General features: G+C 32.0%; 1 non-coding gene across 1 annotated transcript; it reads left to right on the top strand.

Annotated features, from left to right (window-relative positions):
- Positions 1 to 21776: 21776 nt before the first annotated feature.
- LOC128034155 (small nucleolar RNA R71) lies at positions 21777 to 21882 on the top strand. Its single transcript, XR_008190287.1, has one exon. It is a non-coding gene; the product is annotated as a small nucleolar RNA R71 (small nucleolar RNA).
- The last annotated feature ends 50207 nt before the right edge of the window (positions 21883 to 72089 follow it).

Raw genomic sequence — 72089 nt, 5'->3', positions numbered from 1 at the left:
CTTTAACCTGATTATCCATTAATGTAACCTAAGTCTTTATTGGGACTTGACACATGTCACATCCTTACTGAATTGTCTTATCCAAAGGTCTACAACTTTCAAGAAACCTAATTGAATATCCCATTATCTTTTAATTATCCTGGTTCACATTCAGTTGGTTCCTAACCAGCTTACATTGCAACTTAACTTGTATAGTATTACAGTAAAAGAGTAAACTATACTTCAGATGTGAACTCATACCCTCCATACCGTTTTACTTGTCCACTATCTTATTCCAACTAACATAGAAATCTAACATAGAACCTTATTTAACTTAAACACATAACTATATACGCCCACTTTATACGCCAAAAGATGTACTTAGGCGAATACTACTTTGCCAATCATACTACGTTAGGACTATACGCCAAACCTTGTACCCGCGAGAACCGGGGTGTTACAATTGATGCCATGGAGTCTTTCATCCATGGTCTTACTCATTATACCTGGCTGGCATAACGTCTTTTATCTATGGTCTTACATCGTTTACCTTATACCTTGTACCATGACATCTTTCATCCATGGTCTTATGCCATATGCCTTATACCAGACTACCATAGCCTCTTTCATCTATGGTTTTATGCCATATACCTTATACTAGACTACCGTAGCTTCTTTCATCTATGGTCTTATGCCATAAATCGTCGTCACGGTGTCGCCCTGAAGGTCTAGTCGATACCACTGTCACGATACATAGTATTCTATAATTTCATTTCACGAATCCTCCTTCCATGACCTCCTTTACACCACCTAACCTTGATGCTCAAACACCTTAGTGTTCCCTTTGTAAGGTTCGAAGCTTTGCTTGAGATGGTATCTAATAAGTTTTCTCCCCATTCCCATTCTAACTTCATTTATTCCCTTAAGCTTTACCCACAGACATGCAATGCATGTTCATATCACCTTAAACTTTATCATCTCCATAACTTATTCCTTTCTTTGAACACCAGAGCTTCCATTCTCCAAGCAACAACTTACAACCCAAAATCATGGGATTATACTCAATGCTTTTACCTTAAACCCATTTTTCAGAAACATGCAGAACCCTTAAAATTAGTTATGATGTCTATAACTTTATCCTACGTACATAGAATGGTTAAGAACCTTACTTGTTTGTTACTTTCCCTACTTTTCCAACTTCATCCTCATGAAGTCTGCTCCATACAAAATCTTCCATGGCTACTCCTTCTTCGAGCTACTGAAAAAGATGAAAAATGAGATAAATTGGAACAAGGTATGAAAAAAATCATCCCTGGGAGCCATCTCCCAGCTATTTATAGCCCTTCTCGTGCTACTTCCAATCCTATGAGAGCCATCCATGGCTAATTATTATGTCTCTCAACTAAAGAACCAACCGGTTCCATCTTAACCTTAGGGGTTACCAACACTCCTATAAATAAAACCTTAGGGGTTTGATGTAACTAAGTTGTCTTAAACACATCCAAAAATCGTAGTAGTTTAGGAGTAAGATTTAGATTACACTTTCATTTCTTTTCATAAACTCTTTGTTCTTCTTTCTTAGAATCAGTTTCAATCCAAGAGTTATTTAATAATATCGAAGTATTTAGTTTTTCTCTTTCGCAACTGATGAGATTTGATTAGTCCAATGGAGATATTCACTACTCCATTCTTCAATCGACATCAACTCAGGATTTAGGGTTAAATCCCTTTTGATTTATTTGTGTTATTTACATGTTTACTTCAATTGAGATTGAGATTATGAATACCATGAGTGGTTAAATCCCTTAGGGGAGATTAACGAATGGATGGGGACATGATTAATTGAAGATTTAGGGTTTCTCGGTAGGATTAGTTGGTTTAAATTATGATTTCTTAAACCCTAGGCTTGACAACCCTAAGAAGTAATCATAAGCTAAACGAGGTCGAGAGATAAGGGAGTATCAACCAATTAATTAATTAATTAGAGGCTGAGATGTAATAATTTGTTAGTTAATAGCTAATCCAAACTACAAACCTAATCCGAAGTTAATTGCAATCCCTAAAACGAGTTAATCTTCCTAATTGATTTTATCGATTTATTTGTTTTTTCATTTTATTGCTTATTTATTTTAATTATTTAATTTCTATTGTTAATCTTTTTTATGATTTGTCTTAATGTAGAATTTAATTATTACTATTTAAACTTGTTATTGTAAAGAGATTTTCTATAGATTTAATCCATTCTCCCTTGGGTACGATCTTCGGAATACTTCCATGTGTTCTGTTGTAACACATACTATATTACAATTTGATCTGTATACTTGCGGACATCATCGATTTAATTATATATATTTTTGGTGTGCTATTTATACCCTAAATAATAACACGTTTAGAGGCGGTCAACAACAACCAATTAGAACAAACCATGTGTCCCTGTTGATTGCTAATGAGGACGATGACGTGACCATTGGTTGTGTTGGCTGTGCATTGATCGCGTTGACTAGACCAAAAATTTGTAAAAAAAAATTAAAAATAGTAAAAAAAATATTTAAAAATATATAAGAATTGTAAAAACATTTAAATTATTAAAAATATTAAAAATTGTAAAAAAATTAAATATTGTAAAAAATTAAATATTGTAAATAACTATTAAATATTGTTAAAATATTTTAAAATTGTAACAAGTTATTATAAAATTATAAAACATTATTTAAAATTTATTAAAATATTAATTTGTGAACCGGTGGCCTTTAATCGAAAATTTAACCATTTTTAAATAATACTTACAATTGTTTAATTGAATCATATTTTGTTATTGTTTCGAGACTGCAAATCTGAAAACAATAATTCTAGAATAAATCAAGAAAAGAAAGTAGATGACAATTGAAGAAGGAGGAGGAGGAGGAGGAGGAGAAGGAGGAGGAGGAGGAGGAGGAGGAGCGGAGGAGAATTTGATTTATTAATTATTTACAATTTTAAATAAATATTTATGATTTTTAATAATTTTTAAAGAATTTAAATTTTTTTATAATTTTTAATAACTTCTTTACAATTTTAAAATATTTTAAACAATATTTAATAATTATTTATAATAATTATTTTTTTACAATTTTTTGATTTGATCAACGCGGTCAATTCATAATAAATGCGGTCAACAGTCATGTCAACACCCACATCAACGATCAATGGGACATTTGGCGTGTTCTTATTGGTTGCTATTTTTTTAACACTGTTAACTGTAGAGGCCAAACAGTATAACATAATTATAGTTCATGTACCAAAATAAGACAAAAAAATTTAGACATCAATATAAAAAATGGACATAGTTCAAAGGTTAAACAGTAAATAAAACTTTTCTTTAGTGATATGTTTTATATTGGTAAAAAGAAAATTTTGTTATATCCCAAATTGCTAAATTTAATTATAACTATTATAATTTCTCAAATTTTGTGGGATGAATTATTCTATAGAAAATTTGACACATTTATAATTTTTTTACGTAGATTTTGAAAATTTTATTTATATAATTTTATATTATTTCATGTTTTATTATTTTTCGTTGGTGTTACACTTACATGGTCATGATGGATTTCAAATTACCAAATCTAATTAACTATTATATTCAAACAGCTCTAAATTTTGCAACCAAAGTTATTCAATATTCAAATTATGATTTCTTCTACTTTTTAACCTTTTAGGTTAATTACAAATAATCTATCATTCGTGAAGTTTTTAGATTTTATAAGTTGGGTCAATGAATTATTAATTGTTCTATAAAATATAATAAAATATTAAAAATAAATATTTTAAAAGAAAAATACATGTCAATTTCTTAAAACTGGTTTGAAGTAAATAAGTACATTTTAGTATATCAAACACTCTCCCATAATCAATTAGCAACTATGCAGGAGAATTTATTTAGTTAAATATAAAATTATTAACCTATCAATTCAAATATGATAGTACATCAACGGCAAAACGTAAAAATTCATTTAATTAAATGTAAAAACCATAAATCTATCCATATCAATATTGGTGATAAAACTTAAGAATTTGTTTAGTTAAATATAAAATTTATCAACTCATCAATTTAAATACGATAACGTACTTGCAAAGAAGCGGAATTTATTTAACTAAACATAAACTTTAAATTTATCAATTCAAATATGATAGCATATTAATAAGAAGGCGTAGAAATAATGACGTGTTCGTGATAAAGCGTGAGAATTTGTTTAGTTAAATAGAAAATTTGTAAATTTATCAATTTAAGTACGAAAGTGTGCAAATTTATTTAGATAAATATAAACTTTAAAATTAACCATTCAAATATGATAGCATACTCGGAGCAAAACTTGCACACACAAATTTATTCAAATAAACATAGACTTTAAACTTAACAATTCAAATTTGATAGTATATTCGCGGCAACACTTGCAGTAAACACGCACAAATTTATTCAAATAAACACAAACTTAAAACTTAAAACCATTCAAATAGGATAGCATATCCCAACAAAACATCTGTAGAAAATAAAAAAAAACTGAAAATTAAACCATCCAAACAAACAACGACAATAAAAAGGATACATATTTGATATATATCCCTGGTCCTTTTGTCTTCAAAGCTTCAATGTGACATCTACTTCTTGATCCCTGACGCAATCACCTTCAAGTTCCCTTTCAGCCATCGCTGCCATTCCTTCGATTAGTAAGTTTGCTTCCAACTGGTTCAGAAAGGGCCTAGTGAAGAGATTAGTGCGAGACCGTGACATCCTCATAATTTGCCGCGCTGCTGTCGCCGCCACCTCAGCAGCAGTAGGAGATGGTGTTGGTGCCGTTGGAAGCGGCTGGTTCACCACCGGCTGGTACGAAACAAGTGGCGGTCGAATTGTCCACTGTTGAGGAGCACCGGCTCCAATGAGGAAAGGGTGTATTGCGCTCGGCAGCGGTGGGTATGGAAGTATCCGAACAAAACGCTGACGCGGCACAACCAACCTTGGTTGCTGCTGGGAATCTTGCTGTAAGGCTGGTGGCGGAGGAGGATGATTTTGAATCAAATGGTTGGCTGAAACGCCACTTTGGGGGGCTACCACCATGTGGCTAAGTAAAAGCTGCCGTTTGGCATTAGCTTCATCAAGTAAAAGATGAAGCTCCATGTGATCGAATAGAGCTCTGCTGCTCGTGAAAATATGGTCACAAATTCGACAAGCAATTAGCTCTTCGGCTGAACCAGGCTGCTCTCGTCTTGCATGGTTAAGCAGAGGAACAGCTTCACGCATGTTTGCATTCCTAGAGGCATCCATGGTATGTTTTTTCTTGAGAATAAGGATTAAACACCTTTGTAAAGAAAAGAAAACAGGAGAAATGAGCAATGATGGCGTATTGGGTGCTGGTTCAAACAAGTTATTTATAGGTCAGAAAGAAATTGGTTACCATTTTTAAGATTTCCTTAAAAGTCATGTAATTTACTGTTAATGATTTGGGATTAAGTGAGAAAAACCTAAAAAGGGTAAGAAATTAATGAAGATGAATGCAGTGCTAGTATGTGCCAATGATTTAGCTGTTTTCTAAACCGTATATAAATTTTATGAAGTGTAGGGTATGAATGATTAAATATTTCCTAATCATATTTTGTCCGTATTTAATATTTTATAATGTTTTTAATAATATTTGTACGTGTTCCAAAAAATCATTCTATCATATTTAACATTTCTTTTAACAATATTCACTACTCTGTTGTAGTTATAATCGGTATTGAAATTACTTTTTACATGACATGTCTGTCTCATAGGTTATTTTTATTGAAAATAATTAATTTTCTTATTTAAAATTTTAAAATAATAAAATTGTATAAAAATAAAATCAATATTTTAAAATCAAATTTTAAAAGTTTATTGAAATTCTCTCTATTCTTTTAATTATGAATGTAAAGTATTTGAAGTTTTTAATATGGAAATTTTGATTTTTATTTCAAATTTCAAGGAAAAATGTAATAGAAAAAAGTGTTGCTTTCAACAATGTTGAAGTGTTCCTAAATATATAGTTCACTTTTAATTATAATTTTCACAATGTCCGATAAAGATTTATCCTATTCTATTTAATTTTTAAAATAATGTCTGCACGTGTCCGGCAACAAATCATTCTACTATGTTTAATTTTTCTTTTAACAATATCTGCATGTGTTTAACAAAAATTCATTCAACCGTATTGCAGTTATGATCGATATTGAACTACTTCTTTATATGACGTGTCTGTGTTTCATAGGTTAGTTTTTTATAAATTTCTAAAACAATTTCTCAAGTTTTCTAATATTTTATTTCATTAATCAATATAAGATAGGCACAAAAAGCGTGGTGTATTAGGTTGAAATTATGATAACCTATTAATAGTTAATTAATTAAGAAAATCTAGAGAATTACTTGCCTAATTAATGATTAAACTTTTAAGGCAACTAGAGTGTCATTACCATTATTAACCAAAATATCCAGCAAAGAAAAGTATTAATTATTTGTTCATATATACTCCTAATCTTAGTAGGCAAACATTAAATTTATATCCTTTTTTCTAAATACATAGATTTTATATCTATTAATAGATATGACTGCTGATATACATATATTTTTCATACTGGTTATTTGAAAAGAAAAAGAGTTAACATTGTTAATAACATAACTCAGTTGATAAATTTACCAAAAACAAATCAAATTGAAGTTAAAATTGTCAATGAAACATAATTCAGTTGATAAATTTACCAAAACAAAATCAAATTGAATTTATAGTGTAAAAGACTATTAAAGCTGTTTATTTATCATAGTTCGAAAGGGAATACCTCGTCAATTCTTTATTCAGAAAATATCACCATATTCGACCCTTTATAACTAATTATATCAATAAATTTAATCAAAATAAATTATTATAATAAATAATTTAATCATTTAACTCAAGTCAAAGTAATAAAATCGCAGATGATTTTCATTAAATGAAATTCAAACTTGAATATATAAACTCCCAAAATCTCGTTCTTTGGTAATACAATCTTGGTCTTTGGTAATATAACCAAGTTCTTGATTATTTGAAGTGTAAGCATTCTCAATTAGCTTTCTTTCACTTTGATTTTTTAAGTTAACCTATTCCTTCTCATGGCTAGATTCATCAGCCCTACTATTATTATTTTTCTATGAGAATTATTCTATAACTACATTGAGTATTGATTAAATTCATAATTAAATTGAGTCAAATTTATAATGTGGTCAAAGCTCTCTCAATATAGATTTTTCATATACAAGATTCAAATTCGAAATCTTACTTAAGAGATATCCAATTCTTTACCACTCAACCCATTATACACTGGTATCTTTCCATTTTTCATTTTCGATCTTAGAAGGCTTAATGATACGAAAAAAGCCCTTATAGTATTTTCATAAAACCAAATATCCGAGCCTATTGCACCAAATCAAGCACTCTAGTTGAGAAAATATATTAAAAAACCTTTTGAAGGTTAAATCTAATAATTAATTGTTAAACCTTAGCACCCTTCTTGATGTGACTGTTAACGATTATTAAGTCAACTTGTTTTGTTGTCGTAGCATTCATAAGAGCTTACAAAAGCTCTATAGCTAACCCGAGGTCGAACTAGAACCAATTTGTAATGCTTTCAAAGTTTGGAGCTGACTTCGTAACATCAGGGCTCCTCATCGCGACGTTTCATACTAACTTGGCAACTATTGCTCGACATAGTGATGTGGCATAAGGACTTGATCTCATCACGATGACCAAAGCTTGATGTCACAACCTGACATACTATTTCTAAATAATACCAATTTGACACCAACTTGCAAGCACCAAATCATCCCAAATACACAACTACATCACATTTTTGGCCAAATTATACAATCCTCATGATTCGAACATGAACAAAAACACCTTGTTCAATGGTGTACTAATGCCACGTTACCTAGTACAATTCATTCAAACCTTTAACATATATGCTTAATAATTTAAGCCAAAAACACATTAACATTTTAAACATTTCAACAATGTAAACTCAATTACATATTACATTCATATGACCAATTATATATTTCAACTTCTAGTTCAAATGTTAACCAAAACATACTATTATAACTCTAAAATATGGAGTTATTTTTAGCACTTTTAATATATAAATTATGCAAATTCTAGGTAGTTGATAACACTTTTTGTAGTTTTTATTTATAATTTTGTTATATAAATTTAATACTATGAAAATGTGTTATTGTAATTTATTTTATGCCAAATACTTTGTTTTCCATATTTTTGAGGAAGTAAATGGACTCATTAAGGAAAAAAAGCAAGAAATCAAGTGCTGGGTTGATTTGCTAACATCTCTGGATGTCCCAAAATTGCTGATTGGGATTTAGAATCTGTAACCTCCAAAACCTAGCCTAGACATTATGGTCAATTAGTGGATATCACACTAGTCACCTATGCGACACTGCTGCCTTATCGTTCGTTGAAAACCTTAAGTACCTTCTCTTTTAGAAAAAAAACTGCGATTTATCTTTGTTATTTTTGTAAAATGTTCATTAATTAAATTTACCATTCTTAGGTCATGTTATTAGCATTAGTGTGGTTTAGAAAATAGTTAACTCAATGTTCCTATCGAAAATTTTATGATCTTTTATTGGAGCAAAAAAGTTCGGTATTAATAGGTTAATTGCTCAAGCCAGATATCATGCTTTGTCCGTTTTCAAATAATCCTATAATAACCAAAAATATATGTCAAGTATGCATGAAAATCCCAAAGCAGTAAGAAAAACCCAACCACAGTTCAAATATCTTTACATTCCAAAAACCAAATAAATTTAATTAAAACCCAAGCAAAATAATAAGAATGTTTAAAGTTTGTCGTATGTCCGCATGCCATGTTCAATCCTAGTCACTTTTGTTTCTTGAGAAGGTTGAAACTATGAGTTGAACTAACTAACTCAATGTGAGTTAAACCAATAAGAATATTCAATCATATAGGCAAATATCATTCACCACTATTACATTTGCAACACAAATATAACATGGTATTATCATTCATATGTGACATGGACATATCATAATGCATAATGAAATCCTACTCAAACCAACTGCTATACACCACGAGTTCCCCAGAACTCGTCTACCAAGATCTAATCATTGTGAGCAACGCCCGATGTGGTTAAACCACCATAATACACAATGCAGTTATACTGCCATTTAACATAAAATGCAATATAATCGCCATTCTCCACATTAATCCCGATGTAGTACACTGACAACATATATGTGGGCTTAATATGCCACCATTGCTCCATGAAACTCCTCCATCAACCACAATATCCCACCCCATGCACATGCGATATGTCATACAAATTTCAATCAAATGCACGTTTCATATGTTTTCTTTCAGTAGCATAGTTTACATGCCCTCATTATAATGTTCACTTATCAAGCGTTCAGTTCACCATCAACATGGTGACATTTTATCATACCATCATTTATTAACACTTTAGGAAATATTCCAGTGCATGTATAATAGTTTTTCATTCAGTACTTTTCATGACATTTTACCCAATAAAGATATCATGCATTCAATATATGTTTCCAAATTAATACATTATATACATACAACTAACCATGCATTACATTACAAAACTATTCATAACAGTGCCAATCAATCAACCATTCAGTCAATTATGCAACTTGCAAACATGCCATTTAGTTAAGGCTCATAACATACCTGATTTGGCCACTTTAAGAATCATTTACTTAGCCATTTAACTAAGCCCGACGAGCAAGCTTAATCAATGCTTATAAAATTCAAAATATTATTAAAAGACTCAAGTTAACAAGTTAGGACCCACACCTTATTTTCACACTATTGCAACACTACTTGCGAAGCACACGATTTCTCCTTAAAACCTTAAACCGAACCTAAATTAAAATAAATAAGAATTTATTGAGTTAGGTCACTATAAAAACCAAAATTAATACATACCCATAAGAATTTAATCGAATCAACTTTTCCATAAAAATTCTAGATCCAAAGTGACTAAGTTACTTACATTGGTTTGACGTGAAACGTACGCGCGAACATCTAAAGGCTTCACTATTGGTTCGGGGCGTTTAAGTCGGAACCTATCACAATTAAATACTGAAAAATAAGCAGCGATTCAATCATTAAAAACCTAATCAATTAACAATTTCCCCAATAATTAAGTCGAAACTACGCATTAACCCTCAACCAACCGCACTTACTCTTCCCAATTTGTCAAATCCGAGTTGTCGAATGATCAAGATTGAATTTACCTAAGTCACACATGATTAGAGGCTGATTAGGAAGTTTTTGCAAGACCAATATTTTTCTAAAAATAGATGGTAAAAATTAAAGAAAACAGCAACCCCCTTTTTGTGCCTCTAGGCGCGGTGCACCACCACCAATGGTGGCAAATGGAGGCTAGTTTGAAAGCCAATTAAAATCACTTTTGAAGGCTGGAAAATTGCCCATAAAATAATTAAAAATCACCCCAATTCAAAATCTAGAAAATTGGGTATTTTCTTGAAAGATTCGTGAAGAAAACAAAAGAAAAATGATACTTACCCTTGCTAAAAGGAAGGGGCGACAATGGAGTTCCTTGGGTAGCAATGGAGATCGTTCTTGAGGGTTAAAGATCGTAGGTTTAAGGTTGGAAAAATATGGAAAAATGATAGAAAGAAGAAGAGGGGAATGATGTAAGAACCTGTTGCAAAAAGAAAGAAAAAAGGAATGGTGGGTCTTGGTGGTCTGGGCGGCGGCACACAAGGGAAAATTTAAAAAAAATTGAAGGGAAAAGATGAGAGAAAGATGGAGGGGCAGCTAGGGTGAAAACAAAATGGATAAAGGCTAAAATAAATAAATAAAATTGATATTTATACCTAGGTTTACTAGGTATGGTGACACAGAAATAGTGAAAAAGAAAATTTTAGCTATTTTGCAAGGGAAGAGATTCAAACTTGGGACCTTAATCTAATTACCTTACTTCCTTTTAATCACTAGCTATTTACTCATCTTTGAAATAATTTCACAAATATTTTAAGCTAACTTTTGGGATGTTAACATCCTTGGACAGCCCACTAAGGGAGATAGAGTCCCAAACCCTTCATCCAAAGGCAAAATAGTTTATAAGACCTTTTTTCAACCTTGTTCCTTGAACTAAAGAACTACCAAGAGAGAATCATGGGATAATAACCACTAGTGGAGGGAATCAAGGGGACGACATCTTCCTCCTCCAAAAATAGAAAATTTATCCACTCCTCTTCCATTACTCAAGGGTCAGCCACACAAGGGAGATTTTCAAGGGATTCCCATGCTCTTTTTAGCATGGAACATTGGGGCTTACTTCACTATAAATTGGGCATCCATCCATCTTTCATCCATCCTATTTTTTTGATCCCACTTCTTGAGCACTACACTTGAAAGAAGAAACATAAATTTGAGAGAACAAAGCAGTAAGATTTTGAGAGTTGCCAAAATTGGCATTGAGAGAATATTTTTGCATCAGAGTGGAGAAGAGCAAATGAGGAGCAACACTAGTAGTGTCAAAGAAGTCAACAAAATCAACTTCTACTTTCTTTCTTGTACTCTTTTATTTTTGTTCAAGTTGATAAACATGATTGAAATTTATTCTTTTGCTTTCAATTCAATGTTTATGGCTTAATTTTGTTGATGCTATATTAATTGCAATTTTTGATTTATTTTATTCATACTTTGTTAATGTGTTCTATGTATTGGCTTGTTTATTGATTCAAATAAAATCATGCTCATGTTTACTCATGCATAATTAATGTTGAGAAACATTTCAACTAATTATTTAATCTGAACAAGATGATAATTAGTGAACACAATATTTGAATGATGTATGTTTGATTTCTTGGAAATTAAATTACTAATGGTATTTAACAATATTGTTACTTTGCATAATTATGATATATGCTTGTGAGATTTTGAGGTTAATTCATCATAGAAATATGCTAAAGAGACTTCAGGGTTGAAAGTTTGATTTCATAATTTCTAATTCTGGGTTAGTAAATAGCCAATTTGCCAACGGATTGACCGTAACATCATAGCGTTGTTTATAATAATTTTAAATTAAGGGAAACTAATTACTCTAGCTCTTTCATGTCATTTTAATTTAATATTGTGCTTTGCTGATTTTAATTCAGTGTTTTTTATTTTCATTTGTCTTTGCACATTTAGGGATTTTAAATTAGGTAAATTAGTTACTAAATTCTCTTTTATTTATTTCCTTCACCAACTTGTTATTTAAGAATTTCACATTTTTTTGTCTTACATATACAATTCTTGTGGAAACGATACTTTTTACTCACTACTTTATTACTTATTGACGACTGTGTACACTTGCACATCATTCAATTAATCTTACGACATATATCAAAACCGACTCTAGTTAGGTACATGCCATACTTGGAACAAAAAACAAGACTATACAAAAATTTGTTGAGTCAGGGATTGCTTGCTGGACGCCGGATCTCTTGCTCATACTTTTAACAATCAACTACACTTACGCATGGAGAAAACAAATCACTTAGTGGTATTTCCATGATTCAAATAAATTCAAAACAAATTAAACAAATGCATACATTCATTTTGTGCTCAATTCATAAAGTAATAAAATGCCATTTCATGCAAAAACACTTTCATTCTCATATAAAGATATAATAACCAAACTAGCACCCAAATCCATATACATACTAATGCCAAACTTACATTACTACTTAACTTGCACAAATCCATTTTCACATTTTCATTCATTACATACTTAGCTATCACACCTTTCATACTACTCAATCATTCAAGTATCATTTCTTTCTTTTGCAACAATTCAACTAATAGCATCAACATAGTATTCAATTCATGCCATTTATATATACACTTACCACATCATCTTTCATTCATTTCCTATTAGCATTCATATTCATTTTCAATCATTAAATTATTTACATGTACTTATAACTCAATTTTTGTTTCATCAATTCAATCATTTCTGAGCCTATTGGGTCATTCATATTAAATCGACCCCTAAGACTCATTTTTAATTTGTTTTGTACTATCTTCCACATGCTTTCGTATTTCAAAATTCAATATCATTTCATTTCATATATCATTTAGCCAATTAAAGTCTTTATAACCATATTAACCAAACAGGGACTCAGAATGGATACGTAGATTCGTCACCTCGGGTTGCTTGGCAATGACAACGCTATACATGTACATACTACCACTCTGGGTTACCCAGTAACAATAGTTTTCTCAATCTCATTAATCTATCAACCTATGCTGCCAGACAATGATGACTCTATGTGTACAATCTACCACCCCGAGTTGCTCAACAACGATGGTTTTCAATCAATAATCTGACCCTGTGGCATGCCAACTATATCCAACTTGGTCCGAACAGCTAATAGGGTAACCAATTTCCTATTCATTATATATAGTTCAATTCACATTCTTCCATTCTTAATTTATCATCAAATCATCATTTTATCATATAACACAACATGCTTCAACTCAATTTCATACCAGTTAACACATATAAATTAAATCATACTATTTTCCATTCTATTTAATTTAATCCCTATCTTGATATTCAATCTTAACCATATCATTTCAGCTTAAATAACCATCAATAACTCACCTCAACACCATATAATGCAAAATGACATGAACATGCAGAAAATAAATAGGTCTCAAATCATAAAAATACAAATCGAATTTCTAAGCTACTCGTCAACGACTTTTGATGTGCCTTTCCCTCTCAATGATTCCGTGTCAATGTTAGATAAAAAAATAAAAAAATAAAGTATTTTCAAATTCAAATTGAAATCAATTACAACATTCAACATATTTTATAATTTATTCAATTTAGTCCCTAAACTTAGGACAAACATAACTTTCGATCTAAAATTCGGATTGAAATTTGATTTCACAATTACTCATTAAGGACCTCTTATTTTCTATTCCTACTAAAATTTCATGATATTTTTTGTTTTATTCAATTTGGCCCCTAATTCTCACCAATTTCATCTAATTTAAGCTTTTCTTAATTTAAGCTTAATTTCTAACAAATTCACACCAATTTCATCTAATTCTCAAAAATGGTAAGTTTCTAAAATTTTAACAGTGTTACAAATTAGTACATTGGCTAGCTAAATCAAGATCCCATAATTCAATTTCCATAAAAATCAAGGAAAAATGGTAAGGACTTACTAGAATTAAAGGCTGAATAGCTTAAAAACCTAAAATGGCATGCTTCCTTGCTATTTTCTTTGTTTTGGTCAGTTCGAGAAGATGATACACTATCTCTTCATCTACCAATTTATGTATATGTACTTAGGTTAATAGTTGATTAGCTTAATTAATCACATTTTGCTTAATTAATCAACACACATCATTATCGTCCACTATCTCTTATTTGTGCATGGTTTAATTTCTATTTTGGACCTTTGGTTAATTCCAATTTAGGTCCCTAATCCATTTCCTAATTAAAAATCTATAGCGATTGGACTTTTAACAATTTAGTCACTATACCCTAATTAACCACAATTTTGGCTAAATTGACTATCCAAATGTTTAATTCATCTTTATAATAAATCTGTAAATATCATTATTTAATATTTACAGACCCAGTTTACGAAAATGGGGTCCCAAAACCATAATTTTTGACACAATTGGAAATTAGGTCGTTACAGTAGTAAAACACATGACATTGTTCCCGTTCACCCCCGAATTTATCTTTTAGGCTTACCTCCTTAGTTCTTCTTCTCTCACATTCCTTATCTCTTCAGAAGATGTGGAATATTTAGTTCAATATTAGTGAGTACAAAAAGCTTCGCAAGTTTTAGTGTATTGTAGAAATGAAAAAAAAATTAAGCTCGAAAATGGTTTTTCCCTTAAGCACATTCTAAGTATTTCACTCTTTTTTTTGTCCAAATGCTTTTAACCTAATCCATTTTTTATCCACCCACTTTGGTTTTAACCCTCACAATGCTTTTGTTCGCTCAAATATTTTTCATTAAGCACATTTTGCATAAGTTCTATGCTCACCATATTGCACCATCTCTTCACTTTTCACTCAAACTCATTTTGAAACCACCAATATGTCTCTACCTAACTATCAATATCCATGGCATGATGTCTATTTCATAATGCAATTAAGGAACAATGATAGGGAAAGGTTTAGCTTTTAATTCAATCTTGTCTTAAGGTTTCAATATGAAAAAAAAAAGGTTCATTAAGGAAGAGCAATTAAGCTCAAACATTGGAACTAGGGGTGCATAGCTTAAAGGTAGGTTCATTTATGCACTTGCTATTCAAAAAAATGCCTTAGGTCATCCCTAAACATTCCCCAAAAAAATTTCTTTCATGCTTTTAGTTATACCAATGAATGATAATTAATTCAAACACCATTTATCTACAAATATCTATAATACTTATCTATCATATGGCACAAAATAAAACATTTTTACAAAGGTAGTTACCTATAGTCTATTATGCAATTTAACTAAGTAAACTAATCAATGTAGTTTAAAAATAACCAAATTATCTCATATCAATCAAATTTTGCATTATTGAAAAAATCAACACCTAATTTACTATTCACAACCAATATTATTAGTATCAACATCATTCAAGCACCATGCAATTCAAAGAAAAACAAATTTTTTTCTTTTGGTATATAAAATAGAAAAAAATAAAATAAAATAAACCAACTAAAAATCTATGTACTCCCCCACACTTCAAACATACATTTTCCTCAATGTAAAACAAATAGATCACAAATAAGGAGACTTTCCTAAATAAGGTCGAATTTGTTATCACACTAGCATCGAGATCACGTGTGCTCCAAGAAAATGTAAAAGTACCTAATAAAGTATAACAACAAAATAACATAAAATATAAATAATGTAAAAATAAGGATAAAGTAACAAAATAGAAATAAGTTTTATATATATAAAGAAAATAAAAAAGAATAAGTAAAACTCCCTCAAATGTCAATGAGATAATCATCATTGAACTCATTCGTATTGTCGTAGTTGTCCCCATCCAAGATGATCATTTTCTCCTTCCCTTTGTTTGCGTAATGTATTTTTATTCAGATTTGTAGAGTGTCTGATGAGTCGCAGATGTTGATCCCTTTTTCTTTCGATCTTGAGCGCACACCACCACTCGGTGCCGAAGTGGGCTACTGTGTTGGAATCGTAAGGTCAACATCAGCGAGAGCATTCCATGATGGAGGTGGTTGCAGCTATGGAGACATCTCCAAACATTTCTCTTGGCGTAGTAGGTCACTATAGGTTTGAGAGTCACCATGCATTGCGTAAGGTACTCGAGTATGCTTTCATGTTCAGGTCTGTACTCTGCGAAGTTTCTAGAGTTGCTTTTTCACACTACACCCTCGGTGGCACAAGTCTCAACTCCTACATGGGTTCTGGGAGTCTGTGGTCTCAAGTGTACTCACTATGCCCTGCTACACTTTTTTGTGCTCCTCAACACAACTTGCATGCTGTTTTGCAAAATTGCTCATAAATGACATCATTAAGGATGCCGTTTGGTTAGCAAGTTAGCTCATTTGGTCATATCTTCACACCCGCTCTTCTACACATTTCCGTAATCAAATGAGGATACAAAATTCCCCTTGTATGCCTCTTAGCGCATCGCCTCATATTGTAATAAATCTGGTTGCCCACATTTAACTTTCTTCCTTGCACAATGGCATACAAAAGTAAAACATGATCATGGGTAACTTCTATGACATTTGCTCAAAATAATTCAATTGATGTACAAGTGTACACAATCATTGAAAAGTAATAAAATAGTAAGAGTTATCGTCTCCACAGGGATTGTTTACGCAAATCAAATATTGCAAAATTAATTACTAACCAAATTGGTCGATGATGAAAATAAATTAAAGTGATGGGTTTTAATTAAAGTAAACTAACCTAAGTATTCTTAAAATTAAATAAAATAAAGAAAGAAATAAGTAGGCAAGTCTTTAAGAGAAATCACAATGGCATGCAAGTGTTAGAATAATTCTCCTTTCTAACTTAGAAATATTTAAATAATGCTAATGATGTTACGAGAAATTCCATGGCAACTTCGCTATTTATTAACCCTGTTTTAATTACAAGTACTTTGGCTCCTCTTGAAGTCTGAAGTTTAACCTCATTTCTGCATATTTCTATGTCTATTACGACTTCAAGGTTACCTTTTTAGGCATCGTCTAAAAATTCATACATACTAAATTATTAAGTTTAGCATATGTTTATGTCAACAACTTGGTATTTTTAATTAGTAGAAAAATAGATTATGTGAGGTAACAGTAATATTCTATACTGAAACAGTTTAATCACATAAATCCTAGGGTTATGAAAGGTAATAAGGTTCACTCGAATTATTAAAACTTTAACCTAATTTTTTCAAAAATAGATTAAACATGCACCATCCAGATATTGTGTCAATTAATTGTAGTTCGATTAGGATTTAAGAATTAATTCAATTTCATCCGTACAATTATAATGCACAAATAAAATAATCATAATTTTAATCTAAATGAATAAACAACCAAGCCACATAACATCATTAACAACATTGATAATCTAATGCTATGGAAATTAAATTAACAAGATTAATAATCTAATTCTATAGAAATTAAATTATTCTAACACTGAAGGAATTAAGCAACTATGATTATATTAAAACCATAAAATTCAGTTGTAAACAAATTTTCTTAAATTGAACAACAAGAAATTAAAAGAGTAAAGGGAAAGAAATGCAAAGTTGTTTCCGTTGGTTCTTCGAGGCACAACTCACTTTGCTCCTCCTTTGTGCTTCACTTATTGCCATAGAAACCAATATAAAATGCATCTATTGTGGCTGAATGGGGCTGCTCAAACCCTTGCAAAACTCTCTTGAAGAATGGAAAAAAGGGAAAAGAGGGAAAAGAGAGACGAATGGATAAATAAGAGGATGATGAAATGAGAGAATGAATGGGGTATTTATACTAGGAGGGGCTAGCTTGATTTTTCTAAAAATAAAATTTCAATCTCCCTTCTATGGTCAGCCACCTTGGGAAGAGGAAGGGAGGTGGATAGCTTTGCTAAAAATATCTACTCCAAGGCTTGATTTAAGGAAGGGAGTTGAACGGTCACTTGAAGAAATTGTTGGGGCTATTTTGTGATTTTTTAATAAGTCTAGGGAGAATTAATTAATTAATCCATGGATGGTTGGGCTTCCCATAGCCAAATTTGGACTCTTTCCTCCTTAACGGATGGTTTGGCTTCAAAGTTAAGTAGCAGGCTTGCCCACTTCCTTGATCAAATTATGAGCTGGGTCAAGTCTGTCCCATAATCCAAAAATTAAATAGTTGATTAATTATCAACCCTCCATTGCATGGTGAGTGTTACAAGAATTTTGCAACATTTGACTGTAAAAAAGGTGACTTTGAATCTGGCTTTTCTCCTTTTGCACCAAACTGTTTTAAATTTAGCAAAAATATGTACGTTTAGCATATAAATAATTAAAAATGGATTTTTTATTATTTTTGTCCATATTAATAATTTTTAATAAAATTAAAAATTACTATAGAAACACTCAATTTACATGAATTACTAGTCAAAAATTCTAAAAAAGTCTATAAATTGAAGTTATCACACCCCGAAAATTAATTCATTGCTCATCCTGAGTAATGGTAACTTACATTAAAACTCAAAGAACCATTTGTTTCAAAAATTCCTTTAAACAAAATCAAATTCCTCCCATAGTTATGGGTTCAACAAAATTATGCTAAAAATAGAATATTTGAAAACATGAAACTTTCAATACATATATCACTCAATTATTTCAAGTATTAATATGCTAACAAAAATATGTACTAAATACCCTCCCTTAACAAATTTGTGCTAAGCACTTCCTAATAAAATTTTATTTCCTTTGATTAAACTAAGCAGAATCCCTAAGTTTAACCGTGCCTTCATATGTTGAGCTTAGTAATTCTTCTCCAGTAATGTGGTTGACATAGTAATCCAAATCAATTAGTATTTCATAAGGTTGTAATGGGGATAGGGTTAAGGTATGGAAACAAGATAGATAGTTTTTAGGCCAAAACCTTAAACGCAACTTACCTCAGAGCTTCCAACTATAATTATCTTCAAGAACACCAATGCTGTTGTGTTTGAGTACTTATGCTCACTTTACATCTCTTTCAATAACCCCTCTCTCTCTTTCTTTCTCTCTCTCTCTCTTTAAGCAACCACTATTGCTTTATTTGAGCATACAATTTAACATTTTGAGCATTCTAGTATTTTTCTCTGACTCTTCAAACTTAATCACAAAAAATATTCTAGGTGCACTGAGCCTAAGATTTAGGAGAAGTAGAGATAAATATTAAAGAAATGATGACTTATTAATGTAAGGTTTAGAAAACAATCAGGCCATATAGCTCAAAGTAATGTTTCAATAGATAATTATTACTAGGGTTAGCTTGAAAGGCTCAAATGGTCCAAACAAAATTTTTCCTAAATTTTTTTTTAAATTACCATGCCTCCTAGGATTTCACCTCAAGGAAGTTACTAAGTCAATTTTAATGACTTAAACTTTCATGCATACTTAAGTTTTCTAAGGAATTAAAATTTTATGGGTTGACTTATACACAATTACTAAGTTTAGAATTTTTGTCATAATTAAGCTAACATATCAATAATTGGATTAAAAGAGTTTTATACATACTAAACTAACATATTTAAGCAAAAGTTAAATTTTTTAGCAATATTTTACTTAATCATAACTTGATGGAAAAAATTAATTTTCGTAAAAAATCCCCGAAAAAAATTATTTATGATCCTCCCACTTAAAGAGAAACAATTTCCTTATTATTTAAAACATAAAATAGAATGGACAAAAATAAAGAAGTTAATGGAAACTGTGCACCAAGTAGGATCCCAGGAAAGGGAAGTGAGTCAAATTTGATTGCTTAAGTACCAAGCCTTTCATTGATAGATCCAATCTTAGACATGCACATAACCATCTGTCGTACCAACCATACTCTTCTAGGAAGTAATCATACTCTTGCCCAGCAAATCAGTCTAACATCTGATTAGGGAAAGAAAACCGTAAATGATCTTTCCTATTGGCCTCATTTAACTTCCTGTAATTCTTACAAATCCTCCAACCTATGACTCAAACATCTAAAATAATCCATCTAATACTTTCTTGTGTCTTTCCAAACCCACAAGTGGCTCTTTTTTTTATTCTTTGTGGACTCAACTAAAATAATGTTAGGTAAAGTCAAAGATAGATCCAAATAATCATATTTCAAATAAAGAGGCAAAATCTTCAGTTCCAATCCAACTGCCTCTTCAATCAACGCCTTTCATTGTGTGTACTCTCGAGATGATAACTTTAATGATTGGAGTGGAACTTCTTGAGTGAATCCCTTCAAATTAACTTCTAACAAAGCTAAACATTCCTTGTCTTCATCATCACTTGGAAAATCCACTAGTAGAATACGTTCTAATGGATCGTCTAGAGAATTGAGTTCCAATTCTGCAGAAGCCAACAGTTCTATCTTGGAAATGGCAGAGCCTTTTTTTACTACATATGAGAATTTAATAGCATTGTAGAAACTACAAGTCTTCTTGTTATCCAAAATTTCCTTAAATTGAGTATCCTACTGCTTCTTTTGTTGCTAGAGTCTTTGAGGATAAGGAGGTAGCGGAATCTTGGCTTGAACTGGACAACTCTTTCGAGGTACTGTTTCTGCATCTAACACAAGTGCTAGATTCTCAAAATTGACTAGTTTAGGGTTTACCTCATTGATTTTTTTAGAATTCAGCTTCCATGGAGCAAGAATTTCAACTATCGGTTGAATTTCCTTTTTATCTTGAGCATCAACAAGCTCGTCTTCAACCTCAACAACCTTAGGGTCCATTCTCTTTCCACTTCGCAAAGTGAGCACTTTGCAAAGTGAGCACTTTGCAATGCTCCTTACCCAAAAATTCTTTGATTTTCGGCATCATTCGACAAAGCTCCTTGGGGTCAACTTCTAAGCTTATTGGCTAGTTGTCCCACTTGGTTTTCTAGATTCCTCAACATTGCTACTTGAACTTGTATCATTGCATCATTTTTCACCATGTATGCTTTCAACAAGTTCTCCAAACTATTGGAAGATTCGGCTTGCTGTGGTTTCTAATCTTGCTAAGTGAACTCTAGCGGTTGATTTGATCTAGTTTGCACATAAGTGTTGTTAGGATCGACTCATTGGTTACTCCATGAGGAATTTGAGTGGTTTTTCCATGAGCGGTTATAGAAGTTGGGCTATGGTCCTGGCCAACTCCTATTTTGATTCTAATTTCCCATTAATAAAAGGACTTTGGGTTTGATTGGAAATTTTCAAACGAGTTTCCATCTCCACAATATACATACGAAATGTTTTCAAATTGACTTGATGGTTATTAAGGCCGTTAGAAGTAAAATTCTTAAGCATTGAGGATATAGAAGATACTTGAGTTACAAGTGAAGTGAAGGTATCAAGTTCATGTACTCCTACTATTTGTCTTCCTAAGGTTGCTCGGTTGGTTGGCCACTGATAGCTATTATTCGCAATTCTTTCAATAATCTCGTAAGCCTCATTGTAAGACTTAGAAAGAATGGTTCCATTTGCTGAAGCATCCACCATCATTCTAGTATGAGCATTAAGACCAATATAGAAAGTATCCATTTGAACGTAATAAGGAATGTCACGATGAGGGCACTTTCGTAATAACTCATTGAACCACTCCCATGCCTCATATAAAGATTTTCATTAAATTGTTGAAATGATGTGATTTCATTTTGGAGTTTGGCATTCGGAGATGGAGAAAATTATTTCATTAAGAAACATTCAACCAACTATTTCCATGTAGTTATAGAATCGGACGGTAAGGGGTTCAACCATGCTCGTGCTCTATCTCTTGAAGAGTATGGAAATAATTTCAGTCTCAAGGTATCTTCTGTAACTCCGATGAATTTGAATGAGTCACTTACTTCCATGAACAAATGAAGATGTGGATTTTCAATAGGCATCCCACTAAATTAACCCACAGTTTGCAACATTTGGAATATGAACGGCTTTGGTTAGAATTATGGTGCCTCAATTTCAGGTCTCACAATACCCGAATTGACCTCGTTGAAGAGAAGAACAACATACTGTTGAATGATGCAATTTCTATCATCAACAACAATGATCAAATTGTGAGCATTATTAGCAAATGCTCCTCCTTGAACATGTTGTAGAGGATCTATTATCACTTGAATAATAGCGAAAACTACTAAAGTAAAAACAAAAGAAAATTGAACCAAATTGTAAGATAATTAATTTCACAAATAATTAAGTAAAATAATAATCCCGAAAAATGGCGCCAAAAACTTGTCTCGAAATAATTCGATTGATGTGCAAGTTTACACAATCGTTGACCAGTAATAAAGTAGTGAGTAAGAGTTTTCGTCTCCGTAGGGACTATTTATGCAAATCAAATATTGCAAAATTAATTACTAAGCAAATTGGTCGATGTTGAAAATAAATTAAAGTGATGAGTTTTAATTAAATTAAACTAACATAAGTATGCTTAAAATTAAATAAAATAAAGAAAGAAATAAGTATGCAAGTCTTTAAGAGAAATTACAATAGCATGCAAGTGTTAGAATAATTCTCCTTCCTAACTTAGAAATATTTAAATAATGTTAATGATGTTACGGGAAAACCCTTGGCAACTCGACTATTTATTAACCCTGTTTTAATTACGAGTATATGCGGACAAGATGTTAAACTTTGGCTTCTCTCGAAGTCTGAAGTTTAACATCTTGTCTGCATATTTCTTTCTCTGCTATGACTTCAAGGTTACCTTTTCAGGCATCGTTTAAAAAATTCATACTTATTAAATTATTAAGTGTAGCATATGTCTATGTCAACAACCTAGTATTTATAATCAAAGTAGAAAAACAATTTATGTAAGGTAACTGTAATATTCTATACTGAAACAATTTAATCACATAAATCCTAGGGTTATGCAAGGTAATAAGGTTCTCTCGAATTATTACAAGATTTAATCTAATTTTTCAAAATATAGATTAAACAAGCACCATTTAGATATTATGTTAATTAATGGCAGTCCGATTAGGTTTTAACAATTATTTGATACATCCCTACAATTGTAATGCATGAATAACATAATCATAATTTTATCTGAATGAATAAACAACCTAGATAAAATGCATCTATTATGCCCGAATTGGGCTGCTCTCAAAGCCTTGCAAAACTCTCTTGAAGAATGGAAAAAATGGAAAAGAGGAAAAAATGGATTAATGATGGGATGATGAAATTAGGGAATGAAGGGGGCATTTATACTAGGAGGGGAGAGCTTGAGTTTGCTAAAAATAGCATGTCAATCCCCCTTCTATGTCCAACCACCTTGAGAAGAGGAAGGGAGGTGGATGACTTTGCTAAATATAGCTACTCCAAGGCTTGATTTAAGGGAGGGAGTTGAACGGTCACTTGGAGAAATTTTTGGGAGTTTTTTGTGATTTTTTAACAAGTCTATGGAGTATTAATTAATTAACCCATGGATGGTTGGGCTACCCATAGCCAAATTTGGGCTCTTTTCTCATTAATGGATGGGTTGACTTCAAAATTAAGCAACAGGTTTACCCACTTCCTTGATCCAATTATGAGTCGAGTCAAGTTTGTCCCATAATCCAAAAATTAAATTATTTTGGATGCCATAGCTTATTAATTATCAACCCTCCTCTACATGGCGAGTGTTACAAGAATGTTGTTGCATTTGACTGTAAAAAAGGTGAGCTTTGAGACTGTCTTTTCTCCTTTTGCACCAAATTTCTTTAAATTTAGCAAAAATATGTAAATTTAGCATATAAATAATTAAAAATTGAGATTTGTTATTAATTTTGTCCATTTTAATAATTTTTTAATAAAATTACAAAATTTTCTGTAGAAACACTTAATTTACATGAACTACTAGTCAGAAGATGCTAAAAAAGTCTATATAAATTTAGAGTTATCAGATGTGTTGAGTGGGTAACAATTTAGAAAAAATAAAGTAAATCCACATTTTAGCTACCAGAACATTATTGATTGTTTGAAACGAATTAGTTCTTTAGTCACTGACTTTCGACCCCAACTACCTCTTATGAAGAGCCTCAATTGCAACAAGAGAGACGCCCACGAAAACGTCTCTCACAAGGACCTTTAGGTCTTGTGCTTTAGGAAAATTCACATAAAATTCCTAAGCAATTGAGATTACAGTAGGTCAGGTAGGTTGTTCACAAAATGTTGTCCACTTTAATCATTCGACCTTTGTAATTATTCGGTCGAAAAATAGTTGAGTGGAAAAATCGAATCCACACTCTTGAATGAGTAGCTTGTCCATTTTGTTGAAATGTTGAACGACTTTCTTATAGAGAAATCGTCTCTTCGAAGGATTCATAGCATCACACTCTGTAAGGCCCTAAAATTTTGAATGTTTGTCTGATAAATTCTGCCAATAATTAAGTGTCTGTATATGTGGTTAAATGTTCTATTTATGTAATTGAGGTTAGGGGTTCAAGCCTTGTTTTTGAAAAGTTTTGCTATTCTAATTTGATTTAATCCTTATTCTTGAACTATCGATTTAATTTTAATTCAGTGTGTTTCTATGTTAAGAATGAGCCTGCTGGTTCAATAGTTAAGGTTTTGTATTCTCTCTAGTCTTGTGTTCAAGTCTCGACGCATGCGTTAAGAAATATTTTTGCTAATAGTTGGAATTTTAGTTATTGGTTTTAATTAGAAAAAAAATCTAGTTAACATTCCCTCTCCTTTTAACTTTTACTTTTTCTTATTTCTTCTTCATTTTCTTTGTTTTTCTTTTTCTTTACTTTTGATTTGCTTCGATAATTTTGCTATCAGATCTAATTGAGGGTTTATATTGTTCGTTGTGTCGATTAGAAGGTGATTGTGTAAGTTTTCGCTGTTATCTCCTCCTATTTCTGTGAAATTTTGGAATTGGGTTTTCTGTTATTTCACTTGAATTCTCTATTAAACGATCACTTGGCTTTTTTTTAGGTGTAGATATCGAAGATAGTGATTCCCAACATGTTAATCTGAGTAATTGCTAGTGATTCGATGGTAACTGTTGGTTTAGTTTGAAGGATTTGCGTCGAAACGTTTGACATAGTTAATTATGTGCTACACTGTGTGATTTTTGTCAAATAAGTTGTTTACTTGGTTATTGGATGGTCGTTTTAGGCATCGGGAGTCTTCTGCGTTATTTCTACTTAGAAACTACTTCAGGTACGTAACAAAAACTCGATTCTCTGAGAAATTCAGTCATCGAAAAACATGGCTGTCGACACCACACGGTCGTGTGCCAGGTTGTGTGGTAGCCCGTGTGTCCGGCCGTGTAACTCACTGTTTTTAAATTAGAGCCACACGTGCTAGGAACACGAGCATGTGTCCAGGCCATGTAACTCACTGTTTGTGAATTAGAATCACATGGGCTAGAGACACGGGCGTGTGTCCAGGCTGTGTGAGAGATATTTAGAGCTTTGAGTCACACATGCGAGCACGTCGCTGTGTGCTAGATCGTGTATCTCACTGTTGCGAACCACATGGCCATGTGCTAAGCTATGTGCGACATAAAAAGGGTCACACGGGCATGTGTCAGGCCTTGTGCACCACATGGTCTAGACAGCCAGGCCATATGAATCCACACCGGCAGTGGCCAAAGTACTAAAATTTTCCCCTAGGGCTATAAGCATCGTTTGACTCAAATGTAGGCCTTTTGTATTGTTCGTATGATCTGAATTAAAACATATAAGTTGCTTTCCAATGCCCTAAGACTGAGTAGTTGATTATCTGAATGTATACGAATGTGATGAGCGTTAATGGTTTTGATCTGTACTATTGATTATGAACTGTATATGGGTAACTATGTGTACATTCTTGATATTTGACATCTGTAATCTGCATCTGTATTTGGTGGGAATCGTGTAAAGAAGGAAGTGATATGTTCTAGTTCAGTGGCTAAGCCACAATCTATATATGAATCTGGCATTTTATCGCAATCTGATCTAGCAGTTAGTTTGCAATCATGTTGAAGAGTTGTACCGACACTATGTGGTGTGTAGGGCTGGATGGGTATTTAATTCCCTTTATGGTGTATTGGGTTTGTCGGAGATGGTGTGTAGCGGATGAGGGTAGGAAAACTGCATGTGTTTTTTATTTGTTCTGCATATGAATTTGAATTGTTCTGCCTTTCGTTTGATCTGTTAAGACTGTACTGAATATCCTCTGATTTTGATTTTGAACACGAGTTTGGGAATTTACCATTATATTTATGACTCTATCTGAATTTATATATGTTGCACATATTGAGTTATCAACTCATTTTGTATGTTGACTTAATTACAAGTAACTCACAGTCTTGATAGGGTCGACGTAGTGGAAGCTCGGTCGTTTAACTTTATCACCTTATACGTGACAAGTATTTTTAGTATTTTCTTCGTATTATGACTTTTTAAGATTGTTGATTTATCGACCGGGTTTTTATGATTGTTTATAATCTTTCAGATGGTTTCGAACTATTTTTAACTGCGATTATAAAAGTTGGTTTTTCCTAATAACATTTAATGTAACTCTTCAAACTTGGTCTTAACGTCTAGGCCAGGTATGGAGTGTTGCACACTCAACTGATCTCCAAAAGCCGTCCACTTTTGTGGAGTCATATTTACTAAATTATCAAATAGATCAACCAACTAGCTTCAGTAAACATACAACCAATCACAACTTAATACTCAATTTCTCTAAAGATGCTAGACAGAATGTAAGTGAGAATGTAACTACTAGATACTAGATATAAAATAATATCAACATGCTTTTGGTTGCATCAATAGTTTGGCGGAGTTGTTCTTCGATCAACAATAGATTCACCCCAAAATGGGACTAGTTTTTTGCACTAGAGAGGAAGATTAGAACTTAAAGGAAAAAAGAATCACAAATTAAAAATAGAAAATAAGAAATTAGATGAGAAATACTGTAGACAAAAACCAAAAAAGAAAAATTGAGGTTGTTGATGCGATGCATAGTAGAAAATGATGAAAGAAGAAAAAGGGAGTTTGGGGCGACTAAAAGAGTGGGGACATCGTGACGTCAGGGCTTTATGTTGCCACCTCATCATGATTTCATGGCCTTACTTGTCACGATGTCATATTTAAATTTCAAGTTTCAAGGCAAGCACATCATGACTCGTTGTGACTTCCTTAGCAATGTTGTGACTGTTGAAAAAAAATCTGGCTAAAAAATGGTTTTCTACCACAATGGAGAAATAAAATTTTGAAAATTGATCCAGTTTATGATATTTATAGCAATAAAATTTTTGTTGAAATTATACCTAGGTTTTGGACTAGATAGATTTTATACGTTCTTGGCTTTTAACCAAATGATCTTCTCTGCTATTCTCGTGCCATGAGCTACTTCGAGTATGAACTCGAACAAATTCGAATCAAACATAGAACCAAAAATATTTTCTTTACTTTCAATGGGAAAGTAAATTTCTCTATCAATAAAAATCGGAAAAATTTTTAATCCTAGAAAATAGAATTTGTTCTAGAAAATGAATTTAACATTATCTCAAAGTTGTATATATGTTTTTAGACCTAACGGTGCTATCTATTTATAGGGAGAAGAAGTGAAATCATAATTGAATTAGTAGAATACATTTAATGCCTATTAAATAGAAAAACAATCCCTTAGTTGAACTAGGAGAGAGAGGGGCTAATAGGGTGTCCTTCCCTTCTTATGTATTATGATAGGGATTCAGGTCTCTCCTATATTGGGTGCAATTATTTGTGCTTCCTGAAATTTTATCCCAACACTGTATAATTTAATCCAATCGAGTACATTTTTTCTATTTCTCAAAATAAACATTATTTATTAGTTTAATTTAAATAAATTAAATTTCCAATGAAATAATTTTCCCAACCTAATTCTAATTTTGTTAAAATCATGACACTTTACCATAAAAGAATCTAAGAGAAAATATATTTAATTTCTACATTCAACGGATTCACAATAACCAATTAATTTAATTTAATTTTCTAAATTCAATTAATTAAATAATAATTCAAAAAACTTAAATTAATTCTCAGATCATTTCCATACTTAGTGAGAAACCACATTAATTCTTGAATGTAACCTATTTCTCTAACTTTATCATTTCTATACATTTTTATTCATTTGATTCATCATGCAATTCATTTCTAGTCTCAATGAGCTAGCAGAGGGACCGATTGGACATAAGTGATTAGGGCTTAAATGATTTATAATTAAGTTACATCTTTTCACCTATTAATTATAAACTCATTAAGTCACGAAGTCATTCCACTATAGTATCGTGACTGAGCTCTCCCCAATTACATACCATCACAAAAGCTACTCGACCAGTGCTCGTCCAATAACCTTGTCATAAGTGTGTTACCCTCTTAAGATATCCTTAAGTGCGTTACCCTCTTAAGATATGTTACCCAATTATAAATTCGTTTTCCTAATGTGATCTTGTTTTATCTTTTGGTAACCATTACATCTTCTTTCATGTAAAGTCAATCACTATCATATAGTAATTAAGTCATTCATCACAAAGACAAAAGACCCGTGACCACGTTTACTTTTCATTTATAATGTAATGCTAATGAGAGGATATCATTTACCCACGTATTGGGCTATGAATTCCACTATTATGAATTATGCTACATTATTTATAAGTCATATACCCAAAACATCAGTTTTCAATTCCTTATTTATTCGAACTCAGGCTTTTACTTACATCAAAGTATATGAGCCACACATACATAGCCCATCATCCACTCAGGATTAAGGTAAAACACATTGTAACACCGCTCACTCGGTCTGATTGTCGGACTGAGTTATAGTATACTACAATAATTAACCAAGCATATCACAAATAAATCCGGCTTTAAATATTTAATTAAATAATAAACATGATATAATCCAAGAAAAATATGATTTATGAACATATTCGAGTCCCAAATGAGCTTATGAAGCTCTTAGACCAGCTAAGAAACAAGTCAGGACTAATTTGAAACTTTTATGAAAATATAGGTAAAAAGAAAATACAAAAGTCACATGGCCGTGTGGCCATGACCTTGTGACAGGAAGAGGCCTTGTGGGATTAAAACACACAGCCATGTAGCCCAATCGTGTATAGGAACTAAGATCGTGTATGCAGAGTCATGCGCCTGTGTCGACATGTTGTGTAACTAACTATGACCGTGTGGACCTAATTGTAAAACTTTGTAAATATTTACACAGCTGTGTCACCAGGTCGTGTGAGAGGTTGTGACCATGTGCATCATTTTTTACTCTAAACATACAGATTACACAGTCATGCCATATGCCCGTATATGGCACTTGACCATGTGTCAAGTCGTGTGTGCCTAAATGGTACCCTACAAGGCAAGTTACCACACCAAACATCCAAATATACCACAACCATGTAATATATCGTTTATCGACCTGTTAAAAGACATCAAAAGCATACCAAAACAATACTTATATCATTCATCCTAAGTGTCTAACCAATATGCAACAATTGGCACCTCAATTCAACAATTCGTATCCTATCATTCATCATCATTCATGCCTGAATATTCATACTTAACATTCACATGTGTTCATCATTTCAAATGCCGAGATTTCATCAAAAAAAAAATTATCCTTTTTAAGTTTCAAAACTCATTAAGTAAAATACACCATATTGACCAAAACATATGTGCAACTCATGTTACAAATCAACCAAAATAAAATCATCACTTCTAAACATTACACTTATATCCACATCAAAATACATCGATACATAAGTTTTAATCTCATTCACATATGCATATCAATTAGCTTGAGTAAATCACATTTCAAGTAGGCTATTCACTTGCCACTTCGTTTCGCATAATAAAACCAAATCATCGAACATCATCAACATCATTAGACCAAGATCATGAACATCCAAAATAACTTAAACACAAATACAACCCTATATACATGCCACATACCTGAATATGGAATAAATAAAGATTATAGAATCATAGATTAGATACTGTGAGCTCCGAGTTGATCCGACCAATGCATTCCACAAAATAACCTATTCAGAGTTAGAAAAACAACCAAGATAAGCATTACAGATGCTTAGTAAGCTCGTATGAAATTCATTTAACCTACCACGATAAATTTACAATTCAATTATGAAAACCTAATGTAACAAGTACGAATATCATTTGGCATCCTGTTACATCCACAAGTACATCACTTGACACTTCCAGAGGTTAATACATTATATTACACAAGCTTATAATAAAACCATTTATCTTTAATACTCTCCAAAACACATTTGACCAATTATAACTCAAATCATTTTGTTTATTTATCATTCATAACTTAAAACAATATAACTCACCTCAGTTCACATTTAATTAAATGGACTAGCTACTATACAGTTCCTTGTTATCACAATTTAATAACAACAGGTGAGATTATTACACACGAATCAAATAACACTTCCAACGATACCATTTAATCTGTATAAAAAACATTCAAAAAGTACAACATTTATGTCATTCCATTCTCATATATCCATTTCGAATTCAGTATTCACATTATTTAAACAATTTCATTTTAGATCACATTTATTTTTATCGCCCGGAGAATTATAGCGAATATACCTCGGATACACGGGATAATAATGCTCACACAGGTTATTGAGAATCTGCAACAAATGCTAGATTCTAGCAATGGTATGGTATCCACCATCGGTAAATAGTACCTGATAAATATAACACTGAGATAGAGTTCCTGATAATTGTAACACCTATACAAAGTACCTGATAACTGTAATCACTGGCACATAGTGCCTGATAAACCCTAATGACATGTCATTTGTATCCTCGCTATTCACTGAGTTCACATGGGTGTATCACATATCCAATCTTTACCATTCTTTTGAACATTTTTTACACATGTCAAATAACCATATATTTTTAATTTAAACCAATTCATATTTCATAACCATTTGTATTAGCCACATATATTGTACTTTGCACTATAGTTCTTTCAATGCCAATAATTATTGTATTACAACAATTAAACTATCAATAAATTAAATAACACAATAATAAACAATCATTAACAAATTAAATCTCATACAAAACTTACCTAATCAAAACAACCACAAACACAATCCGAGGACTATTCCACAATTTTTCTTTTTTGCTTTTATCTACAAATTGGTTCAAATCCCGATCTATAATTTAATTTAATTCAATTTATCAATTTCAAACATCTCAAAAATTCCTATTGTAATGATATATTAATATAATTTCAATTTTCAAGTGTTTCCTAAAATTTTGTAGTTTATTCAATTTAGCCCTAAAATAGAAATAGTTATATATATCAAATTAAGCCCCGATTTTTAGCCTAATTTCAATTCTATCCATATATAACCCTATACAATAAATATTTATACAAATATCAAGCCAAATTTGAAATGTTTTCATTTGAGTCCTTAAATTTAAAACTAGCAAAGTTTCTTTTACAGATTAGTCCTATTTCATTTCTAAACTTCAAAATCTACCATTAACATATAAAACTTCAATTAACATCAATGAAAACTTTTCTAAACTTTAACGGCTTCAATAATTAACATACAGGTTAACTAAAATTACAAGAAACAGATTAAAATCGGCTTACCAATTTGAAAACCAAAGTTGGTCGAAAGCTTGGTTTTCTTCTCAAAGGAGAAATGATGGAGAAGGAAGAAATAAAATATGATAATGGCCATTTTCCTTTTTTTTTATGTTCTAATACCTTTAATTTTATTATTATTAACTTAATTTAATATGAAAATTATCATATAAATTACTAGTTTTCAGGCATGAACCGGCCAATATAGTTTAAATTGGCCTAATTGCCATTTTGACTCTTTCAAAAATACTTTTTAACCCATTTAGCTAATAACAATCAATAGTGATTAAATTTTACAGTTTTTATGATTTAGTCCTTACCTTAATTAACAATTAAATCAACCAAATTACCAGACCAAAATTTAATAAAGCCTAAATAACAACTATGTAAATATTTTTATTAAATATTTATGGACTTGGTTTGCGGAGATGAGGTCCCAATACCTCATTTTCCAAAACCACTTGACTTTAGGGTCAAACCATTTGTACTTAGCTAACTGTCCAATTAGCAAAAATTATCATATCAAAATTCAATAAAACACTATAATATTAAATAATATTTACTGACTCGATTATTGAAATACAAATATTTGAAATTGCCATTTTCGGCACCATTGAAAAATGGGTTGTTACACACACTATGAATGCCACAACTGGATAAATCCATAAATGAATTTAGGATTTATTCTACTTGGGTCTTGTCCGATGTATTTTCAGTCCAGTTAGTCACATCTACGTCTCTCTCTTTTGGGAGTCATATGCTCCGATGCCCAAGACAAAGCATCTCCCCAATTGGACTTGATAGACAATATATTAGTATTTGAATCGATTTTCTCATTTCCGATTAGACTAAGGACATGTTTAGGTTCATCTACTAATATAAGTTGTCTTTCTATATTACAATCCGACCACATAATACCACTTAGTATTAGTTAAACATTGGACAACTAGTGAGCTAATATTTGGTTCTAGTTTGCTTCATATGAAAAAACCATATGAGGACAATATAAAAAGGGTATTAATGTAATTCATGAACCCATAACCTCATACACACACACTAACACTACATTTAACCACTGAAATAGATTACTCACTTTGACAATTTTTAACCACTCAAAAATAATAATTTTGGGGCGTTACACTTCATACATCGATAAGGTACTGGATTAGTTTGCAATGACTGATGTGAAGCCAGGCGCTCAACCGATTGCATCGGGTTTTCATCTCTTTGGATGATTGTTTGAAAATAGCAAAAAGAAGAGAGCATATCAGTAAGGTTCCATATGCTTCGGTAGTTGGAAGTCTTATGTATGTGATGCTTTGCACTCATTTGAATATTTGTTTCGTACTATGAATGGTTAGTCGATATCAAATGAATCATGATCTCAAGCATTGGCAACATGTAAAGCATATATTAAGGTATCTTAAAAGAACCAAAGATTATATACGATAGAGCCATAGGATGGAGACGTGTAAAATTCAGACTTCCAAACCTGTAAAGATTCGAGGAAATCGACATTGTGAAGTGTATTCATCCTAGACGATAGAGCCATAGTATGGAGACGTGTAAAACAAACTTGCACTACTGACTCTATTATGGAGGTCAAGTATGTGGTTGCTTCTGAGGCAATGAAAAAAGCAATTTGGCTTCAAAAGTGCTTAACTAATCTTGAAGTCATTACTCGTATGGAAAAATATATAGCATTGTACTGTGATAACATTGTTGCAACAGTTAATACCGAGGAAATGAGAAGTCACAAAAGGACGAAATGCATTGATCGAAAGTATCACTTGTTACAAGAGACAGTAGCTGAAGGAATTGTAGATGTGGTGAAATTAGCTTCTGAATATAACCTTTGGGATCTATTTACTAAGACTCATGTAACTAAGAGTTTTAACAAACACATCGAGGATATAGGAATGTGAAACATGTAACACCCTTAACCTGTATCCGTCGCCAGATTAGGGTTATGGAGCATTATCGTACACACGAAACATTTAAACTTAAGTGCATTCAGTAAGATAAACATATCATAAATCAATCATACATACACATACCATCCCTAAATTGAGCCCTCGAGGCCCTAGGGATACCTTAGAAATGATTTAGGACTAATTTGAAATCATTTGGAAAGTTTAAGGAAAATTTTACAAAAATTTGCAAACAAGGGTCTCACGGCTGTGTGCCTCACACGGCTGAGACACACACCCGTTTCTCAGGCGTGTAACCTTCAAACTAGGGACACACGGCCGTGTCCTCAGTTGTGTAACTCTCTAAGTAAGGTCACACGACCGTGTCACATGCCCATGTGCGAGGCCGTGTAACCCTCTTAGTTGCCCCACACGCTTGTGTGCCAGGCCGTGTGCCAGACCATGTAACTCACCGACTTGCATACAAAGGAACTCTCAAATATCACACAGTCGTGTTGCCAGGCCATGTGCCACACATGGCTGAGTCACACTCCCGTGTCTTAGGCCACGTGGACATAAATTTGTCTAAAGTTCAATCTCTTTCCTATACCATTTCATGCATGAACATTTAGGTCTTTTGTGCACATTTTCAAGGCAACAAAACCTTATCAAAACATACATATATTTGCCATTCCAAAAGTCCTAATTAAACTAACCAATATGCCACTTAAAGGCACCTCAAAAGCAATCATCGAAACTTACCTAAACATGTCAACTTTACCTAATTTCAAACATCAATATCTAGTTCAATACTTTCCAAAACAAGTCATAACTTCACCAAAATCATACCAATTCAAAACATTCCATATGAGCCAGTCAAAACATGCAACATAAAATAGCCACAATGACACTAACTAGCAAGGCATCAAATGTACCAACCAAGTTAACTTGCACAACCTATACATACCAAATCATCAACTAAACATTCAACTAAATATCATTACAAGTCCACCTATACATGCCATTATAACATTGGCTAAAACATTCAAAACCTACCGATATTTATGCTTGATAGTGTGAAAGATCTCTGACAAACTTCCAAACCAACCGAGCTTCTGATAATCTATAAAAGATAGGAAAAAAACTACATAAGCAATTAATGCTTAGTAAGCTCGTATAACTTAAACACAACTTACTATTTCATTTGCATAATGTAAATATCATATTTGTAATACCAACTAAACCATAAGCTTTGCATAATGCTTATACATCATCATCAAATACAAAAGTTAGTGCATTTATACATGGTTCAAATGAATTCATCTATAACAAGTAATATACACATGTATTCGCATCATTTAGATCACCATTTCCTTTTCATAAGTTCATGATGCATTCTATTTGAACACTTACCATTTCATTTCCTTTTCATACCCATTGAACCATCTAGAATTATATTGGATACTCAAGAAAGCTCACACAAAGTGTGCATTTACATAACTGTAACGTTTCCTTTACATCATTGCTCACACAAGTTGTGAAATGGGCCTACTCACACGAGCTGTGGGTGGGAACATAAGCTACATGATGCTGCTCATGCGAGCTATGGAGTATCTGCAACAAATGCAGGACCTCAGTCATCGATAGGACATTTAAGACCATCACCCGAAACATGAAAACTATAATCAATTGTCATTTGTATCCTATAAATTCCTAAGGTTCAACCGGGACTCGATAACCATCATAGCATTGATTTATCTATACATTGATCAATTGACATTATAAATAACATTGTAATATACGATTTAAAATAGCATTAATACGATAACCATTTATACGAACTTACCTCGACTAATAGGGGGTAGAAGTTAAATCAAGCTAATCCGAAGCTTTTGCTTTGCCTCGATCTAGGTCCTTACGTGGTCTATCTTGATCTAAATAGACAAATTTCAATCCATTTAAAACCTCTAGTATTCAATTTAGTCCACATTTCATAATTATGCAAAATTACTAGTATACCCCTAACATTTTAACTTTTCATAATTTAGTTCTTAAGCTCATAAATTGAAATCTAAGCATTTTAATCTCTCTTATAAGCTAACTAAAATATTGAGGACTTAAACCAACAAAATAAATCATAATTTCATAAATTTAATATGAATTTTTACCATTTTACAAATCAATCCCTAAATGTAAATTTCATAAAAATCACTTTACGAACTTGTTTATTTCTCAACAAATATTCATGATGTAGCATTTAACATCAAGAACATTTTAAGAACATTCAAGAACATTCATGGAAAGTCCCTTAACCTTTAACAATTTTACAAATTGAACCCCGGGATAGCTAGACTAAGCTAAAACGATCTCAAAAACATGAAAATCATTAAAAACGGAACTCAAAATCATACCATGCAAGAGAAGAAAGTTTTGTAAGATCTTGAGTTCATCAATGGTGTTTTATTTCTCTTAGTTTCAGTTAGGGAATAAAAAATAAAAGATTATACCATTTCTTTTCTTTTGTTTTAACTTTAATTATCAAATTACCATTTTATCTTTTAAAAACTCTAATAATTTTATTAAAACCGTGTCCATAAACATCCACTATCACCTCAATTGGTCTATTTACCATTCAGGTCCATTAGTTTAAAGTTTCATAGGCATTTGACCCTTTTAACTAATGGAACTCTACTTTTACACTTTTTATGATTTAGTCCTTTTCACTGAATTAATCATACAAACATCAAGATTTCTTAATGAAATTTTAATACGACCCTAATATGATCCCGTAAATATTAAAATAATAAAATAAAAAATAAAAATTTACTCATTAGATTTGTGGTCCCAAAACAACTGTTCTGATTTAACTGAAAACAGGTTGTTACAACTCTCCCCCTTTAAAGGAATTTTCGTCCCCAAAAATCTTACCAGAAAATAAGTTCGGGTATTGCTCTTTCATAGCTTCTTTTGATTCCCAAGTAGCCTCTTTTATTCCGTGTCGTTACGACAGAACCTTAACTAAAGCTATACATTTATTTCTCAATTCTTTAACTTCTCGAGCTAGAATTCTGATCGGTTCTTGACTGTATGTCATATCTAGCTAAATCTCAACATCTACTGGTGATATCACATGTGAAGGATCTGATCGATACCGTTGTAACATAGATACATGAAATATGTTATGAATCTTTTCTAACTCTGACGGAAAAGCCAATCGATAAGCTACTGGCCCAATTCTCTTAATGATCTCGTACGACTTGATAAATCGCGAACTAAGTTTCTTTTTCGACCAAATCGAAGAACTTTCCTCCAAGGCGATAATTTTAGAAATACCTTGTCACCGACTTGGAATTATATGTTTTCCCTTTTCAAATTTGCAAAATACTTTTGTTGATCCGAAGCTGCTTTCAAACTATCACGTATTACTTTGACCTTTTTTTCGGTATCTTGAACGAAATCAACACCGAATAACTTTTTCTCGCTCAGCTTAGTCCAGTATAACGGAGTTCGACACTTTTGACCATACAAAGTTTCGTATGGTGCCATTTTAATACTCGCCTGATAACAATTATTATATACAAATTTAACCAACGACAGAAATCTCTCCATGTTACCTTCAAAATCTAAAACACAACATCGAAGCATATCTTCGAGTATCTGAATTACTCGCTCAGACTAACCATTGGTCTGTGGATGAAACGCTGTACTAAAATGTAGTAGAGTGCCTAGAGCTTCATATAACTTGCTCCAGAATCGAGACATAAACCATGGACCCCTGTCAGAGATTATAGAAACTAGCAGACCGTGCAGTTTAACAATCTCAAAAACATACTGTAACACCTACAAACCTCAAACCGTCACCGGAACAGGGTTACGAGGCATTATCGGACCTATCAGACAACTTACGAATAATTCATAATTAAAATAACATTGATAGTATAATTTAATAACAAAATCCCTATAATGGACTCTCGAAGCCCAAAACATGTATTAAAAGTAGAATGAAACTTGTTTGAGTATTCCGAAAAAAATTTCATAAATTATTTTTTCAATTTCGACAGTATTTCTGCTTATTTTTACATAAAACCCCCTGCAATTAAAACCCTATCCATTTCAAAACATAACCAACTCAACCAATTCAATATAATATCAATTTAAAATTTATCAATGTACTAATTAAATTGAAATGGATAAACTTCTTTCACTATAATTCTTAGACTTGTACTACTAACATTTTTAACCATTTATAGTCAAAACATAATAACCTTTATATACATCCTATGTACATGCCACATTACCAAAAGAAAATATACATCACCAAAAGTTTACTGAAGTCGGGTCTGGCTTTGGATGCTAGTTCAGTACTTGACTTCTACAACCTGCACACGGAACTGTACGCTGAGTATGCATATACTCAATGGTATCACTATAATTCAATTTATGTTTAAATACATTAAATCACACACACACATACTTTTACATTACAATTATCATCACTTAATGAACAATTAAGTTTTTTATATTATCATTTGATTATATATATACCATTCTTATATCTTTATTTCAATTCTCACCTTTCACATATGTCATATCGTTCAAATTTAGTTTTATTAGTAAATTTATTTCATTTTCCCCTATTCACTTGACTAAGACTCGGCGGATACACGGATTCCAACCAACACACCAATACTACACATTGTACCTTAACAGTACACAACACCTAAACAATGAATCGATGCAGTAGCAATAATAAGAATAATAACGATATTCAACACACAAATTGTTGAATTTGTAACAAGATATGATAACGATATTCAACACACGTGTCAAATCGATAGAATAAGAATGAGTCGGCATATAAATGCACGATCGATGAAGTCGGCAAAAACCCGTACTCTTCCATATCCTATGGCATGCCAACTATATCTGACTAGCCCGACTAGTTAATAGGATATTTAATTCACTTTTCAGTACAATTTCTATCTTAGTTCAGTATCAATTATAATTCCTTATTTCAATCAGTTTCACAGTATTGCAGTAATTCATTACTGTAGTAATTTCAGAGTTCAATGCGGTACAGATAACAATATTCAGTAACTTCACAATTCAATTCAGTACTCAAAAACAATATTCAGTATTCCATAATTCAGTTCAGTATCAGTCTCAATTTGATTACCCAATCATAAATTTTCATTTTACTAAACATTTACCTTAAAATACTTACCATACATAATTAGTAAAGTAAACACATAATAATGATAAAGTTTGAATTGTTGTGATACAAACCAGAATTCTTTTCAAATTTAATCCTCGACGATCTTTTCTTTTCCTTTTTGGGCTGATGCTTCAGGCTCGATTTTAGCTACAAACAATTAAAATAATTTCACAATCATTAACACAACACAATTTAATTGCTGAAATTTTTATCTAACTTTTACTTTAATTCCAATTTGAATCCTAACTAAACCTATATATTTTTCTTTCTCAATTCATACCCTTTTGCTACTCAATTTCTTACCAAACTCACATTTACCTATCTAATTTTTATCATATTTTCATAATTTTGAATTTCTTTCAATTTAATCTCAAAACTCAAAACTTATAGCTTAGTTTACAATTCAATCCTTTAATCAATCCTAACTTGAATTTCATTCAATTAAATTCCTAATTCATCATTTTATTCAACATTAACCATATTTGAAAACCTATGAATTCTCAAAATATCAACTTAGTTTCATCAAAACCTTATTCCAAGGCTTCTAAAACATCAAAATCAAGTAAAAAGGGCTTAATTGACTTACCTATTAAGGTTTAAAGCTTCAAAACCTGAATTTTCCTTTTTATTTTCTTTCTTTCCTTCCTTTCCCTGCTTGAAATAGCTTCATTCTTTTTTCTCTGCTTTTTCTTTTACTTTATTTTATTTGCTTTATTGTTTTAATTACTTAATAATTAATACAATATCAATATAAAATATCTTATGCTTAAATATTAAGTAAACCAATTGTTTAATTACATTTTTACATATTTATTTTATTACACTTATATAAATTTTATACCATTTATTTGTCAATTATCTTATTTATTTAATAAAAATCTATTTAACAACAAATAATAATATTACAAATGTACATATATATTTTATTCATAAAATTACAATATCATCTATACCATACATTTGTTATCATTTATTTTATTTATTACACAAAATCTTATAATTTAATTATTTATCTAATAAATATCTATCTAATAATTTAATATAATTATTACAAATGTATATATTTCTATCAATACATTTGTATTAAATCACTACCATACATTTGTCTTTGTTTAACTTATTTCATAACATAATAATAATAACAATTAATATAATTTATTATTTAATATTAAACCTTAATAATTATTAATGAAATTTTAATAAAATATCACATAAAATCTTCAATTTTACCCAACTTATGCCGCCTCATACTTGTGAATTGGCTTAATTGTCATTTTGGTCCTTTATACTTTCTTTTAATCTATAATTAAACTTTTACCCTTTACTCAACTTAGTCTTTTTTTTAATTACTTTAAATTAAGCTAAATACACTAAATAAAAAGAAGTCTAATTAAACACACTATCAGACTCATAATTTTAATTACTCCCAATAATTATTTACTAACCCGATTTACTAAGACGGAGGCCCAATAACACACTTTTTCGGTGCCCACGGATTTTGGTTTCTTACATTTCTCCCCCTTAAAAAAATTTCATCCTCGAAATTTTACCTAAAAAAAAGTGAGGATATTGTGATCTCATAGTTTCCTCCGGTTCCCATGTTGCTTCTTCCACACTCTGGTTTCTCCACAGTACTTTTACGAAAGGAACTCATTTGTTTCTTAATTCTTTCACTTCTCGAGCTAGTATTTGAACTGGTTTTTCTTCATATGACAAATCCGGTCTAATCTCAATGTTTTCAACAGAAATAACATGAGATGGATCCGATCGATACTTTCGTAACATGGAAACAAGACAAACATCATGAATTTTCTTTAATTCCAGAGGTAAAGCCAATCGGTAAGCAACTGGTCCAACTCTCTCCACAATTTCATACGGCCCAATAAAACGTGGACTTAATTTACCCTTTCGGCCAAATCTTAAAACATCCTTCCAATGTGATACTTTAAGGAATACTTTATCACCAACAGAATACTCAATGTCTCGCTATCAAAGGCTGCTTTCAATCTATCTTTCATCTTCTTAACTGTTTCTTCTGTTTCTTGAATCAGTTCTGGCCCAATCACTTTTCTTTCATTCAATTCTATCCAACATACTGGTGATCGACACCTTCGACCATATAATGCTTCATACGGAGCCATCTGAATACTAGATTAGAAACTATTATTATAAACAATTATGCTAGTGGCAAATATCGTTCCCAACCTGGTTCAAAATCGATAATGCAAGCTCGAAGTATGTCTTCTAATATATGAATTACCTACTCTGACTGCCCATCGGTTTGCGGATGAAATGCAGTACTGAAATTAAGCCGTGTACCCAATGATTCATGTAATTGCCTCCAAAATATCGATGTAAATCGAGGATCTCGATCTTAGATTATTGATATCGAAATACCATAAAATCTCACAATCCTCCGGATATATACTTCAACTAGTTTCTGCAATGACCAATCAGTTCTGACTGCTATGAAGTGTGCTGACTTGGTAAGTCTATCAACAATTTCCCAAATAGCATTCTTTTTGCTTGCTGATAATGGTAGTCCTGTAATAAAATCCATAGTGATACAATCCCATTTCCACTCAGGAATACTAATAGGCTGAAGTAGACCTGTCGATACCTGATGCTCTGCTTTTACTCGCTGACATGTCAAACATTTACTAACATATTCGACTATACCTTTCTTCATTCCTGGCCACCAATACAGTTCTCGTAAATCACGATACATCTTTATTCCACCAGGGTGCAATGCGAAAGGGCTATCGTGTGCTTCTCGAAGAATCAACTCTTTAAGCTAAGAAGTAGTTGGAATACAAATCCAATTTCAGAATCTCAAACAATCATGATCATCAATACTAAAATTTTCTATCGGGACATTATGTGACATCTTTCTCTTTTTCAACAACATATCATCTTCCAACTGTGCTAATCTAATCTGATCAAACATTACCAGCTTTACTCTCAACTCAGCCAAAAGACTTCCATCATCACTAATACTGAGTCGTGCAAACATTGCTCTTAATTCTATTGCAACTTTTCTACTTAGTGCATCAACTACCACGTTTGCCTTTCCCAGATGATAATCTATGACACAATCATAGTCTTTCAAAAGCTCTATCCATCGTCTCTGTCTCAGATTCAACTCCTTTTGTGACAGAAGATATTTGAGACTTTTATGATCAGTGTAAATATAACATTTCTCACCATATAGGTAATGTCTCCAAATCTTCAATGCAAAGATTACAGCAGCTAACTCCAAATCGTGTGTCTAGTAGTTGCATTCATATGGCTTCAACTGTCGAGATGCATATGCTATTACTTTTTCATCTTGCATTAATACACAGCCCAAACCATTCAGAGAAGCATCGCTGTCCACTATGAAATCTTTTCCCGACTCTGGTAATGTTCAAATAAGTGCCTCGACCAACATCTGCTTCAATGTCTCAAAACTTCTCTGGCACTACTCATCCCAGACAAAAGGAACATTCTTTTGTAGTAGCTTAATCATCGACAAATCTATCTTTGAGAATCCATTTACAAATTTCCTATAATACCCGGTTAGACCGAGAAAACTATGTACATCTGATACATTATTGGGTGGTTTTATTGGACAATCGCTTTAATCTTCTTTGGATCGACTCGAATTCTGTTTGCAGATACTACATGTCCCAGAAATACAACCTCTGGTAACCATAATTCACATTTACTGAGCTTTCCATACAACTATTTCTCCCGTAATATTTGCAGCACTATTCTAAAATGTTGTTCATGTTCTGCCTCTGTCATTGAATAGACCAGTATATCATCAATGAAGACTACCACGAACTGATCTAAATACGGCTGGAAGATACGATTCATGAGATCCATGAAAGCAGCTGGAACATTAGTTAATCCAAATGGAATTACCAAGAATTCATAATGACCATACCTCGTACGGAAAGCTGTCTTCGGTATATTAGTTTCTTTTACTTTCAACTGATAGTACCCAAACCTCAAATCAATTTTTGAAAATACTGAAGCTCCTTTCAGTTGGTCAAATAAATTGTCAATCTGAGGTAATGAATATTTATTCTTGATTGTTACCTCGTCCAACTGTCAATAATCAATACATAGCCGCATTGACCCATTTTTCTTCTTAACAAACAATACCGAAGCTCCCCAAGGTGAAATACTCAGTTTAATAAACCCATGATCTAGTAAATCCTGTAATTGCACCTTCACCTCTTTCAATTCAGTGGGCGACATTTGGTACGAAGGTATAGAGATTGGTGCTGTACCTGGATACACTTCTATAGAAAATTCAACCTCTCTGTTAGGTGGTAAGCCCGACAGTTTTTTAGGGAATACATCTGGAAATTCACATACAGTCCTAATCTGACTACACTAACTTCCGACTGAATCAGAATTAATAACATATGCCAAATATGTTGCACAACCCTGATGAAGCAACTTATTAACTTTAATTGCTGATATGGTTCGAGCTAACCCACTGTTACGGATTCCATTTACCTCAACACTATCACCATCTTCAGTCTGAACACTGAATTTCTTTTCATAACAGTCCAAAATTACCCCATATTCAACTAACCAGTCCATACCTAGCATAACATCAAAATCTCCAAAATGCATTATTAATAAATCCACCGGAAAAGTTTTATCATAAACTACTAGCGGGCATTTCGGGCACACCTGATTAACAAATATTGTTTCCCCCAATGGACTTGATACTTCTATTGAGACTTTAGACATTTCTGTTTTTAATTTTCCCAACTCTACTAATTTTGAATTAATATATGAGTGTGAAGATCCAGGATCAATCAAAGTATAAACAGGCTAAGAATACAGTAAAAATATACCTGTCACCACATCGTGAGCATTACCTTCTTCTCGGGTTTTGACTACATAAGCTCTAGCTGGAGCTCTGGCTTCAGATTGCTGTATAGCTATATCACTGCCTCTACCAGCGCCTCCTCTCCTCAAAATAGAACCTCCTCTGGACATTCCTCTACCTCTGGCAGTCGATATTGATCTCTGATATGTGGCAGGTGTACTACTCTGAGTTTTCAAGTAATCTTTAGTAAAGTGTTCAGTAGAGCCACAACGGAAACATCCTCCAATTTTCTTCCAGCATTCACCAAAATGTCCTTTCCCACAATAATCGCATTTAGGATTTTTATTTTCCCGGGGCGGAGCTTTTACACTACCGGTGGAAACAGTAATATGTTTTCCTATACTTCTTTCACCCTTATCAAACCAAAAGCTTGACCTCGAACCACTTCTTGATTCTCTGGATCTCTTCGGTAATGGATTAGAACTGGTAATTCCCATACGTTTCCCAGCTGATTTACTGATTTCTGACTTTTTATCCAGGCCCAATACTTGTTCTATCATTTTTGCTCACTCAACCAGATCAACAAGTTTAGTAATTCTGAGACTTACCAATTGAATCTTGATTTCATCTCGCAGCCCCGTAGAAATCATTTACAACTATTAGCCTCAGTTGGAACATATTTTGAAGCATACCTGCTCAGTCTAGAGAACTCTCGCTCATAATCCAGTACTGACAAATTACCCTGTTTCAGCATTAAAACCTCTTATTTTTTCTCTTCAATGTACATTTCCCCAGTATACTTCTTCTGAAATTCTTTTTGAAACAAGTCTCAGGTTACCTGATCATCCGGCAAATGCCTAACAGATTCCCACCAGAGATACGCTTCTCCTTGTAACAGTGATCCAGCACATATCAAATTCTCTCGAGGAGTGCAATCTAATTGTTGCAAAACTCTTTTTGTTGATTGCATCCAATTTTCAGCAGCAGACGGATCAATTCCTCTTAGTCCAAAAAACTTCGTGGCACTATATTTCCATAGCTCTTTAATCGGGGCCCGTCTGACAGTTGGTACTGATATAGTAGCAGGTACAGTTCGCGATACATGTTGTAAGACATTGGCTATAGTTCTTAAAAGTTGTGAGTCATCTCTTTCTCTTCCTATGTTAGGAGGTTGATTATCTAACGGATTCACACTAGGTGTAGCAGATTCAGTTTCTTCAAGTTCTCGACTTCCAGTATGCATTTCCTGTTCAACTCCATACATTCTTTCATCTGACATTTTATCTATAAAACAAAATAAAATAAATATATTAGCATCCAAAAACCCGAATCAGTTTCGACTTAAATGTGGCATGTACTTCTAAATCATTTACGAGCTTGATTTAGCCCGAGAATCGGCTAAAACTTGGCTCTGATACCAATAATTGTAACACCTCTTAATCCTAAACTATCGCCGGAACAGAGTTACGAGGCATTACCGGACCTATCAGACAACTTACGAATAATTCATAATTAAAATAACATTCATAGTATAATTTAATAATTAAATCCCTATAATGGACTCTCGAAGCCCAAAACATGCATTAAAAGTAGAACGGAACCTGTTCGAGTATTCCGAAAAAATTTTCGTAAATTTTTTTTACGAAACATAACCAATTTTTTTTCTACTTATTTTTACATAAAACCCCCTGCAATTAAAACCGTATCCATTTCAAAACATAACCAATTCAACCAATTCAATATAATATCAATTTAAAATTTATCAATGTACTAATTAAATTGAAACGGATAAACTTCTTTCATTATAATTCTTAGACTTGTACTACTAACATTTTTAACCATTTATATTTAAAACATAATAACCTTTATATACATCCTATGTACATGCCACATTACCAAAAGAAAATATACATTACCAAAAGTTTGTCAAGTCGTCCGGCTTTGGATGTCGGTTCAAGATTTGACTTCTACAACTCACATGAGAAACAATCAGACAGTGAGTATGCATATACTCTGCATACTCAGTGGTATCACTATAATTCAATTTATGTTTAAATACATTAAATCACACACACACATACTTTTACATTACAATTATCATCACTATGAACAATTCAGTCTTTTATATTATCATTTGATTATATATATATATATACCAGTCTTATTTCTTTATTTCAATTCTCACCTTTCATATATGTCATATAATTCAAATTTAGTTTTATTAGTAAATTTATTTCATTTGCCCCTATTAACTTGACTCGGACTCAGCGGATACAGGGATTCCAACCAACACACCAGTACTACACATTATACCTTAACAGTTTTACAACACCTAAACGAATCGATAATTGTAGCAATAACGATAATGATAATAAAGATCCAACACACAAAGTGCTAAATTTGTAATAGTAACGGTAACAGTAATAGCATTCAACACACAAAGTGTCGAATCGGTAACAGTAACAGTAGTCGACATATAGATGCCTGATCAGTAAGCTAACAAAAACCCGTACTCTTCCATATCCTATGGCATGCCAACTATATCCGACTAGCCCGACTAGTTAATAGGATATTTAATTCACTTTTCAGTACAGTTTCCATCTTAGTTCAGTATCAATTATAATTCCTTATTTCAATCAGTTTCACAATATTGCAGTAATTCATTACTTTAGTAATTTCAGAGTTCAATGCAGTACACATAACAATATTCAGTAACTTCACAATTCAATTCAGTACTCAAAAACAATATTCAGTATTCCATAATTCAGTTCAGTATCAGTCTCAATTTGAATATCCAATCATAAATTTTCATTTTACTAAACACTTATCTTAAAATACTTACCATACATAATTTGAAAATTAAACACATAATAATGATAAATTTTGAATTGTAGTGATACAAACTAGAATTCTCTTCAGATTTAATCCTCGACAATCTTTTATTTTCCTTTTTGGGTCGATCCTTTAGGCTCGATATTAGCTACGAACAATTAAAATAATTTCACAATCATTAGCACAACACAATTTAATTGCTGAAATTTTTATCTAACTTTTACTTTAATTCCAATTTGAATCCTAACTAAACCTATATATTTTTCTTTCTCAATTCATACCCTTTTGCTACTCAATTTCTTGCCAAACTCACATTTACCTATCTAATTTTTATCATATTTTCATAATTTTGAATTTCTTTCAATTTAATCCATAAAACTCAAAACCTATAGCTTAGTTTACAATTCAATCCTTTAATCAATCCTAACTTGAATTTAATTCAATTAAATCCCTAATTCATCATTTTATTCAACATGAACCATATTTGAAAACCTATGAATTCTCAAAATATCAACTTAGTTTCATCAAAACCTTATTCCAAGGCTTCTAAAACATCAAAATCAAGTAAAAAGGGCTTAATTGATTTACCTATTAAGGTTTAAAGCTTCAAAACCTGAATTTTCCTTTTTATTTTTCTTTCTTTCCTTCCTTTCCCCTGTTTCGAAATAGCTTATGTTCTTTTTCTTCTCTGTTTCTTTCTTTTACTTTATTTTATTTTCTTTATTGTTTTAATTACTTAATAATTAATACAATATCAATATAAAATATCTTATGCTTAAATATTAAGTAAACCAATTGTTTAATTACATTTTACATATTTATTTTATTACACTTGTATAAATTTTATACCATTTATTTGTCAAATATCTTATTTATTTAATAAAATCTATTTAACAACAAATAATAATATTACAAATGTACATATATATTTTATTCATAAATGTACAATATCATCTATACCATACATTTGTTATCATTTATTTTATTTATTACACAAAAATCTTATAATTTAATTATTTATCTAATAAATATCTATCTAATAATTTAATATAATTATTGCAAATGTATATATTTCTATCAATACATTTGTATTAAATCACTACCATACATTTGTCTTTGTTTAACTTATTTCATAACATAATAATAATAACAATTAATATAATTTATTATTTAATATTAAACCTTAATAATTATTAATGAAATTTTAATAAAATATCACATAAAATATTCAATTTTACCCAACTTATGCGCCTCATACTTGTGAATTGGCTTAATTGTTATTTTGGTCCTTTATACTTTCTTTTAATCTATAATTAAACTTTTACCCTTTACTCAACTTAGTCCTTTTTTTTAATTACTTTAAATTAAGCTAAATTCACTAAATAAAAAGAAATCTAATTAAACACACTATCAGACTCATAATTTTAATTACTCCCAATAATTATTTACTAACTCAGTTTACTAAGACAGAGTCTCGATAACACACTTTTCCGTTGCTTACGGATTTTGGGTCGTTACACATACAATTCTGCCAGCTTCTCAAGTGAAAAATTCGTATGCAATGGAATGAAATGCTCGGATTTCGTCATACAATCAACAATAACCCATATATCATCTTTCTTTCTCGGAGATAGAGGCAATCCCGACACAAAATCCATCGTGACACGTTCCCATTTCCACTCTAGAATCATCACAGGTTGTAATAAACCAGAAGGTACCTAATGTTCAGCTTTAACTTGCTAATAGATTAAGCATTTTGATACAAACTCTGAAATCTCTCATTTTATTTATGGCCACCAATATATATGTTTCAAATCACCATACATTTTATTGCTTCCTAGATGTATCAATAAGTTACTACTGTGAGCTTCCTATAAAATCTTCTGAATGAGCTTCCTATAAACCCAATTAGAAAAGCTAGGCCGAGCAAAGCCCCTATCTGTCAACTCTTGCAATTGTGCTTTCAACTCTTTTAATTTTGTTGGTGTCATTCTATACGGAGCTATCGATATTGGAGATGTTCCCGGCACTAACTCAATAGCAAACTCAACCTCTTTGATCGACGGTAACCCTGGTAATTCTTCTAGAAATACATCTATAAACTCACATACAATCGAAATTGATTCTAACTTCAATTCTGAAACCCTTGAATCAAATATATAAGCGAGATACGCTTCACAACCCTTTCTAACATATTTTTGTTCCGTCATAGCCAAAATAACATTAGATGTACCATCTAGTCTATCTGATTCAATTCAGATCCTTTCACCATTCTAACATTTTAACACGATATGCTTTCGCCTACAGTTCACAATAGCATCATGCAGAGTTAACCAGTCCATAACCAGAAGCACATCAAACTCATCAAAGGGTAATAACATCAAATCAGTTGGAAAGTTGGAACCTCGAATCATCAAAGGACAGTTTTTACATACTTTATTTACTAATACATACTAACCTAGAGGATTTGTTACTTTAACCACAAATTCAGTAGACTTAAAAGGTATTTTCTTATTTGACACTAAATTTGTGCATACATATGAGTGAGTTGACCCCAGGTCAATCAAAGCTTTAACATTAGTATCAAAGATAGAAAATGTACCAGTGATCACATCAGGTGTTGAAGCTTCCTCTCAAGCACAAATCGCATGGGCCCTAGCTGGTGCCCGTGCCTCAAATCTAACAGTAAAATTTTTCGTTCCACTTCAACTATTACCCGTATTTCCTATGTTCTGAGGTGGTCTCCCTCTCGTAGCTGTGTTACCCGAACGAGTATTCTGAGCCTTTTCTTTATCTGACCTTTCTGGGCAATCTCTAAGATAATGATCATAAGAACTGCATTTAAAACACGACCTACCTTTCAACCTGTATTAACCAAAATGCCATCTATGACATTGCTGACATTCAGGCTTATTTTTCCTGACACTCCCAAACTCACTATAGATGTAGCTTGAAGTTTCGAGCTTGAATGAAGTTTTCCTCTATCTCTTCCAGAATAACCCACCGAAGCTGATGAACGACTATGAAGTTCTTTTGACTTCTTTGATGGAGATGAGAATGATTTTCCCATAGGTTGTTTTCCCGAATCAGGAGTCTCAAAATCGAATTTTCTTTTCGCTTTACTAAGTTCCTCAGCCTTGTGTGCTTTATCAACTAGAATTACGAATTCTTTCAGCTCAAGAATCTCGACTAGCAACTTAAGATCTTCATTTAGACCGTCTTCAAACCATGTGCACATAGAAATCTCTGTTGGTACACATTCTCGAGCATACTAGCTAAGTCTTACAAATTCTCTTTCATACTCGGCCACTATCATTCAGCCTTGCTTCAACTTTAGAAATTATTTGTGTTTCTTGTTGAGGAACCTCTGACTTACATATTTCTTTCTGAACTATGTCTGGAAGAATTCCCAATTTACATTATCCCTCGGTACTACCACGATCAAAGATTCCACCACTGATAAGTCGAATCTTTCAATAAAGAAACAACACATTTCAAGCATTCAATCGGTGTACAAGACAATTTATTAAAAACCCTATTTAAGTTTTCTAACCAAAACTCGGCTCTCTCTAGATCGTCTTCGACTGTACCACGAAACTCTTCAGCCCTATACTTTTGAATTTTATCAACTGTAGGCTTACTTACTCGCATTGGTTCCAACCCTAAGGAACTACGGGGACCGGTTGGGGTACGGGTGGGGCTGGAGGTCGTTGAGCCATTGAGTTCATTTGTACGAACTCTGAAAACCATTTGGACATCATCTGAAAGAAAGTTTCTTTAGCCTCTCCTCTCCGGCCCTTAAATACGGGCCTACTACAACTAGAAGTTACCCCGTGAATAGAGGCTTGCGCATTACTTTCTAATTCATCAAAATCAGCTCGGTTGGATGACATATTATCTATATGAAAACATAGTTCAATTTGAGTAAGGAGTTATCACATTACCGCAGGTTATATAATGGCATGTACTTCTAGACTCCATACAAGCTACGTTAAGTCTAAGAACTGACTAAACCATAGCTCTGATACCACTAAATGTAACATCATTAACCCATATCCATCGCCAGATTAGGGTTATAGAGCATTACTGTACAATCAGAACATTTAAACTTATGTGTATTCAATAACATAAACATATCATAAATCAATCATACATACATATACTGTCCCTAAATCGAGCTCTCGAGGCCCTAGAGATACCTTAGAAACGATTTGGGACCAATTTAAAATCATTTGGAAATTGTAAGTAAAAGTTCACAAAAATTTAGAAACATGGGTCAAATGGACGTGTGCCTCGCACGATTGAGACACACGCCCGTGTCTTAGGTTGTGTAACTCTTTGAGTAGGGTCACACGCCCATGTATGAGGCTGTGTAACTCTCTGAGTTGCCCCACATGCCCATGTGCAAGGCCATGTAACTCACTAAATTGCATACAAAGGAACTCCCAAATGACACACAGCCGTGTCGCCAGGTCATGTGCCACACACGACTAAGTCAGATGCCCATGTCTTAGGCCGTGTGGACATAAATTTGCCTAAAAATCAATCTATTTCCTATACAATTTCATGTATGAACATTTAGGTCCTTTGTGCACATTTTCAAGGCACCAAAACCCTATCAAAACATACATATATTTGCCATACCAAAAGTCCTAATTAAACTAACCAATATTGCATTCAAAGGCACCTCAAAAGTAATCATCAAAACATACCTAAACATGTCAACTTTACCTAATTTCAAATATCAATATCTAGTTCAATACTTCTCAAAAAAATTCATAACTTGACCACAATCATACCAATTCAAAACATTCCATATGAGCTATTCAAAAGATGCAACATAATATAGCCACAATGACACCAACTACCAAGGCATTAAATCTACCAACCAAGTTAACTTACACAACTTATAAATACCAAATCATCAACTAAACATGCAACTAAATACCATTACAAGTCCACCTATACATGCCATTATAACCTTGGCCAAATCATTCAAAAACTACCGATATTTATGTTGGATAGTGTGATAGATCTCTAACGAGCTTCCAAACTGATCGAGCCTCCGATAATCTATAAAATATAAGAAAGAAACTATGTAAGCAATTAATGTTTAGTAAGCTCGTATAACTTAAACACAACTTACCATTTCATTTCCATAATGCAAATAGCATATTTGCAATACTAACTAAACCATAAGTTGGCATAATGCCTATACAACATCGTCAAATACACAAGTTAGTGCATTTATACACGGTTCAAATGAATTCATCTATAACAAGTAATATACACATTTATTCGCATCATTTAGATCACCATTTCCTTTTCATAAGTTCATGATACATTCCATTTGAACACTTACCATTTCATTTCCTTTTCATACTCGCTGAACCATCTAGAATTACATTGGATACTCAGGAAAGCTCACACAAAGTGTGCCTTTACATCATTGCTCACACGAGCTGTGGGTTGGAACGTAAGCTACATGATGCTGCTCACATAAGCTATGGAGTATCCGCAACAAGTGCAAGACCTCATCCATCAGTAGGACATTTAAGGCCAGTACCCAAAACATGAAACCCCTAATCACATGTCATTTGTATCTTACGAATTCCTAAGGTTCTACCGGGACTCGATAACCGTCATGGCATTAATTTATTTATACATTGAACAATTAAAATTATAAATAAAATATTAATATAATATTTCAAATAGCATGAATATGATAACCATTTATATGAACTTACCTCGACTATTAGGGCGTAGAAGTTAAATTGAGCTAATCCGAAGGTTTTGCTTTGCCTTGATCTAGGTCCTTACATGGTCCATCTTAATATAAATAGACAAATGTCAATCCATTTAATACCTGTAGTATTCAATTTAGTTCACATTTCATAACTATGCAAAATTACTATTTTACCCCTAACATTTTAACTTTTCACAATTTAGACTTTAAGCTCATAAATTGAAATCTAAGCATTTTAATCCCTCTTATAAGCTAACCGAAATCTTGAGGGATTTAAACCAACCAAAATAAATCATCATTTCATAAATTTAATATGAATTTTTACCATTTTTACAAACCAATCCCTAAATATAAATTTCATCAATAATCACTTTACAAAACTTGTTTATTTCTCAACAAAGATTCATAATCTAGAATTTAACATCAAGAACCATTCAAAAGCATTCATGGAAAGTCCCTCAACCTTTAACAGTTTTACAAATTGACCCCTGAGCTAGCTAGACTAAGCGAAAACAATCTCAAAAAAATAAAAATCATTAAAAACGGAACTCAAAATCATACCATGCAAGAGAAGCAAGCTTAGTCGAATCTTGTGTTCTTCAATGGTGTTTTCTTTCTTTTAGTTTCGGTTAGGGAAGAAGAAAAATAAAAGATGATACCATTTCTTTTCTTTTATTTTAACTTTAATTAACTAATTATGATTTTATCCTTTAAAAACTTTAATAATTTCATTAAAACCATGTGCATAAACATCCACTATCACCTCAATTGGTCTATTTACCATCCAAGTCCTTTAGTTTAAAGTTTCATAGCCATTTGAAAATTTTAACTAATGGAACTCTACTTTTACACTTTTTACAATTTAGTCCTTTTAACTTAATTAATCATGCAACCATCAAAATTTCTTAACAAAATTTTAATACGACCCTAATATAATCTCGTAAACATTAAAATGATAATAATAAAAAATTACTCATCAGATTTGTGGTCCCGAAACCACTGTTTTGATTTCACTAAAAATGGGCTATTACAAAACATGGCACATTTATTTCACTAGACAAGTGGGATATTGTTGGGAAATGTGTCAATGTTGTAGTAAACAGTTAATTGCTTTCTATGTATTTGAAAGATCAATAAATAAAGTTAATTTCACATTTTGCTATTATTTCTTTTGTGTTTCTATCTTTTATGTTTTGCGTGCATAGAGAAATTTTTACAAGAAAATATTAGCTTATTGATTATCTAAGTTCAAACTGATGATAAGTGACACTATAAGAATGTTACATTGCTAGAAAGACAACTTACTTCAATAGATAATCTAAACGAGTTAGTAATCCCAAAAAGAATCAAAGTGAGTATTTGATTCCAATACTTAAAAGGATTATTACGTCGTATACAATTCCAATTGGGGAGATGACTAGTCTTGGTTATAGGAGCAGTTGAGTCCACGGGTAGAGACATAGATGTAATCATTGGAAGAATGATACATTGGACTTGACCCAAGATGAATTAATTATAAATTTGTTTGTGAATTAATTCACTTGTGACGTTCATGATGTGATTTACCTAAATCCTGAGCTACTCACTAACCATTCATATGTAACTCATGTGCTTTGATATAAGTGAAGGCTTATGCTCTAAAGATGATCAAGCCCATAGCCGGTATGTTGGGTACATGACTTGTGTATGGCATGGCTTTACTAGAAACAATGGAATTCATAGCTCGATTAAAAAGTTAATGATATCCTCTCATTCGCATTATGTGGATTGATAAATATGGAAAATGGCCATGGGTTGCTTGTTCTCGAACAAGCAGTTTATCACAGTCATCTTGTTGATAGTGATCATATTAATCATTAAAAAGACACAATGGTGACAACGAGATAAAATAGGATTGTATTGAGTGAAAATATTTAACTCTAAGGAATTATGTATGTCATATGAGGGTAACACACACATGACGAGGTCATTGGACAAAGCAGTTGGATGAATTGTTTTCGTAAAGAGTATACAATAAGGAGTTTTCAGCCACGGTACTTCTTGTGTACTGACTCCATGATTAAGTAAATTATGAATTATCGGAATAATGCTTCTGGACATGATTTCAATTACTCGAGCCTAATTGTATATGTCCGATTGGTCCCTCTGCTAGCTCAACAAAACCTCGACCAAACTGTATTTGAATCAGAAGAAAATTCTATAGATTTGGAAATATTTTAATAGAGTCGATTTATTCCATGTGGAATTAAATAAGACAGTCGTGAGAATTGTTCAACTAGAGAATTATATTAAAGAGTTTTCTTGAAAAATTAATTTGGAAAATCTTAGTGATTTTTAGGAAATTTCATTTTGATCAAGTAAAATTAAATTAATCAAGTTAATTAAAATAAATATGATAGTTTTTGGAAATTAATTTTCAAGTTCAAAAATTGGCCTAATGGGTAATTGAACTTGAAAATTAGACCTGAGATAAAAATAAATTGGGCCCGATAACCAAAAAGACGAGACCAAGACCCAAAACTAGTCGAATTGGGCCGAGGATCCAACTGGTAGTTGGACCAGACCGGTCAGGCCGTCATTAGCCCAGATCAAATTGGAAATAGTTGAATCGGCTCAGGCTGTCATAAAGGTGTCGCACCTATGATGGCACCACCAGACGTGACAGTGGCAGTAGCATTCCAGTCGCTGACGGGTGGTCCTTCGGTGGTTGAGCAGTGGAAGAATTATACTCCTACTAGGACTCTACTAGATAATCTGATTTCATATTAATTATTCCAAAAGTAATATTATTTAGTAGTTTTAATATTAAATTTAATTTAATACTAAACTTGATAGTATTTTATTAATTTAATATTAAATTGATTATCTTAATATTAAATTAAATTTAATATTTATCTTGTAGATAAATATTCTATTAATTTAATATATTTAATGTTAAATTTAATCTAATATTTATCTTGATAAGTATTATATTAATTTAATATTAAAGTGATTAAGTTTAATCGTAATTGAACTCTCTAAACTCTCCCTATATAAAGAGAGTCTTGTGTCATTATTTTTCACACTTAAATTTGAGAGAAAGTTGTAGATAGAATATTCTTCAAAGAAATTATTTCAGAAGATTTCTAAAAATATTTTTCTTATTTACAACTTGACCCAAAAGTTTAAAGAAATTGTGAAATTACCCCACTGGTAATTTTGTGCAAAATTTTTTGATTCAAAGCAAGCCGGTACTTGGCAGATGTGAGCTTGAGGATAATGGAGAAGACTACTCGGTCGAAGCTTTCATCTTAGACAAAGAAAAAAGGTACAATTTTGATTAACTGTTTATTACATTAGATATCACAATCAAGTTCTTATTTTTGGAAAAAATTTTAAAACTTTGGTTTTTCCCTTAAACTTATTTTTCATTGCACTTTCCAAACTCGATTTTCCAACACTATCTTGCCACCATGGGCTTCATTTGTGGTAGCATTTTATGTTGTCGTCTTTCCAGTGCTATATCCATGTCGTCGTCGTCGTCAACCACCATCGGACTATCGTCGGTCATCTTTGATCACCACCATTCTGATCTACCACAATTCGTTGTAGCAAATTAAACTATTTTCCGTACTTAATGAGCTATTAGGAAAGCAATTCAATTATGTTTTTGTTTAGTTTTAATATTTAGTCCTTAGATAATCAAATGAGCAATTTCGATTATTTATATGACCTTGTGGGCCAATAGAGACCTAAAGGTAGACTAACATGTCCAGTGAGTGTGCAGGATATTATTTGAAGCACAAAGTTAGTAGACTATCCGTGATGTTCCAATATAGAGATAAGATGTCGCAACACAACAAAAGAAGTATCAAAGGAGCAAACTACCTTTGATGTCACGACACAGCCATACAGTGTCACAACACAGCCCTAAAGACATGCCCAAGCCAGTAGACTACAAACTATGTCACGGCATAGACCAGGAGGTGTTGAGACACGGACGTGACTAGGCTAATTAATAAGTCAAAGGTATTTTCGTCCGCACAACAAATTTTACCGAAGATTGGTCAGCTAAATTAGGTAAATGACCGACGGCCAGCCCTAGGCCTATAAATAGGATTGGTCTACATAGTTTATAGACAATTTTTACTTAGTTTAATTTATTCAAATTTCAAGTAAATAAATAACGGATTCTGTAGTTTTATTCTTAATTTTGTGATATTTTGTAATTTATATGAAAATGTGTTAATTTAGTGAAATTTATGCTAAATGCATGTTTTTTTATTATTCTTTGGGAATAATTGGGCTTAGGGAAAATGCAATAGAATTTAGGTTGTTTTAGGGCTCAAACAAGTACAACTGGGAGGATACAAATCTAGTTACATTGGGCTTCAAAGCAAGCTCACTCCAGACCTAACTACAAGGAGGCTCAGATTTTTCCAGATGGAGGCCCAAAGTCATCCACCTACCATCCACAAGACCTTGTCCATCAACCTCCCTTCATTTTAGCTAAAATCTTCCCTGATTCAAGCATAAAATTGCCCACCTTCCATGAATCAGGAACGGCATAATCATGAGAGAATCAATGAGATTTTCTCCCTTTGATTCAACCCAGAACCACCCACACCTCTACTAAAAATAGTAGCCAACCGCCCACTTCTCCACCAAGCAAGGGACGACAATAATGTAACAGGTCACTTTTCAATGGTGTCAAAAATAATGGTTTCGAGACCACAATTTCAACGAATGAGTCCTTAGATATATTTAATTGGTATTTATGAGTTAAATATAGTATAATACTGAATCATAATTTAATAGATTTTATTAATTGGTCAGCTAGTCCAAGTACAAATGGTGCGTAATCGAAAGTCAACGATTTTGGAAAATAAGGTATTAAGACCTCATTTTCATAAATTGGCTCATAAATATTATTAAATATTTACGGAGCTATAATATAAGTGGATTGAAGTTCGGTCTAGAAATTTTGATGATTTGATAGTCAATTAAGGAAAAAGGACTAAATTGTAGAAACCTATAAAAGCTAATAACTATTAATTTTTATACCTAAATTGCTTGGTCAGTACTTGGTTAAGGCGTAAAATGGAAATAATTTCATATTTTATTATAGTGGGATGGTGGATTTTATTTTGTTATATTTTTAATGTTATTTTTAATGTTAAATAATAATATTAGTAATAGTTAAAACAAAAAATATGGTCATCTTGTTTCCATTTTATTTGTCTTTATCGAATACTCAACAAAATAAAGAAGAAGTCGTTTTTTAATTTTAAGCTTTTGTCCCTCTTACATGGTAAACAAACTAAGCCTATTTTTTCGTAAATTTTATGTTTTTGATACTGTTGTAGCTTAATCTAGCTAACTTGTACTTTCGTTTTAAAAATGTTAAAGTTTTAAATTGTAGCCATTGATGAAAATTGAAAATTTTTTTATGTTTAATGGTATGTTTTTGAGCTTAGTTATGAACAGTGACTAATTTGTTAAGTAAATTTTGTTAGCTTTGTGTATAAGGACCAAATTGTAATAATATAAATTTTTCATAAAATTTCTAAAATTATGTTTTTAGAGGATTATAGTGATGAATTTGTAATTGTAATGAAAATCAAAGTTTGAATTTGAAAGATATAATAATTTCGACTTTAGGGACTAAATTGAATAAAATGTAAAACTTTAGGAAGTTGTGCAAAATGAATAAAAGATATTATATTCAATAATTTAGATGTTTTATGGTGTTAAAATTTGATAATGTGAAATTAGTTATTATATAGATCAAAGATTGAATCGCATTTGGAGGAAAATCGAGAATAAAGGAAATTTTAAAATAGTCCCTACAAATCAACTTGTTATCTGAATACATTAGGTAAATTCATAGTGTATTGAAATGTGTATATATATTGTTGCTATTTAATTTCGAATATATATGTTATTAATATTGTGAATTGGAATTGAAATGTTATAAACTAATGTTAAGGTGAGTAAGGACTTAATTGAGAAATGTTAATACTAGTGGTAAATGATTCATATGGATTCGGAAGGGATGTGACTTGTTTAAAACATGTGTACTGAGAACATGGAAGTGTCCCTGATTTATAATATTACGAATCTTGTTTAAATGTCAGTTTGAACGTAGTAAACGATTAGGATACGATTAACATGACAATAGGGTTATATCATACGCTGTACGGGCTTGATAAGAGATGTGATGATAATATATGACATGTTTATATGTTCACTAAATATTTCGGTATCCACCATTTGTTGTGGACTATCGATTTGTATTTACAGTGATTCAGGCGTGTTTTTCGGGGAGGATGTGTAGCCTTCATGCTTGGCACTCAATGCCCAGGCATGTTCTTGGTTGGTTTAGCTCGTTTGAGAATTCTGACATGTTTTGGTGGATAACCGAGTATCCAAATTATTTTTGTTATAGTTCATTGGGCTACTTGTTAAAAGAAAGTACATTGATTGTTTTCATGAGTTACTTGGAAATTATATGTTTGTACGGCTATTGAAATGTTAGCTAATGAAATTGAACGAATGATAAATGTGTGTTTAAAAGTTGTTTGGAAACGATATCAAAATGACTAGAAAGTTTATAGTTTACATTTATGATACGCTCGCTTTGTACTTGTGACATGTGGTAACTATGCTATATGTTTAAAAGAAAAAGATATTTGATTGTGTATGTAATAAGTTGAAAAGAATGGATTCCATTAATTGGTTAACTTGATTCATAGGTTTTATAGTTTGACTGAATGATATTGTTATGTATCATTTTGAATGGATTTGGGAATATTATATGATTTGATTCATGATATACTCACCTTACTGTTATAAAATATCTTGACATGAACGTAAATTACACTAGTTAATTTTATCTACTTATATATGAATCTAAGGTAAGACTATTGTTTATGTAACTATGAAATTACTAAGCATGCCAATGCTTACCCTATTTTATTTTCCTATTTTTTGTAGTTACATCTTTGCTAAACTCGGCTATCGGATCACTTCCAGAGCTCACTATCCAGTGTCTCTATTGTTAATCTTTGGTTCATCTTAGTTCGGTTATAAGTGGCATGTAATAGGTGTGATATATATATGTGTGTTCTTGGTGTTCAAATTTTATGAACTTGCCTATTTTGGTATGGTTATTTACGTATTGTATTAAAGCAAGTTTATGGGATTATTTTGGTAAGTTGAACTATACTTAAGCTTGTATGATATGAATATGTGTATGACTAGCTAGAATGTGTGCTAAGAGATTTAGAATGTGATAGTTGGATGAATGCATAAATTATAAGTGAATGGATTGAAATAGTTTAGTTGATTGCAGTACCAATTGTGGAATGCTGGTTAGACATTAAGGTATGCTTTCTAAGTTATAGTTTGGGCATGAAATGTGCATATTTGAGCAGGTGTTGATGTTAGTAAAGGAATGCATTATAGGTATTTGTGTAAGGTTGAGTCAAATTATACATTAAGTGCCTTTTCTTGCACACACGGTTTGCCACATAATCGTGTATCTCACATGGTTGGTTGATGTAAACTCTAAAATATATAGATATTTTAGCACTCATATATGTACATTTCATGTTAATTTCGACTAAATAAATAACATTTTTTTTTTGTTTTCACTTAATTTCATGATATTTTATAATCTTCATGGGAATGTGTTAATTTTTTGAAATTTATGTTAAACAAGTGTTATTTTGTTATTTTTAAGGAATAATTGGGTTAAGGGAAAGGATGATAGAACTTTGGTTGTATGTGAGTGTAACACACCTTACCCGAGACCGTTGCTGGAGTCGAGCACGAGGCATTACCTAACTTAACTTACTAGTTCGGAGCATAAAATTTTCTTTTAAAATTAATTCACTCACGTTCATTTGATATGTCCCTAGAAAGGAATCTCAAAACCCTAAATCATGCAATATAAATAGTTCGGGTCCAAACCGGGAACATTAATAATTTTCCAAATACTAAACAAATCAAAACAATTCCTTTCACTATTCATAATAAAACTGTCCACCAGCACAACAGTCACTAACTTAATTATAACTCAAGTTACGGAACTCAAAATTTAAATACGTAAATTTTTCCTGAAACTAGACTCATATATCTTCTTACCATAAAATTTTCAGAATTTTTGGTTTGTCCAATTAGTACAATTTATTCTTTAAAGTCTCCCCTATTTCATTGTTTGATAGCTCTGACCCCTCTTCACTAAAAATTGAGTATCTCATCGTACAGAATTTGGATAACATTCTTGTTTGTTTCTATTGAAAATAGACTCACTAATGAATCTATACATATAAATTATAGCTTCCAATTCTTTCTGTACAATTTTAATGATTTTCTAAATTCAGAACAGGGATTTCAAAACTATTCTAACCCTATCTCACTTAAATTCAAATATCTAAAAATATAAAACTCTTTTGCTTACTCTATTTCTTTCATGTGAAAATAGGCTCATTCAGATTTAATTTCATATCTCACTCAGCTTCTAATTCAATTTCCACCATTTTTGGTGATTTTTCAAAATCATATCAATGCTACTGTCCAAAACCTATTTTAGTGGAAAATGTTGATAACTAAGTTTATAACACCTTCACTTTCTTTCAATTAAACCCTATACATGCCATATAAGCCTTAAGACGCACAATAAAATTTACCGAAGTAATCTGGATAGTGTGCCCTGATGTGTTGATCCGATCCACCGATTTCACATCAATCTACAAAGAATATTAATCACACAGGAGTAAGCTTATGTAAGCTTAGTAAGTTCATAGGCATAGAAAATAATTCTTACTGAACATCTTATAACAATTATACAATATATAATTTCTCTAATTCTTCCTTTTCTTAATCAATTTAGGAAACGATTACGAAATTGAGTACTTCGTTTTTTTAAAATGCCATAGTATAACTATGGTCTTGCACATAATCACATATCGCACACCGAAGCCATAGCCCAGCCATGGTCTTACATGGAAGCATATATCACACCGATGTCATATCCCGGATATGGTCTTATACGGAAATCACATATCACATATTGCCATGGTCCAACCATGGTCTTTTCCGTCAATGCGTATGAGTCACTAAACGAAAGTACTCAATCCAATGTTCCACTAAATTAGAACTTTTATTCAAACATTTATATTTTCACAATTATCTCAGTTTAATAACATTCATATAAAATAACATACCATAACATTCATGAAATTTCAAAGTATAATACAACATTTCCTGCCAACCACAATCTCAAACAATGAATTTACTCAATTGAGCTCAATATCAAATATCAACTTATATTCCAACATTTAGCTTCAATTGCCCTTACAAATACTTGTCAAATTAAGGATCGTCTTACGGAGTTGAGTACATCGTTTGCCCAGTGCCATGATTTGCTTGAACATTTTACAATGCTATAACTCAATATGGTTTTCTTCATTGAAATACCATACCTACTTTTCACAACTCAGTATGGTTTTCTTCATTGAAACACCATACCTACTTTTCACAACTCAGTATGGTTTTCTTCACTGAAACACCATACCTATTTTTCACAACTCAATATGGTTTTCTTCACTGAAACACCATACCTACTTTTCACAATTTTCCATGAATTCACCATGGGCTTATTCGTCAATTCATCACTGATTACAGAACATATGTACTCAATCCTGTGTATCCCCTAATTCAACAAAAATATACGAATTGATACAATTAATCATAAAAATTCAGCCGTATGAACTTACCTGGGCCAGTTTGTAGGATTTGTAAAAGTTTAGAGACTATTTTGATACTTTCTCTTTTCCTCATTTATCTTCAGATTCCCGATCTATACTATAAATTTTTCCATTCATTAACTCAATACTAATTCACTTCACAATTTATGCCCTTCAATTTTTGAAATTACACTTTTACCCCAAAACTTACAGTTCTTACAATCTAGTCCCTACTCAATTAACACTTTAATTGAACTAATTTTTTCCTCAAATAACATTTTATCTAATAATTTTAGGCTATTATACAACCTTTGATGTTCAGAATTTCAGTACAAAACCCCAATTCCTAGCTTTTTCGCAATTAAGTCCTAAAAATCATTTTCTACTAAAATCACTTAATAAAATCATAATATAATAAAATTAAAGCTTCAAATCTATGATAATTCATCATAAAATTCTAGTACTCACTCATGGTAACTTTCAAAATCATTCATAGAATCAAAAACAAATGAATTCAATAGTTGGACTTAATTGTAAAAGTCACAAAACATGAAAAATTACAAAGAAAAAGCAAGAATTGAACTTACATGATGGTAAATATGAAAAACCAGCTTGAAAACTCTCTCCTATGGCCTTTTGGCTGAAGAAAAATGATGATATCTCTAGATTTTTCAATTTTGTCTTTATTTTATATGTTTAATTTGCAAAATTTCCAATTTGCCCTTATTTCTCCTTATTTTCTTGCTGATTTTCTTGCCCAAACCTTCCAGCCCATATATTTTAGGCCTAATTTCTTTTTAAATCCCTCCTTATCAGTCACTTAAACTATTTAATCACAATTTAACAAATTTTGCACTATTTTCAATTTAGTCATTTTTAATTAATTGGCTATCCAAACGTTAAATTTTCTAACAAAACTTTTATACTAACTCAATGACACTCCATAAATATTTATAAAAATATTTATGGCTCGACTTATGAATTCAAGGTCTCGATACCTCGTTTTAGACCTGATTTACCAATTAAATTCTTTTTAAATCACAAAATTCACTAAATCACAGAATTCACTAATTCAAAAATTCTTCTAAATTCACACTTGACCCATAATTATTAATTTATTAAATTTTCAAGCTTACTTGTCGGACTTAGTGATCCCAAATCACTGTTTCCGATACCACTAAAAATTGGCCTGTTATAGTGAGTCTTCAACAAGTACAAGTTGGATGATCCAAGATGGGGTCACATGGGCTTCATAATGACTTCATTTCATATTCAATTACATGAAGTCCCACTATCATCTAATTGGAGGCCAAAAACTGTTCCACTTGCCCACTTTTCCACGAAATAAAATTGGCAAAATCCACTGCTAAAATTAGTAGTCCATAACTGACCACTCATCTCCCAAAAAAAACAGATTTGACCTCAATCTCCATCAAATAAAAATCAGCAACAATTACCCTTGGTTCAAGCCTCAAGCCATCCACTCATTTGCTAAGAATAGCAATAAAAACACCCTTTTTTACCATTTAATGGAAGACCCATACAAGGAGAAAAATAAGCAACTTCTTTTGCTAAAATTAGCAAAATACCACCCACTCATCCACATACTAAGGGGTGGAACATATGTGGGAGAAAATAAAGGATTCCCTTGAAAAAAAATAGCAAGGGATGTTAGGGCTTAAAAGTTATAAAATGAGGTTTCACTTCATTCAAAAATGTACCAGTTTTCAGAGAAAAATCTTTTCAGCGTCGTTTCCTTTCTCATGGCTTGTTAAACACTCATTTGCCACAAAATAAAGCAATTCACTTGCTGAAAATGAGAGCAGACGGAGAGAGAAACTTGAGAGCATTTTGATGATATAATGTAAAGACAAGGAGGAAAGCCACCATAGGAAGCTGCAAGAAGCAGTCGCAGATAACCTGTTGCAATTCAACTATTTTCTCTTCCAATTGTGAATTGGCCTTTGATAACCCCCCTTAGCTACTCTTCTTCCCTTTCTCTTTATTGTTAATTAATGTTTTTTTATTGTTGAAAGACAAGTTTGCATCTCATCTTTATGTTTTTTATTTAATATCACATGACTTAATTTTGTTTATTCAGAATAAATATGGATCATGATTCGAGTTAATTGGTTTTTGTATTGTGAATAATTTGTGCAAATGATTATTTCATTCATTTAGGTTTAACTCATGTTAATACTTATAAATGTATGGCCACCGTTTGTAGATTAATGAATTAATTGTCTAATCTGAAAAAAGGTAATAGTTAATAGACAAAAGACTTAAATAGTGCATATCATGTCCATATCAAAAGATGATTGTTGTATGCATAAACTATATAAATGCCTGAAAGGGTGATTTCTAGGTTAGTTTTACCATAGAAATATGCGGAATAACTTAGGGACATAATGGAACTTCAAGAGAAGCCTATGCCTTAATTAAAATTTGGTTTAATGAATTATCATATTGCCATGATCCTTCGTGATATTCTTTTTATGATTTCCCATAAACTCTTGTTAAGTAAAATACTTATTCCAGTCTTTTCATGTTATGTTTTATTAAATCTTGTGTTTAATCTTTCTATTGTGATTATATGTTATTTTATTTTATGGTTATTTGAAATCTAACTACATCCTTAACATTATTTTCGACTCTCATCAACAATATTTTTCTTTACTTATTTTCTACCAAATTTTTTTATAATTAACTTTGCAATTAATTTACACAAAAGTCCCTATGGAGACAATAACAATTTACTTGCTACTTATTACTTTTACTACCGCATACACTTACACGTAATCACATAACACTATTGACATGGTTGTGTACCACTGGTAATTTAGATTCTCAAATGTTGGCATAGTCTCAGTCTCTCACACGGCCCAACCACACGACTCTATGAATGTTTGCAAAGTTTTACAAATAGGTCCACACGGCCTGGTGACACGACCATGTGACCCTTTTATACAACACATCAACCTTGCACATGGTTGGATTACACAGTTGTGTATTTCAACCGCACACAGCTATGTGGCCCCTATTTTATGTTTTTAATCCATTTTTATGTTAAGTTTTAAATTAGTCCTTACTTAGTTTTGAATTGTTTTTAAAGCTCTCGTAAGCTCGATTTAAGTCCATTCTCGCATGAAAAATATGATTAACTGAATGATTCGTAATAAATAATTATTTTAAAGAAGTTTTGAATTGAAATATCATGTTCCTGTTATGTTACTTTCTTTAGCATCCTGTAATTTGATTCCGCCAACAGAGACGAGTGAGGGGTGTTACAAACAACCTTTACTATAAATAGCAATCAATTGGCCACCCACCTTCCACATGTCAAGGGATGACAATCAAGAGAGAGAGAATCAATGATTCCCTTGCTAAAAATAGCAAGGGATGTTAGGGCTTCAACAAATATAAATAAGGACCTTCATTCATCTACAAACATCACCAGTTTTTCAGAGAAAAAGCTTTAACTGTCATTTCTTTTCCTTATCATCTGCTAAGAAATTGCACGCCACAAAATAAGGCAAAACTCTTGTCGAGAGTAAGAGCAGTTAAAAATTATGACTTGAGAGAAATTAGGCAATTTAACATGAAGGAGAGGAGGAAAACCACCATGAGAAGCCGTAATGAGCTACCATAGATAACCCCTTACAGTCCAACTGTGCTCTCTTCTTATTGTGCAATGGTCGTGGATAATCCCCTTGGTTATTCTTCTTCCCTTTCTCTTTATTGTTAATTGTTTCTTTATATGTTGACAAATATGTTTGCATCTCATCTTTATGTTTTCAATTTAATAAAGCATGACCAAATTTTGTTTATTCATAATAAGTATGAATCATGATTAGAGTTTATTGGTTTTTATATTATGATTGTTTTGTTCAAATGGTTATTCATTCATTTAGGTTTAATTCATGTTAATGCTTATGAGTGTAAACACTTTTTTGCCACAAAATAAGACAATTCACTTGCCAAAAATGAGAGCAATCAAAGAGAGAAACTTGAGAGCACTTTGATGATTTACTAAAAAGACAATGAGGAGAGCTACCATGGAAAGCCGTAAAAAGCAGTCGCAGATAACCTACTGTAATTCAACTATTTTCTCTTCCATTTGTGAATTGGCCTTAGATAACCCCCCTTAGCTACTCTTCTTCCATTTCTCTTTATTATTAATTGATGTTTTTTGTGTTGAAAGACAAGTTTGCATCTCATCTTTATGTTTTCAATTGAATATTACATGACTTAATTTTGATTATTCAAAATAAGTATGAATCATGATTTGAGTTAAATGGTTTTTGTATAGTGAATAATTTGTGTAAATGATTATTTCATTCATTTAGGTTTAATTCATGGTCATACTTGTAAATGTATGACCACCATTTGTATATTAATGAATTAATTGTTTAATTTGAAAAGAGGTAATGGTTAACAGGCAAAGGACCTAAATGGTGCATAGCATGTCGATATCGAAATATGATTGTTGTATGCATAAACTGTATGAAATGCCTGAAAGGGTGATCTCTAGGTTTGTTTGACATAGACATATGCGAGGTGACTTAGGGAAATAATAGGACTTCAACAGAAGCCTATGCTTTAAATAAAATTGATTTTAATGAATTTTAATATTGTCACAATCTTTCGTAACATTCTTATTATAATTTCCCATAAGCTTTTGTTAAGTGAAATATTTATTCTAGTTTATTCATGTTATGTTTATTAAATCTTATGTTTAATCTTTATGTTGCTATTATTTTCTACATTATGTTTTTTTTTTGTGGGTATTTGAAACCTGATTAAATTCATATCTTAATTTTTGTCTTTCAACAACATTATTATTTTTACTTATTTTCTTCCAAATTATTTTATAGTTGACTTTGCTAATAGTTTACACATAAGTCTCTGTGGACATGATAACTCTTTTCTTACTACTTTTAGAGACCGTGTACACTTACACGTAATCGCAATATAGATTTACACTACTAATTCGTAACTCGACTAGATTAGTATTTATTTTATGTAATTAATTTAATAGTGACTTTCTCCAATCGGCAATCCCTTGGGTACGATCCTTGGAATACTTACCAAGTGTTTCGTTGTAAACAAACCATATTACAATTTGACATGTTCGCTTGCAGATACCGCACTTAACTCTATATCTTTTATTTGCGCAATTTATACTCTCGATGTTTGCACGTCGGGAGGCAATCACATACAACCCCCTAAACATGCTGATAATTCCAAGAATGCCACATCTTATAAAAATTAATCACACTTGAAAAAGAGAGAAAAATTTCTATACCAATTTTACTGTAAACATAACACAACCTAGCTCTGATGCCAATTATTGGAAAAAATCTAGTTCAAAAATAGTTTTCTTGCATATCGAAAAATAAAAACTTTGAAAATCGAACCGATTTGTGATATTTATAGCAATAAACCCTTTACTGAAATTACCCCAGTGTTTTCAGCTAGATGGATCCTTATCATTCCCAACTTTCAGCCAAACGACCTTCTCCTCTATTTACGTATCACGAACTGCTTCGAGTGTGTGCTCGAACAAATTTGAATCGAACACAGAACAAGAAGTTCTTTACTTTACTTTCAGTGGGAAAGCAAATCTCACTTTAATAGAAACTGGTAAAATTGTTGTTCCGAAAAATAGAATTTATACTTAGAAAATAAATTCTCACTATTTTCGGGCAGAATAACAATATCTCAAAGTTGTGTATTTAACCCTACCGGTACCATCTATTTATAGGAAGAAGAGGTGAAACCCTTTTTGAATTGAAAAACTCTATTTCAATAGAAAAATGAACTCCTAGTCTAACTAGGATTAGCAAGGCAACCCTAGTTAACTATACTATAGTTTGTTATCCTTAGCATTAACAGAAGGGGCTTTTGGGGCTCTCCCATATCGTTTCTAATTAGAAGTACTTCCTGGACTTTTAACCTAGTACTTTATAGTTCAATCCAAGACGATACTTGTTTTTCTTTTCCCAAAATAAACATATTAAATTAATTAATTTCCATATTAAATAATTTTCTCAACCCAAATCTAATTTAGTTAAAATCATGATGACTTTACCGTAAAAGAATCTATGAGAAAATATATTTACTATTTCTACATTCAACGGATTCACTATGACCAATTAATTTATTTCCATTTCGAAGTTCAATTAATTAATTAATTAACTAATTTCTAAGTTGAAAAACTATAAATTGAATTTTCAGGCCATTTCCATTTAGAGAAAACCACATTCATTTCAAATGTTTCTCATTTCTCTAATTTTACCATTTCTATCCATTTATGTTTATTTGATTCAACATGCAATTCATTTCAGGTTTCAACGAGCTAGCGAAGGGACCGATTGAACATATGCAATTAGGGCTCAAATGGTTTATAATTAAATTTCATCTTTTCTCCTATTAAATATAAACTAATTTATTTATGTAGTATTTCAACTATAGTATCATGGCTGAGCTCTCCCAAATGGCATACCATTATAAAAGCAACTTGATTAGTGCTGGTCCAATGACCTTGTCATAAGTGTGTTACCCTTATAGGATATCCTTAATCTCTTTGGGATAAATATGTTCTCCTAGTATGATCCTATTTTATCTCATGCTAACCATTACATCTTCGATCGTGAAAAGTCAATTACTATCAAATAGTAATTAGGTTCTTCATCATAAAGACGAACAATCTATGGCCACATTTACTTTTCATCTACCATGTAATGCCAATGAGAGGATACCATTTACCCATATCTCAGGCTATGAATTCAACTATTGTCAATGACACTACATACTGCAGAAGTCTTATACCCAACCTACCAACTTTTGGTTCCTTGTCTAATTCAACTCAAGCTTTTACTTATGTCAAAGTATACAAGTCAAACATACATAGTATGTCATCCACTCAGGACTAATGTATCTCACACTTTGAACATCACAAGTGAATATATCCATAACCAGAATGAGGATCTATTCTTCTTGGGTCCAATCTAGTGTACTGTCAATTCAGTCAATCAAATGTATGTCTCTATCTTCTAGGAGTCATTCACTCTAATTCCCAAGATAAGGAATCTTCCCAATTGGACTTATTAGACGACATATTAATATTTCAATCAATTTTCTTTTTCAAATTCGACTAAGTACATGTTTAGGTTTGTCTCTAATATAACTTATCTTTCTATATTACGATCTGACCACGTAATATTGATTACTATAATTTAAACATTAGATAGCTAGTTAGCCAATATTTGCTTCTAATTTGCTTTGCCTGAAAAAACCACATGAGGATATTATACAAAGTATATTAATGTAATCCATTAATTATTTTCCTAACCAATCCATTTGAAAAAATTACACTTTTACAAACGAATATACTATACTTAGGGCACCAAATCCAACATCTTTATTCGAGATAATAGACATAGGTACATCGTGAACTATTATTATATCATGAATATACACTTCAACAAGCTTCAAAAGTTACCAACCGGTTCTTACTACTAGAAAATGAGCAAAGTTTGTCAATCAGTCAACTATTACCCAGATGGCATTTTTTTTTTGGGTGAAGTCAGCGAGCCAATGAAAAAATCCATCACAATTCATTCCCCTTTTCACTCAAGAATTGAAATATGTTGAAGCAACCCAGTGGGCACTTGATGTTCATCTTTTACCCGCTCGCACGTCAAACATTTAGTAACATATTCAATGATTTTTCTTTTCATATCTGGTCACCAATATGATTCTTGCAAGTCATGATACATTTTTTCACCACTAGGATGCATAGAAAAAGAACCATCATGAGCTCCATCAATTCAGCATCATCATGTACACAAATTCAATTTTGAAATCGAAGGCAATTACACTCGTTAACGTTGAAATTCTCATTGAAACCTTGCTAGGCGAACCTTTTTTTCTCTACTAGCTTAGCATCTACGAATTCTGCCTCTTTTATCTGATCAATCAACACAGGCTAAGAGTGCCAAGTGCATTACTCTCAGCTAACAAGCTACCATCATCGCAAACACTCAATTGAGAGCATAATGTACATTACTCTCAACACAAACTCTGACTTTTGATTTAAGGAATCAGCCACCACATTAGCTTTTCTAGGATGATAATCAATTATGCAATTATAATCTTTCAACAATTCAATCCAGCAACGCTACCTCAGGTTTAATGCATTTTGAGAGAGGAGATATTTGATACTCTTATGATCTGTATAGATATACCACTTTTCACTATACAAATAGTATTTCCAAATCTTTAGAGCAAAGACCACAGTGGCTAGCTCTATTGGATAATTGCATTCATGCGGCTTTAATTTCCAAGATCCACACTGTAACACCCCATACTTGGTCCGATCGCCGAACCCGAGCTATGGAATGCCACATTAGTGACCTAAGTGACTTTTCATTAACAACTGACCTAACCTCCAACACACCACAAGTTAAGACATAAAACATGTTCAGATTTAGGAAAACAAAAGCTCGCGAACTCACTTCACTTGTTTCATAGTACGTGGTAGTAATAACATGCGAACTTACATCGCTTGCAAAAACTTAACTTCTTATCCCCTGAAGACATGAGTATTTGATAACAAGAATTAAGAATATGAGAACCCTAAGTTTTGCAAAATAATATACAGTAGTTCAACTACCTGAAATTGGGGTTCTCACCCTTGCTTAGCTTGCATGTCTTAAGTTTTCGCATAGTAAGTTTCTTTATACAAGTTAAGTCTTGCGAAGTACCCCTATGTGCTTAGATTCAGTGGACACATCTCTCAAGGTTTCACCCATTCAGTGAATCAAAAATTATTAAGGTTTTGTAGGTACCAGTCCGCCAATTGTTACGGTTCGTATTTTGCACAGTTCGACTACCCTATCACTTTGCAGCAACCTTGGCGAACACTATATAAGTTAACTAGTTTTTATTATTTCATACAATTGCTTATGGCGAACACTCTGTTAGAAATTAAATACTTATGCATGGATTTGTGAAATAAGAAAACATCAAACCAGACTTGGGCTATATTCATATACTTAAAAAATTCAAGTATATATAAATAGTTTTGTCGGTTCGCAATAGACATTAAGAAAACATAAAGGGAAAAAGCATAAACATTAAGAAAACATAAACACTAAGCCCTAGAAAAATCAGCAAAGTCAACAGATATATAATTATCTCTAATCCCAAGAAGAAATCCCACATTTCCTTTAAATCCAAAGTTCACTTGTATCACCGTTCAATTTTTCTGCTTCACTTGGATCACTCGCTTCACCGCTACACCCCAGCGATCTAACTAACTGTAGTGTTTAGAAATGAGTGTTTGAGCTCTTGTGAACTCAGTGAATATACAAGAAAGAAAAACCACATAGAATACATAGAACATAAATTAAACTAGAGCTTTGGTAAGGTCACTAAACTGCGAACTTGGTTCAACATACTTATGCGAAGTCTGGTTCGCAGTTACTCACTGTTAGTTAGCTTGAAATAGGAAAACATAATATTTTGGAAAAACACATCCTTATTCACATTTTATTTTCTTTTGGATAAGTGGATCTCCTTATAACTTCTCACTTCGACTCAAAAGTGTAACACCCCAAACCCAGCCTGGAAGTTTATACTGAATTTGGATGAGTTACACCAACGTAGTAAAAACATAATTCTTTTAAGAGTTTTAACTTTAAAAATCAAAAATCCATTTTAGTCGATTTAGATGATTTTGTAGGTTCATTTTAGACTTGGCAGATACTGACAAGATTATAAAAGGAAAAATAAGACAAGTCCAAAATAGATTACAAATCCAAAGGATTTAATTGTAGTTATCTCAGTGCAAAACAATATGTGCTCCCGTACGCCATCCGATCCTAAATCAGATATTTTGCTAAGAGATAAAAGTAAGACAAAGGGTGAGTCACTAAGCATTGCGTATAACCAAACTCAAATACAAATAAACAGAGTGTAATATATAAATTGTAGTAACGT

Source organism: Gossypium raimondii, chromosome 10 (genome assembly GCF_025698545.1).
Source record: "Gossypium raimondii isolate GPD5lz chromosome 10, ASM2569854v1, whole genome shotgun sequence".
Taxonomy (NCBI): domain Eukaryota; kingdom Viridiplantae; phylum Streptophyta; class Magnoliopsida; order Malvales; family Malvaceae; genus Gossypium; species Gossypium raimondii.
The sequence above is the reverse complement of the archived record's forward strand: the minus strand, read 5'-3'. Positions and strand labels throughout refer to the sequence as shown.